This window comes from Drosophila novamexicana, unplaced genomic scaffold (genome assembly GCF_003285875.2).
Source record: "Drosophila novamexicana strain 15010-1031.04,08,12 unplaced genomic scaffold, DnovRS2.1 tig00001209-arrow-arrow-pilon, whole genome shotgun sequence".
Lineage (NCBI taxonomy): Eukaryota > Metazoa > Arthropoda > Insecta > Diptera > Drosophilidae > Drosophila > Drosophila novamexicana.
The window spans coordinates 345,122-417,210 of record NW_020824843.1 but is presented as its reverse complement, the minus strand read 5'-3'; the positions used below and the strand labels follow the sequence as shown (position 1 = coordinate 417,210).

Here is a 72,089-nt window from a genome sequence, read left to right as displayed (position 1 = left end):
GCTGAATATTTCGCGCTAATCGAGTTGTTACATTTACGGGCCAACAGCAAAACTGCTGCGGCTGCGGCTGCGTCTAAGGCTGAGGCTGTTGCCAAATGTCAAGAGTTCAAACGCCTTGAACTTGATGCGAAACGTGGCCAAGATGCGAACGTGAGCCAAATAAAAACGATGGAAACGACTAAACTGCACTTTATGCTTGTGGCTTTAATACACTTTTTGAAAGGTATACAAGGACTTTCTCAACTCGAGTGCGTGTTTATTTATTTACTTAATGTTTATTTAATTTATTAGTGGTGGATAAATTTAGGGTCAATCGAAATACTTACGAATATATTATGTATGTAGATTATAACATATTTTGGGGTCAATAAATAAGCGATAGGCAGATGTATTGGCTATGCAAATATATCGATACTGGAATTAAGAAAGGTAATCGTTATAATTAACTAAAAGCAGTAACCTTACAATGTATGATAATATAATATTGATGAGTCTCTGTACCAAATTTTGAGCGTATTTACATACTTCATTTGATTAGCTGTCAGTCCATCGATACAAATTTACTGATCGATTCAAATCGACTTATCGGAAGCAATTTCTTGCATTTTAAGTGTAACTTAAGTTAATCCAATTAACAATCAGCATATCGATAAATAGATGCGGACATCGACAAAACATTTCCGCTCATATTCAAATTTGTGGCAGCGGTGGCAAAGTGTATTCGAGCTTCGTTGTAAAGGATCCAACTGGTTTCTGCTCTCAGCCTGGCTCTTTGCCTTGGCATCTCGAGTTCTTTTGCGTGGCAATCGCGATCTCAGCGTGCGCATGCGCGACGCTGGCAGCGACGTCAGCAACGGCGGCAGCTTGCAACGCTTCTGCCTGCAGGCGGCAGACAACGGCAGTGGCAGCAACAGCAACGGCGGCAGCGACTACAGCGACGGCTGTGCACAGCTTGAAATCGCTTTGAAAAAGTAAGAAATCATAGAGCGCAACTATTTCAGTTTATAAATGCTGAAAGGTGTTAACTGAGCGGCCATTTCGCGCAGTGTAGCCAGCGCGGCGGCCTAAGCGGCCATCAACGCCGCTGATTATGATGCATGACCAGAGCTGAGCCGCGGCACCAGACTGCAGGCTGGCTGCGTGTGGAGCACATGTGGTGCGGCGGCGACAAGTGAAAGAGATGCCGCTGCCATGATGAACTCAAGATTCACAGATGCTGCCATGGCCATGGCCATGGCTTGGGCCTGGGCCTGATCCAGGCTGGCCGAGATCTCAGCGGACATAATGAAAGCCCATTACGTGCCGTCGCGTCAAGAGGCCTTGCGGCGTTCCTCTTGCCGTCCCCCCCTCTCGCTCTCTCCCTCTCTCTCTCTCTCTCTCTCTCTCTCTCTCTCTCTCTCTATCTCTCTCTCACTCGTTCTGGCATTTGCGTTCACTCCATGGACTTTGTCTAATTACATAATGCAATGCAAATTGCAGTCGACACGCCCCAGTTGGCCAGCGCTATTTGGCCAGCTTAACCCCCTGACGGCCTAAAAAAAACTCAAGAAAATATTAAAAAAATAGAAAACAATACAAAATTGCAAAATTCAAATGGAAATGCAAAGCAATGCAAAAAACGGGCCCAAAACAACAGCAGACCACACTGAAAACGCAAACCTTGAACCATTCTAAAATGCCAATTATAACTAGCGCAAATACAAAAGTTGACTTTTGACTCCGCCGGCTCCCCTGAACCACTCTCCACCCCCACCCGCAACGCAAACAAACGCCTCTGTCTATGTTTCTGTCTCTGCCATCGTTGTTGTTGTTACTTTTGTTTTTCATCCACAGTTTTATTTCTATTTTTTTTTCTTTTGAGTGATATTTTCCATTATTCTACTGTCAAAATTAATGACGAACGGTTAAGCGGAGTGCGTATACCATTTGCATATACCCTGTAAGTTAAATAATAAGTACGAATTCCACATACATGTTTAGCTATATACATTCATGCACGATTATAATCTGAAAAGAACGAATGTCGTTTGTTTAATATTCCTTTTAAATTGTCTATTAAAAGTTTTGTCTAAACCTAAACTAAATTAAATAAAGTTAGCTGCACATCAATTAATATCTTAACTAATGATACTTCCTTAAGGATATTTCTTTGAAGAAGCATAACATTTTAGCATGCCTGAGAGCACATTTTCGTGATATTTTAGGGTAGGATTAATGAATCATTTTTAATAAATAAAACATCGATAGTATAAAAATAAAAACTTTTCTCGTTTAGAGCAACAAATTCCTCTTCCTCAATTTTCTACTTATATTTGTATTTCATTTACATAAAAATGTATCTTTTATTAATAAGTGACAACCATTCTATGTATATTTATCAAATCTTTCCGTAACTAAAAGACTAACAGAGGCTTTCAATTTTTTTTTATAGTTGACATAACTCAAACTCCAATGTCAGCAAAAATATTTTCATGGCATTTTTACTTAGTTTTCTCGATGGAAATTTGCTTTAATAGTGGGTTGCAGCGCCAATGCAGCGCTACCCTGTATTTCCTGCAGCTCGTCTGGTAATTGGCAATTGTTTTGCTGCACAGATTCAGTTTTGTTGTTTCTTTTGTCTTTGGCTAATTGAAGTTGCAATTATTGATTGAATTGAAACTGAAATTGATTGGCAATTGGCCAAGCTGCAGGCATTCAATTTGATTGCACCTGCAGCAGCAACATGAGGGTGCACACAAATTAAGCCAACTCGAGGTAGCTGCTGCACACTCGAGGAGTTCACAAAACGTTGTAATTCAAAACGGCTTCAGAAGCTTCTCGTATTGTGTGTCATGACAAATTTTGTGGCTGCTAAAGTGAAAAGTTGTGTGCGTGCCAGCGGAAGTCACAAGAGGCTGACGACGAGCACAGACCAGCACCAGGACCAGGCCCAAGACCAGAACGAGGACGACAACGTCTCGGGACTGAGTGCGCTGCATATGTTAATGATAGCCCAGGGGTGTGGTGTAGGGGGGTCTGCGTATCTCTATGGATGCTTTGGCCGCATAGAAATATGTGCGCTACAAAAGTTCTTGCTTGTCTGGGCGAAAAGTTTGTCTGAAGCCCAAGTCGAAATTCTTATGTTAATTGTTGGCATAGGTGGAAGTAATAAAACATTTTGCAACATTATCAACTACGACAACTTCCGCAGCAAGTTGTTAGCCCCAAAAACCACCCCATTTACTTACTCTCCATACAAAATACGCGCTACAAGTAGCTGGTTTAGTAATGAGGCACTTATGGATCCACGTAAGCAGCTGCTTTAAATAATGAGAAAAAACGTTTCTTATTATTTATTTCTTATATGATTCTTATTTACCGACAAGTTTCTGTCTCAGCTGAATGATATAGTGTACAGACGCACACAGACTTCTCATTAGAAAATTTCAATATAACAATAGGGCATTTATATATTTTTTAAAATTTGCAATTTATTCTCCAGTTGATTTGCCAATACAAAGTCAATATTATTCTTAGAATTATTATTGGCTTATGACAAAAAAAAATCAAATTAAATCTCAGCTTTATGCTGATCACGTTTCTGCGTGGTTTTTGACTTTATTAAACGGTTTCAATGATTGTTCCAGTCAGTCTACAGGCCAGCGCTCAAAATACAAAATTCTGCAGTCATAACAGCAAAGCCCGAACACAGCTGCAACAATTTTGATTTGAGCTTACGCAATGGCGCACAGCAGCTCCACAACAAGCCCATGTACATAACGAGTATATGTAATCATTATTTTGTTGTTGCTTTTATTGTTGTTGTTGTTATTGTTATTGTCAATAGTTATTAAAATGTTTTACAAATGTTTCTGTCCGCACAGCGATCAATACACTAAAAACTGAACGCCGACTGCTGTAATAATATAAAATTGCATGCCACATATGCCGTGTGGCATGCTGCTTGTCGCTAGTTGTCGATTTACCGATTTGGTAAGCAAAATCGCGCATACGCCGCATTTGACCCACAACAGAAGCGAACGCTCAAAAATGCAAACACAAAACGCACAACGCACAAAATCCAATTGGCAAATAAAATTATCAACTTGATTGGCCGGATTTACCAGTCTGCCCATTTTAATTGCATTTGGTTTATTTTTCTTTTTTTTTTTTTTTTCTTTTGATTTGGAGTTCTATTAGCTGCATTTTCATTGCGTGCCGCGGGCAATTTAGATTCACGCTCATGACGATTATATAATGTTCAGTAGCTGTCGCTGGGAGCAGCGAAAATTGCTTTGATTGACATTTGATTGATCAAACCGATCAGCGGCTGAGGCGCTGAAGAAAGATAATCAAAGCCACGAGCGGCCCGCAAATGGAAATGAAAATGAAAACGATTAAGAACAGATATGGTATATTGAATTTGAAATACGCTTTGCGATTTATCTGATTCAATCATGAATCTTACACTAGTTTATCTATCATCTTACACTAGATAGTTCGTATTATGATCAAGCAATTATTGTAGTTCAGATACTCCTATGATATTTTATAACTATTAAAAATTACCGATTACTTCCGATAATTCATTTTCTGATATATACCATACAAGAAGTTACTAAGTTCCAATACCTTCTATATGATTAACTTCATCGATATTATCAATTAGTTTAGTTCTCATAGTTTCATATGGGATAGAATTAGTCTTTCAATATAAACAATGCACTAGGTACCGATATCTGTAACTGCGTTACAAAATATCTTTAACAAAGTCGATGCATACCTCCAATTCTTCGTATTACAAATATTTATTTTATTTATCTATTTATTTATCTCCGATACTTCCTTTTATGCTCAAGTGTATCGAATAAGCCATTGTTTTAGCTTCGAAATTCCAATTTATCGATTAAAATTAGGCGTTTAAATTCGATAGCTTATTATACTGTATTTCTGCATAACCCCGGCTGGAATAGAGTCTTATGTCTTATAAAGCATATCTTCTGCTAGAATCCTTATACCTTTTGTGAGTGTATATAATAATCTTGGCGCACAAATCTCACTGGAGATACAAATTTATTGGCAGCGGCAAAAGTGAAAGGATTTCCATAGCTTCCCTAGTTTTATTGGCCACTTCGTTTTGGCATCTATCGCCTCATCCAAGTCTCGAGGCTTGCGACTGGCTTGCATGTCAAATTAATTGATTGCCTAGACATTTGGGCCCGACGTGTCAGCGGCAGGTGTCGCCGGGTGTCGACGCCGTGTGGCAGCCAGCTACTTGATCTGATCTCTGGCAACGCTCAGCTGCTGATTGAAAATGAAAAGTCGTTTGTGGAGTGCGCTGCACAAAGTGAAAGTGAACTGCACGATGGCAGATTTATGGCCATCCATTTTAAGTTGCTTACTGACAATCAAAAGCTAATCACTGCACTAGCATATGCCAATCGGCTGAACCCAGATAAATAGTCCATGGTTAGACAATAAATAAACAAAGCTGGCCATTATTTAGCGCTTTAATTTAATGGGACTGTAACTACATGCAATAAACTGTAAATTGTAATAATCTATTATATTTCTCTATTTTCTTCTTGACGCGCTTGGACTTTACGCATAAAATTTACATATAAAAATTATATATTGCTAAGCAAATTCTTTTTTATTATCATCATGCCAAAAATTGAAAATAATATTGTTATGTTAGATCGAAAATAAATTCTCACAAAATTTACCGATTTTGGCTAAACTCTATTTTTATTTAGAATTTTTTTCTTGAATATTGCAAATTTTATTTAAAATCCATCATTAATATAAGCATATCAGAATTCTAACTTACAACTGCCGCTAATTTTATTCTCCCAATGAGAAATAGATTTTTGTAATGAGAAAATGTTTCGCATATAACTCACATTGTTGGGCGGGGGGAATATACTACATGCTATAAAAACTGTTGGAGTCGCTTAGCTGCTGACACGGCGCAATTCATATAAAAACTCATATGGCACATACATTTTGGGCAGCTTCAGTTTTGGCTCTGGCCGCATATGCTGGGCGTGGCAGTTTGTGCGCCTTGCGCAGACATTTATTATGTTTCAAGGCAGGCGCCAAAAGCGAAGGTTTTACCATACAGCATAAAAGAGAGAAAAGTGTTGCCAGGCTGGCAAACTGTCGGCGACAATTGCAAATGAAATATAAATTTAATATTTTATGGACACACTCACACGCTCAGCTAACTACACACAGAATATTTGGGCACACAGCGTTATAAATGAATGTCACACATTTTTCTGGCCCCTTTGTAACAACTCTTTTTATTTTACTATTTTTTATTTTTTTTGGTAATTTATGATGGAAATTAATATGCGAGGTTTGACTTTTGGGCTTGGGCCCGACGAAAATGATTAGTGAATTTATGTGGAAATTATGCAAACGACGCGTACAAATTAATAGGGGACTATATAATGAAATGCCTTCAAAAATTTGTCAACAAGTTGCATTTTGACACTTGGCCAAAAGGTGATAGAACTGAGCTCACGTTCTTTTATACCCTTGTAGAAGGTATTATAAGTTAGCCATGAAATGTGTAACGCATAGGTGGACACACCTCCGACCATACAGTATATATATTCTAGAGCATTAACATTATATAGGCCTGTCCATTTGTATGTGTCTATGAAAACAAGTCGCTCAGTTATGAAGCTATCGGCTAGAAACTGCATAGATCTGTCTTTCAGTTGCAGGTAGTACATATCTCGGAACCGGATCGGACCACTATTTTATATTGCTATCAAAGAAACAATCGGTCTCAAAGTTGGTTCTTGTATGAAAAACTTTTTTGTTTATTAAGATATCTTATAAAATTTTGGCATTTAAAAGTTTTACCATAAATCCTACTGTATAACTTCCAACTGTCCTACTGTAAACACTATTCTATTTTCTATTAAATTCTTATTAAAAAATTTTATGTTGTTTTTAATTAATTTAAAAAATGAATAATATAATCTTCTGATACATAAAGAAATTAAATTTGAAATATGCTTTATATACAAAAATTTAATGAATAAACTAATAGTAAATATCAAGCCTAGCTCAAGCCCGAACTGTTACTCTGAACTCTGCTATATTTCGCTTTATTTTGAAAACACCTCACATAAAAGTAAGTATACCTTGAGAAATTCAAATTAAATGTGTGTAGAAGAGAAACTTCAGAAAATGCCCAAATACATGCATAATTATTTGACACCTTGAAAAATAATCAAATTGTGCGCGTGCATGACAATGATATTTGGAGGTGCGTTCAATAAATGTTTACAAAAAGCGGTCTGTGAGAACTCGTATTATATATGCATATATATATATATATATACATATATATATATTTATAATATAATAACAAATATATCTATGTATATATATCTATATGTATATATATATATATAGATATATTTGTGTGATATACATTATATACAAATGTTGGCTTTTGAGGCTTTTGATATTTAATTGAAATCGAGAATTTCAACAGCAAATGCTGTGATTTAGTGATCTCTGTACGGTAGAGAAGAAATTAACATAAAATAACAATAAAACTGCTTCAAAAGGGTCGACAACAAACTCAACTGCAACTTGTCCGTTTGTGTTTTGTTGTCCTTATGACAACTTTGTCCGAGTGCCACAAAAAGTGTGGACAGCCCAAGAGATAAATCAATGTTCGTTGTGGCATTAAACAGTTGACGTACTTCTTGTTGATCATTGCTGGAACGATCTGACAATAAATTATTGCATATTTGACAGTAGCCTTTATGTAAGAGACAAAGATATTGCGCGCGAGATCAAGAAACTTAATTGTTAACTTCGTTTTTGCGTCTCTCTGTCTCTTTTCCTCTCTCTCTGTCTCTGTCTAGGCTTATCAGCCGTGACTGCAACGTGTTGCAAGTTACGCCATAAAATTGCCAACTAACATTGATAATGATCCCCGATATAATATATATATATATATATATATATATATATAAATAAATATATATGTGTACACTGCCTGACCGGGTTTATCAATTGTGTTAATCTGGCAACATTATGTCAAACAAGGCACTGTCAGGCCGCAGTCGCCGTGTGATATGGCTAACCGAGTGCAGCTAGAGTCTTGGTTCCAGCCAGTCTTTGGCCAGCCTCTGGACACCGTCGCCAAAATGATCGATTGCGCGCAAACGCATTGACATATCGACATGCATCTTGCATTATTAAGCGAATGTCAGGAATTCGAAATGAAGACCGAGACGGAAACCATCCACGGAAATGTTCTTGTCGCAATCATTCTGCTTAGTCTTCGCCTTCGCCTTATTCTTCTTCTGCTTCTGCTGGCTGTTGGCCAGCAACCCGTCGCCGTTTAGCTGCGATTGTTATCGTAATGATGCGTCCAAATGACATTCACATTCATATGGGCATTCACTTGCAGCACATTCACACGCCCCTGAGGCGCTGCTGTGGCAGTGCCTGCTCCTGGCTCCTGACCGATGCGGCAAAATTAATAATTTCGCATCAACACCCAATTGACCAAAGCGAGTCGTCGCATCTGACAACCAGCTGATAATAAATTATATTTTATTTCTTTTAAATGCTAATGCCAATGATTATAATGATAATGGGTTTCCTTTCGTTCTTTAGGTGTTGCAGAGGCGGCCATTGTGCTAAGGGTGTGTGTGTGTCTGAAAAAGGATGGGAAAAGGTTTTGAAAATTCTGAGCTTCGTGCTCTGTTTAGCGAATGTTAACCTTCTACGCCATTTTATCGATTTCAATAATTACAAATTTTTGCCTTTGAACAGGCGATTTCACATTTGTGAGTATATATTTATTCAAAAAAAAAAACTATCTAGTCAATTCGACTTTGAGAATTCCTGACAATATTTCTTTTCACTGCCTTATTCTTGAAAAATTCCTTGGGCTTAAACCTGTTGAACAATTTCGAGTAATATCTTTCACCTGCGCGTTGCCAGTCAACTAAAGCTACGAGTTTGGATATCGAGGTGTCCCACGATGATAGGCAGTTATTCTCCAATATCCTGCTGATGGTTTATTGTATTATGGGCTGCGTAATAATTAGCAAATACATTTATAATTGAAATATATATGCAAGGTGAAAATTGCAAAAATGTGAAATACACATGTTTGCCCGAGAAGTAACTGCAACTGGCCAGATAATGCCATACATTTTCTCATGCCCATCAATTGGGGCTTATAAGCCCCCCCAAAACTTTATATTAGCCATCCAGCAACAGCAAAATAATGAGCACTGTTCAATATTTGATTCAGTAATTAAAATATATATGTGAATATATAGCATATAAATATAGATATATATATATGTGCGCAGTATGCATAAATTGTAATTATTGTGTGCGTGATTTTTGGTCAAAATTCGTATCTGTTGGCTACATTTGACCCGCGTGTCAGAGGTGTGGCCTCTGGCCTGGCATTATTTATATCAATTGGACAATGCAAGCAATCAATCAAACTGTTAATTAACTAACCGAACTGTTTATTTATATATATTGCATTTTTAATTAGTTAGTCTGGCAACGTAGAAGCTTACAAAAAAAAAATGGTGCATGCAACATGCGGCCTATTAGAGTGTTGCAGTGCGCTTTAATTGGCTTTATGGTATTTGGATTATGCTTAACTGACAGAAATTATTAATTTAATTAAATATTGGACTGATTTATCTATTTATATCAGTGATATTTAACTAATGCATTAATATCAGTTTTATAAATTAATCGAAAAACTTCGCAGTGTTGTAGAAATCTTGTGGTACTTTTCTATGCATACAAGTCGCGTTCAAGGACATGTCTTGGAGTATGTCTAGTAATGAAGCGAAGGACTTGTCCGCATAAAAAGGAAGGTTAATAAGGGTAGCATAGAACGGTTTGTAGAGCATTTCATGGTCGGCATTTTTAACTACAGCCTATACTCAAACCTAATTCCTTTTACCTGAACAGCTGCAATTTAGATTAAATTATCCTTTGTATAGTGTGCAGTACAATCTATTTGTTAAAAAAAAATCAATTTGAATTACAGACAATGCGAATTCAATAATAATAATAAGCCGCCAAAACAAATCAAGCAAACACACACACACACACACACACACACCCAGCACATTGCGAAGGACTGCAATTTGTCTGCATGTCAAAAGTTCAAAAACTATGTCAATTGTCAATAAGCAAAAACGCAACTCACAATCTGAGCTCTTAAGTTGGCCAAATGCCAGCTTGGCAGCTGGTTGGGGGGGATAATGAAATGCACTTGGCCAGAGCGGCAACTGCTAAAAAATTAAGTAGCCGCCTCGATTTATGACTTGCCGCTGGAACAAATCTTAAAACAACTAAGCAGTTTTTTGTGACAACTTGTACATTTTTTCCTTTGCAGCTTGAATATGCTCTTTCTGCAGCGGGGTACATTGAGTTTTTCATTTAAAGTGTCTTCGAGCTTTCATGTGAGTAAAAATTAAATTTATCTCGACTTTTTTTCGTTTTATACGTAAACTTGCAATTGCACCTGGCATAGAGCATCTCTCAGTCAGTGCTTGGCTACTTTATTTTTTTTTTAGTTGAGCTTTGGCTTTGGCGCAGCTCTTGCGATTTGTCAGTTGGCGCAACGTGGCCAGCTGTCAGTGCAACTTGGCTTGCAACTTGGCTGCCAAAGAGCACAAACAAAAGTTGCTTTGCTTAGGATTTATCTACTGTCAGCTGTCCGCCTGTCTTGCCCACCTCCCTTCTGTTTGCTCCTCACGCCACCTGCTTTGTTTGTTGTTCCTGCTGCTGACCATTAAAAAAGTTATGACAGTGTCCTTGTTGACTGCGTTACAATTTTCTCTCTCTCTTTGTTTGGCAACACAAAATACTTGGCCAACAGTTGTTGTTGTTCTTTATTTGAGCTGTGGCACTTGCAGCCGCGCCCCCGCGCTGTCTCGCATTTTATATTGCAAGTTTTATGCATACACACTTGAGATTTATGTTCATCCCCCTTTAGCCGCACCCCCTTCGATACAAACCCTCCCGTCCTTCCGTAATAAACGCTTTTATATGAAAAACGCCCTCGAACTCGCTCATTAGCCATGGCCAGCTACTTGCTAAAAATGGGGGCCAAGAAGAAGCGAAGAGAACCAGTTATGGCGAATGATGTGACATGATTGCAGACAGATTGCAATATACGACTGTGTGCAACAAACTACTGCTGCTGCGGCTACATGTGGCATGCTGCAACTGGCACATAAAACACAGGCCATACAAGTTGTCAGCTAGTTGGCAGCTGCACGGAAACATTTGCTTCCTTAAACAGCCACGACTCTCAAGACCAACTCGCAAGGCCCACTCCAAGTCCAATGCCAATGCCAATGGCTTAAAATATGGTCAATGGAATTTTTATAGATTTTCCTTAAGCACACACAGACAACAACAACAAAAACAAAAAAATAAAAAAAAAAGGAAAAACAGTGCGCAACAAAATTAAATGCATTTCATAATTTTCAAGCGGCCAAGTAAAAGTCTGGCTAACTCTGCCACTGTTTCTGGCCGTTTTCCAGCTAGGGGCAAGCGGTTGGCCATTGCCCGGTTTTATGGCTGCAGCAAGTGCAACATTGTCTGTCTGTTAACTTATTGACACCCATATTTGGATTGAATCATTAAAGCCAGTTCCAGCTCGAAACTCACTCGAGTGCTGGCCACACTGAGCTCGGCCCCAGCCGCCCCTCCAGGCCGTTTAGCCTTTGTTTATTTGGCTATTGTTTTAACCGGCCAGCGTTGACTGTAAGCTAGACAAATTTTATTGGTTTACGCACGCGCATTGACGTTGACAATGTGACCTTGTCAGCCTAAGTGACAACCTGGCAAAGCTGTTATCATAAGTATTCCGGCAAGCATTGGGCTAGCCTAGATACCAAGCGATTAAGCCAGCGCACTTATCGAGAAAGGACTGTGAACTCAACCAGCCAATGGGAGTGCTCAAACTGGGAGTTTACGGGAACTAGTCATGAAAGTTACTTAAGGGGATCAATTCAAATGACTAGTTCAGTTTGATGGTTCGAATAGTACTTGATCCGTGGGCTAGCCTAGATACCAAACGATTAAGCCAGCGCACTTATCGAGGAAGCTTAGAGCTTACGGGAACTAGTTATAAAACATACTAAGGGGAATCAATTAAAATGAACCAGTTCAGCTTAAGATTTCGAATAGTATTTGTTCATTGGGTTAGCCTAGATTAGTTAACCAAACGATTAGGCGACCGCACTTATCGAAATTGTTTCTAATCAATTGACCAAATCTAATGTCTAGCTAAGAAGATAAGCCTTTGAAAAAGTCAATAGTATTTTGAATATATATGTGTTCTTAACGTGTAATAATAATCGATATTAATCATACATTGAACATTAAATATCTTTCTGTAACGTCTTTTATTAATTAATCGCTTTTTATTCCTTAGTTCTCAGAAAAGCTTGTGAAAATCGAAATTAATCGATTTTCTTGGTATTTCTTTGATAATTCGAATTTTATTCTTCACATCTCACAAAAGCATACAAAAAATCGATAGTAATCGGTTTGTCAATATACCTTACCAGCTCATTGAATTGTGTCTAATAAGGTGCCAAATGCTCATGCATATTTGTCTACAGAATCCATCTCTAATGAGCCACTTAATTTGCTTGTCAATTGCCCAAAACACACACACATTCAGACGGACAGATATTCGCTTAGTTGGCACACCTGTGTGAATGGCAATCACACCTATCTAATAACTTCATTACCCAATCAATCAAACTGACAACACGAATCGCAATCATTATAATAACTCATCAAATCAAATCAACTGCACACGTGAGTAGCTGCCCACAGCTCATAAACAACAACAATAAGCGGACGATAAAAAAAGAGAAGAAAAACGCTCAAAACGAAAGTTTCAGACGAACGACACGAGTGCAAATGCAAATGGGAATGCGAATACGAATGCCAAATGCATTCGGCTCAATTTAACGAAAGCCCGCTGCGTGAAGCTTCCAAAAGCACCGCAAGCTTCCGATGCGACGCACGAGCGTCTGCTCGACTCACACGCTCACTCGTTAGTGAAGTATGTGTGGCAGGGGGTGGGTGGTGCGACGGCCAATGGGCAGCAGCAGCATGTGTGGGAAAAAAGCTTTTATGAGTGTGAGTTAATTTTGCGTACTGTGCATGCACATAAGCTCATTTCCGCACGCTAGTTCTCCCACACGCGCTCACACTCTCTCACCTTCTCTCTCTCTCTCTCTCTCTCTCTCTCTCTCGACATTCTCTCACTCTCTTTTTGAGGTGAGGCGTCTGTCAAAAAGATACCGGAAGCCGGAAATTGGGTTACAAAATGCATTTCTCGTGTGCGCCGACATTTCCGTTTGCTAACAGTGCCACAACAGAGCACAACTGGACCAGGCCAAGACACATGTGTTGCCTGTATGCCTGCCAGTCTGCCCACACACACGTGTTTACAACGGTAAATGCACACTCACGCACACATGAGAGCTTCGGCTCACTCTGGCTAACAGTTGGGTTCTTGTCCAGGCTAAGGCGCGCTTGCGAATGCATTTTGAAAACAGCGCAAGGCGCCAACATCAGCTCCCAATTATCTAAATTCCATATGGCGAATTAATCAATTTTGAACTTGTGTATCAAAATAAGCATTTCCATGTTCTCGTTGTTGCAACAATTGAAGAATGTTGACAAGGAGAAAGATGGGCATTAGCTTAAGTATGAGTGAGGGAACCCACGGACTTGACAGCGGCTTTTAGCGGCACAAAGCGGAAGCAAATTGAAGACTCGGCTAAATTGAGTGACAAATTCTGGCAGGGGGTAAGAGCGGATGTGTGGCCGCTTCAACATTAAGGGCTGTGTGTTAACTTTGTGCATATTTTATTCAAATACTGCGAGTAAAGCGTGATGAGTTTAATAAGAAATTTAACTAAATTTGATTAAAGGCAGTTAATTGTATTAAATGTATTTATGAGTTACATCAAGTTTACTTAAATGTACATGCATTTTTATTTTTAAGGACCCTCAAGATAACAAATACTCACTTAATTTTGAAGAATTTATGAGAAGCCCAATTAGACAAATGTTAAAGTATTGTCTTTTTTATTTTTAGTAATAATAAAATTTTCAAAATAATTAATACTTTTTGCGTATGAGTTTAATTAAACCCTATTTAATTATTTAGAAAATAAATATACCATAAAATATAAATGTTTATCTCTTTCAGCTTTTAATTAACTGATCTACACATGAGTTCTCCACCCAGCTGTCCAAATACCTAGCCTCTATATAAATGAAAACTTTTTATAAATCATAAATATTAATTGCTGACTACTTAATTGCGCAGATCAAAGTGTGGTCTACGTGTGGCTGTATGCGTCTGTCTATGGACAAACTTATCCGCAGCAAAGCAAGAAGCACCCCCCGAAGAACATGATTTGATGGTGTTTGCCCAGCCAACAGGTTAGAGGGGTTTCTGCCTGCCAAATGTAGATGCAACAGATGCCAAATAGCAACGCCGTCAGCTAGTCCAGAGTACTCAGAGTGGCCCGAAGTTTTTCTCCAGAGTGTGTGTGTGTAGGAGTGCCTTAAGTAGTTTCATGTAATTTAAATATAAATACTCATTTAATTAGCAATGCTTCTGTGAGACAGAGTTAAGGCCAGAACCTTTGATCTCCAGCGAATGTGTAAATATTTGACATTAATTACAAGTTGAATTCAGTTACCGCCCCACAAAACTGCCGCCCGGCGTCTGCTTTAGTGGCCTTCATGCTGCTCGCAAATAACTGGCAAATTTATTTAATATTCACTTATAAAGCGGAAAGCAACCCGTAATAGCCTCGCCCTTGTTGCTGTTGTTGTTGTTGTCAACGGTGGCAAATTACTTAAGCGCTTATTTGTCAACTACAATATGGCAAGGGCTGCATACACACACAGACACACACACACACACACACACATACACACACACACATACACAAACACATGCAGGGCGTATAGTATGTACATAGGCAGCAGAAACTCATTAATAGCAAGTGCGCCCCGGTTCGTGGACGAGCTCTTAACCCATCACAGCCGGCATCAATTATTCAGGCGGCACGCGACGTCTGCCGAAAAATGGCCGCGAGCAAAAATGGCGTCGGCGCATTTCCGCCACACGCTTGGGAAATTAAACGCTTGCGTGTGTGCGTGTATGGGGTGGGAGTGCGTAGCAAGTAAATAAGTAACATAAAATACCTTAAACTTTGCCACTATCCACACACTAACACACACACACACACACACACAATATGACAAAAATAAATATAGGAAATAATACTAGAATCAGCACGAAAACTAAATGCTCTGATGTAATTGTTTGAATTACTTTGATAATATATACTTGTTTTATAAAAAAAAATTAGCTAATTAAAAACATATATATCTTCCACAGGTTTTGAATCTGACATGCAATAACAGTAGCGTATCCTCCGTCATGTAAGTACTACACTTAAATCAATTCATAATCTATATAAAATGGATAAATATTAAATATAGATATGTATTTAATATTAAAATGCACAAAACCAAATATCATTGGAAGCATATTTTGATGTAGCAGAACTTTGCAGAAACTGAGGAGAGAAGGCTATATACATATATATAAATCTTTTGATTTTGCGCGAAATAATATCTTTCAAAAATTTTTTAAATTTTTTGAGTTTTTCTAATATTTATTTATATTTTTTATTATATATTTTATACATTATATAATTTGCACGAAATGTTTAAATTAAAATCTTTAAATTCGTCTGTACTTAAGTTGTTTCTCATATTTATTTATTCTGCTTTCTGTCCCATTTTGAAATTTAATTTATTTTTATTATGTTTATTAAATATATTATTTCCCAACTACCCTGCATTACAAGTTTCTCCGCTTAGTTAGTATGCCCCTTTTCAAGCTTCAAAGAAGTTTTGCGTGACAACGCGTCGTAGCTGGAAAAAGTTGGCTCCATTTGCTCTGTGGAGAGCTCATGTGTCTGGTCATGAAAATGTTTTTGGACCTAGCTAAATTCTCAGTAGCATAATTCATTAATTTGGCAAACTAAGACAACAGCTGCATTGTTAAACAACTTTAATTATAAATAATTATGTAAGGTCGTCACAGTGGGCGAACTGCATTGGGTTGTACTTGTGCAAGGTCCACGAATTTGGATAACTTGCGCCCCAGCCGCACGCCCGCCTCACTTGCTGCATTTGCTATTAATGATGAGTAATGTGTCAGTAAATATTTGTTAATTAAATTAGTTTTGTGAATCAGCTGCTTCTGGCAAAGTGTGAATTGTATTGCATGCTTACGCATTGGCTTCCGCTTCGAGGTGCCATTTCGATTGGATTTCAATTTGGCCTAACATGTCAAGAGCTAATGCAATTATACGCAGCACAAATTTCCAAATGTCTATGAAATGTTAAAATGTGCAAACAAAAGACCAGATTAATAGAGTTAAGTTATGGACTACGCAGTGGGAAGGGTAGGTTTAGCAATAGTTGATAAATCTAAATTTAACTTAAGGTTAAATTGCTGATAGTTTGCCATAATTCGGAAGATCAAATATTGATATTATAAAATATGAGCAAAATGTTATCAATCAGAGTAGGTCAAATGTTAGTTGCTGCTATCTAACAAGATCTAAGAGGTTTAGGGAAAAATTCCGAAGATTTAAATGGAGATATTAATGGTTATCTTACTGATTCGTCGCACTTAATTAATCTTTCTGTATTGTTGTAAAATTTTACTAACTAAACTCATCGTTAATTAATTGCGGAATGGAAAAGTTCCCAGCCAAGCTTGGGACTTTATCCTCAGCGTTCTCCTGTGAATAAATCATCAACGAGCCAACTTATTATCTATCCTAACCACATGAAACGTAGGTTCAATATGCTGTTCGCTAAGGAATCTGTCTAGAGCGACTGCCAGAGTAAATCAATCCTGCGGTGTTTTCCTTAGTTTTATCCTGCGGATAAAATATCACTCTTATTATGCATTTATCTATCTGTACCAAAAAGATACCACATTGGCTCCAAATACTACTATCTCCCAATAAAATGCTGCTGCCTGCTAGTAGAATATTTGGAATAAATAACAACCAAGCCTGACACATTTTCCTCAACTTTATGCTGCGGATAAATAAAGAAACCTCCTTGTCTCTTGATCTAAGCTTACTAGTTGTTCCTGGAATGAATCCCAACCAAGCCTGGAACCTTATCGTCAGCTATATCCTGCAAACCTCCTTATTTTTTGCCCTATTCTAACTAACTGAGCCGAAACCACTTTGTTTCTCAATGCTGCTCGCTATGGAAACCGCGAACAGCTGCTGCTGCTCATTTATTCCATGTGCAGCGTCTGCCGTGGCATTGGGTTTGGTCTTTCACTCGCGTCATGTTTGGCCAAAAATTTACATTGGCCATTTGCCGCTAAACATGCACTAAATTGAGCGCCCGACATGGCCAAGAGCTGCACATGGAATGTTTACTGCGAGCTGAGCGAGCTGCATATATGTTGGGCTGCCGCCTTTAGGTTAGCCGGAGGCTTCCTTTGGCTGCCTGTCAATTAATTTACGCGCACTTGGCCAATGATGCTTATCGGGCTATCTGAGTGGCTTAGCGGTTTACCGGCTTACCGGAGAGCCCATATGGCATCCATATCGCATTTTCATTATTACGAGCGGATTTTGTTGGCCTAACTGCAGCAGCGGGAGCAACTCTTGTGGCGCTCCCTTGACGTTGGCAGCATTTTCAATTAATTAGCCGCCGCCTGGCCAAAAGGCTTGGCAAACCATTTTTGACAGCATCAACCGAAAAAAGAAGAAAATACACAAACAAAAAAAAAGAGAAGAAAATGAAACAAAAAAGTCTGTTAACATTTCGGTAGTTGCAGTTAGGTACCCATTACCATTAACCGAGTTGCCCAACGTGTCGGCTTTTTCCTCCAACTCTTATCTGCGCTGCACACAATGACAACAACAATAAGTAAGCAGAGTCCCTAGACGAGTGCGTCTGACTTGCATATACCCTGTTTTGTGCGCCATGTGTTGCAAAGCGTTTTTATTCTTGCTGGTTCGATTTGGTTTGTTAGCAGCGAAAAGATTCAAAATTTGTGAAGTACATTTTACATTTATAGGGTATGTCCTTGTCGCGTTGTTCGTGCTAGTCAAAAGTGTAGGTGGATATATGTATATATAAATCTAATTTTCAAATTTTATAACAAATAATAGAATAATATATAAATAATAATAAATAAAATAATAATAATAAATAAAATAAATAATAATTATAATATCAACAATAATAATATATTATTGACATTATTAAAATTGTTATACATATTGTTATTAATATAATTATTATTATTATATTTATTTTTATTATTATAAATTAGATCATTATAATTGTTATTATAATTATAATTCTCATTATTAACCATATTATGAGATAAATATAAAACTTAAAACATAATAATAGTTGAAAGTTAAAAGTATCATCTCCGATTATGTGGAGGTTAATTACATTAAAACGCCATTGGTTTGTCAATAAATGGTAATTATAATTATATTATTATTAATAATAGCAATAATAAAATGGAGTGAGCTACTAATATAATTATGTACGAAAATACGTATGCCGAATAGGCCGGCATGATACTTTTTTTTTGAACAATTTCAAATGGTTACAGGGTATAACAACGACAACAACGACGACAATTTATTGACAAGACAATGGCGCTCAACGTATGTAATTAATCTCGACATAATCTGAGTTGATAATTTTTCGCCGCTCGTTGTTTGTTGTTTGCTGGTTGTTGGTTGTTGGTTCGTTGTTGCTGCTGCTGCTGTGCTGCTTCTTGGTTGTCGGTCTATTTTGGCTGCCTCTGCTGCCACGGCTGGGCTGCTTGGTTTGGTCATGTGCTTTTATAGCCGTGTCAGCTTTATGAACTGCATGCCTTCAAAGCATTGCCTGCCACCCGGTCCTAGGGACAGCAGCGGATCCTTTTAAGGCGCATCCCCCTATACCCATTGCTGGCCTTTTTCAATTAAGCAAAATGCCAGAGATGCTCATAAAGTTGCGCAGCTTCTAGTTGTGCCTTCTTCCAATGCTCCTTTTTTTTCTGTTTTTGTTTTGTTGTTTTTATAGAGCTCAAATGCGGTCTGGGCCTGGCCTACATTTTGTGAGCACTCGTCATTAATTTTACAGCAAAATGTGTTCTTTTTTATGTCCCTTTTCAGTGTCTGTTTGCGTGTGTGTGTGTGTGTGTGTGTGTGTGTGTGTGTAAGTGCTTGTGTTTGTGGGAAAGTTGCATCTTTCTAGCTGCTGTTGTTGCTGCTGCTTTTGTTGTCTGGCAGTTTGCATATCAAAAATTCAACATGAATTGTTTTAATGCACGCGGATCTCGTTGCGTTTGCTCTACGAACAGCTGCAACAATGAATTTGCATTAATGATGAGCCGCTAAGGCTGCCACCCACACACACACATACACACCCACACCCACACCCACAAAGTAACTCACACTCATCCACTTTAACCTTGAGCACATTCTGAACTTTGCCCGCAGCGTAAAACAATGCAACTATGCAAAAGTTTTTTGTATACCCTATAGCTATAAAAAATAATCAAAAAAAGAGGGTATTATTAAGTGTTGTTACAGAAATATTCCTCCCTGACAATTCTTGTAACAGCCAAAGGAATCTACTTAATCTATAAACTCAGAAGCTCTGAAACATAATCACACAAGAATATGCACATATTCTACTAAAGGAGTATCTTTTAGTCATGCACACGCAACACAAACTTTTTTGTTTGTTTATGTAAGCCGAAAATGGCACAAAGTTGCTGCCCGGTTGGGCAATTTGCCATATTTCAGTCTATCTGCATATTTGAGCTGCGCTGGGCGAAAGTGAATTTACGATCCATAATACTAAACTTTGAAATGGAATTGTTTGGGATTGGATTTAAGTTGACGGGGTTGGCGTAGAGTGCCCCATGTAGGCACTATCCGGCCACACCCCCCGAGCCCAGAGCAGGTACTCATAATGTCAAGCGGCGTTTTGACAGCTCATCAAATCGTTGATTGCCATTTAATAGCTGCGGTTAAATGTCTGTAATCGATATATGACTCTCTGCGCCAGGCTCTTAAAATTAATGGAAAAGCCAGGCAAATGCGAAATGCCAAATGATGCGAGACTTTGGCAAATGTTTTGCTAGTGGGCTCAGCCAAAACTCACCTTTTATCCTATTGCCAAATATCCAAGGCAACAAAGTTGCTTTAAGTCAAGAATTTGGTAATTTAAATGATAGTCGGAATGGCTTTCGATAGCAGCCGCTGGTATATATAGTTTAAGCATATATAGTTTAAGCATTTTCAGCTAGAAATTCATTTTAATAGAAACATTTAAGGCAACGAATTTTAGCAAATAATTCAATTTTCAAACAAATTCGAAAGTCGACTTTTGACCAATTTAAATAAACCATTTTCTTGCACACATTTAACTTTACTTAAGTTTGCTTAATATCTTATTGTTTTTATTTGATTTTAACTCAATATATTTAAACTAAAACTTATTGCTCTAACGAAATGTTAAACTTCTTTTGTGCCTATGTGATTTGATTTGTGTTTAATGAAATGTCAGCTTCGATTTTCTGTTCACTAATTTTAATAGATATTTTTTGGCTAAGTATTGCTGGCATTTTAAGTAAATTGTCAAGCTATGCAAATATTTTCTACATTTAATGTGCAGCTGAAAAGCTGATCAAGGAAATTGAGCTAAAATTAGAAACCCGAAGCTTAAATGCGCTTTAAAACTGAACTTTTTTATTGAATATAATGTTGTATCAAGTCATATCTGTGTATTTATATGATTTATTACAATTTTTCTAGTTTTTTAGTATATAATCTGCAAATGCAGAAATTACATTTTTGTTGCAAATCTTTAGGGATGATTGTAATGCTCCATCAGTTAGAGTATTTTGTCTTTTGCTGCTGCTTAGCGCATTTGTAATATATGCAAAGTGCTGTTACACAATTTTAGCAGCACTGTTGCCACTGAAATACGTTGACCAATAACAAGAATCACAGCCACAACTAAAATTTCTGTACTATTGATTATTTTTTTTTGTCTAAACACCGCATTTATTTATTACAAGCACATTAAACCGAAAATGTCACGACATTAATTCTGCAAATGCGATTAATAAACGTCAGCATAATGTCATTGTTTGCAAATGCTCCATGGAAGCAATTGCTGTGGTTGTTGCTTTTGTTGCTGTTGCTGTTGGGGCAGCCATTATGTGCAAGCCATTGACCACAAGTCAAGTCGGCGGCAGACAACTAGACAGCAACAGCAGCAGCAGCGCAAACATGATTTACACCCATCCATTGTCATATTGTCTAGTCGAAAAGTCAACTATGAATACTCTCAGAACAACAACAACATCAACAACAACCACCATACTGCAAGGTGCTGTGCGTTCTGTGCTTTAAGCGACCCACATTTATGTTCAGGGTTAAATCTGGGCAAAAAGACAAAATTTATATTTCTGATAAGACCCTTAGCCACGGCTTCTTCAATGGGACTACTATGACGTTTCATGTAGGATACAGTAAAATTGTTGGCTAATTTTAACTTTTATCAGAATATCTAAAAATACAGGTTTTTCAATTAATTCCATATTCTTCCTATAGCATATGTAGAATCTTTTCTTATATTTTGTACTAATGGGTATTGGCCGGCCTGACCCATGGAACGGTTTATGCTATAAATTTTAGAGTATAAAAATATGTTTTAAGTGCATCGACTAAGTACCCAAGTGTTGCGTTCAGGGCCTTGATGCTGAAGAATAAACTTTCGTTTATTAAACATTTGACCCCCAAGAACTTATCAACTAAGTTCTCACAAAGATGTTTGAAACAAATATTAATGCCGATCGGATGGTAAGCAAAAAACTTTTAAACAACGTTCTGGTTGGAATTTCCCAAATTGCTGAAACACGTATTCATTAAGTTCTTATATAGAGCTCCAAAAATAAGTGTGATGCAAATCGCATAAGCTTGGATACTGTGAAATATGTGAAGCACATCTTAAATATTTTTCGTATAAATCTTTGGAAATAAATGTGAACACGAAACGTCACCAATCAGTCAGTCAGTCAGGACAAATACATAGAGATTTTTTGCTTATTGAAATTGAGCAGCAGAAGATTTTGTAGAGAATTTTCATCAAGGCTGTCCTCCTTTTTTGCGTCTTTCATGTTAACCTTGACAAAATGCTCAAACATTAAGTTAACGTTCTAAAATGTTGCAGGGGCTATCAAAATTTAAATATTAAAAAAGTAGAATGTTACAAAAATAACCACCTTTATAAAATGTTATGATGAGCAAAGATCTAGTACTGTCAAAGCATGGTCGAGATATGATTAGAATGAGCTTTATTTAAAGAAACTAGCCTTGATATAGTTGCCCCAGTGTATTCTTGGCCAACAGGAACTTATGACACATTAATGATTAAGAGAATGGAAATTAAAAAATCTCGGAGATTGCAAATTGCAAGACGGCAGCTGCGAGAGTTGAGGCAAGTCGAGGCGTTGTCCATGGCCGAGGGCACACAAAAGGCGGCTAAAATGGTTCGGGTGGAGGGGGCAGGCGGACCTTGAAATGTCGCACACATAAACGAAACGCAGCGAAACGGTTTTCCAGGCCACAAATCGGTTTGGCAGCCGGGCGCATGCAAAAAGCCAATCTTGATTAAAATCAGTCCGACAGTCAATGGGAGCAGCGCAGATGCAAACGCTGATGCTGCTGCGGAGTGGTGGAAAGGGGTTTGCAGTTGCGGCAGAGCGTAGCATGTTGCATGTTGCTAGGCGATAAAGATCAAATGAGGAATGAATGTCGCCGACGCAGTCTCCGTTCTGCCACACAGCCATACTGCTTGCTGCCTGCTGCCTGCTGCCTGCTGCCGGCCTAGTTGCATGTTGCGTAGATATTTGCATTTTGCGGGCGGTCTCCGGCTGACAAGATTTGTGGCAGCAACATTGCAACAAGCGGCTGCTGCAATCAGTAAATGGTTAATACCTACACCCAACTCTGTTCAGAGTTCGAAGCAAGTGTTATTTGCTACCAGCTGCTTGCAACGCAACTCTGGGCTCTACCATTGCGCATTATTGATAATCGAGTGACTTCTGCAAGAAACGCAAAAAAGAATTCTTAACAAATCTTTAGCTTAAGTTTTCAATTTTTATTTTTTATTTACCTGCCATTTGTTTTTCTGTAATTTTTTATAAAATAAATAACATTAAATAAATAGTTTAATAGTTAAATAATTTATATAGTTTCGTGCAGAAGTATTAATAATAACTAAATTTTATGTTTACTTCATCTAGTTGATTTTTTTAAATAATATTAAAATAATATTATGTTTGAAGCAGTGTTGATAAATTATAAATGATCTGATAAACTGCTTGCCTCTTACCATTAAAGCAAGCAGTACAAAAATACTTGTATTTAGGTGGATAACACACATAGCAACAAACTGACATTAATTTTGAACTGCTTGTATATATAAATATATATTTTACATTATCTGAATGTATTCCTACTTAGCTACTTTTTATACACTACAATTTTATAGCGATTCCGATTCAGAGTCTATTTATGATTTTTTTAGAAGTAACTACCATTAAATATATTTATTTTATAAGCTTATCCATTTGGTTATTAAAACTGTGAATGGAAAGGTGTGTTAAAGCTCAGAAGGCTCAATTAAAGGCATTAGGAGTAATTAATAAAAAATACCACCACAAACGATGTAAACTAGTATTTTCTTTATTTAACAGTCCTTAGCAGCAGTCCCAGCAGTCCCCAAATGGTAATAAATACAAAATTAAGTATTTCTGCAGCGATCAGCAATTGATTTGGTGTATCTCTGCCTCCATTTGATGTACCTACAACTAATTGACAGCTTCCAGTGCGACGGTCTCTTGCCATTGCGAATGCTGTTTACAGAATTTCGTGATATGTCACGTGGCTGAGCTGCATAAAAATGCTGTAGCCATAAAACCGGCCCACGTCTTCAGCTAAGCCACAATTATTTTCGGGTTTGATGAGAGGAAGGGGTAGGGGGGGTGGGCAGGAGGAGACCATGTGATTGGCTTTGCGGAACCGAACGAGACTGTAAATTATTTTTGCTCGAGTGTGCAAATTAATTTCAACTAACTGACTGACTGCCTGCCTGGCTGTCTCTCTGACTGGAACAGCATTCGGTTACTCGCAGCGCCTGGCGGTATCAATTATGTGTGTTTTATGAGCGGTACCCACACTGCAGCAGTCGTCGTCGCCAAGGCAACTTGGGCATTTGGTAAGCTAGAAAAAACCCGTCACTTCACCAGTTTTGGCCAAATTTGGCTATCAATTTTGTGTGTGCGCCGTTCTCCAGTGCCGTTGACATTTTGGCCAAGTTGTTAGTTGGCTGCTGACGCGTGCCTTGGCTAACAGCAATTAGCATTTTGTTAACATGGCCCAAAGCACACGCACACACACACACACATATATATATACAGTTGCTTGCTCTTGGCCACCATGCGCCGCTGCACTCTGGGCCTGAACTATGACACGGCATAAATCAAAAAGCGGCTCCGGCCCATTGTAAGTCGTCTAACTATGTGGCCCACAGCCATTCAGGACAAGATGCGCCAGAAAGTTTCTCTGTTCGATTTGGCTGGCCTATACTGGCAGTAGGTTTGGCTTTCACGCCGCCTCTCAGCGGCACACCTGAGCTCTGGCAACTCTACGCTGGCAACTAGACGCTGACTATGGCAACACATCAACGGCTCTGCTAACTAAATCAACAGCCAACAAAACAATGGACTGCTAACACACACACACACACACACACATGCATAAAAATCTTGAGAGCCGCGAAAATTAAAGTTAATCGAATGCTTTGACCTTTTCACACAGCCACACAGAGTGCAGGTAGGCATGGCCAGCCCTTCTCCAAATGCATCGCATTCGATTTGCAATTTCAGATAAACAAAACAACAAAACAAAAGACACGAGAAAAACAGATCTCAGAACACTGCAAGCTCACGGACAATGCCAAGCAGGCGAATACCCTGTATTTTAAAGTTTTCGCAAAAGTTTGAAGACTCGCACAAAACACAAATGTTTCAGAAAGAGCAGAAAATCGTCGAGCTGTTCATTTTAAGTATCATATATAAAGCCTTAAACTTGGCAGTAAAACTCCGTTAAGTCCTGTGTATCCTAATTTCAAGCACTTAGACAAAACATTCGCTCAAACAACAAAATAAATGTTCTACAAACTTGGCTCGAAGCGGGCTCGAATTAACCTTAATTAAATTTGTCATATCTGCGGTTTTTAATCAAACAAATGCTTCATGTTTTATGCTGAGCATGTCTTTTTGTGTGTGATTCTGTGTGTGTGTGTGTGTGTGTGGGGATGTGAGTGTGTGTGGATACTCGCTAATGTCGGCGACGACATGACAACAAAATGTGACCAGAGCGAAAAAACGAAATCTATGTTAGAACACAAACGATTAAAATCATTTTAGCCCCCGTTAAACACACCTAATTGCTGGACAACCATCAGACAGCTAATTGAAAAGCCGCCCGGTACACTGTTTCTCTGTATATATAGATAGATAAATATGTTTTTTGCGGTATTTTTTAGTCTCTTACATTTTCAAGGCCCGCTCTTGACTAATTTTCTGTGCTCAGTTTTTTTTTTACGATTGTTTTTTTGAGCACAATTATTTCAATTTTATTTTATTTATTTGCTTTGGGGTGTGGCCGCAGTGCGACACGTTTTATTTCTAGTGGCTGCCAAATGCATTTGCTGAGCTTGCAAAACCGCAAGACTCCGCTCGAGTCGGGGCCCATAAATAGGGGCGTGTGCGCCCGGTTTTATGGCAATCAAATGCGTTGTTTAATTCGAATTGACTTTTTGAACTTGCCGTGAAACGTCGTGTCGCAAATGGGAGCCAGTGTTGCAATTGGAGCACGTGCTCGATTCTCTGGTGATCAACAATTTTAAATGACTAAAAATTGCACTTTTGATTGACGTTCGATGTGATTGGCAAACAAATAACTGATATAGATAGGTTTTACATAAGTTTTAGCTTAGTATAGCGAGTAAGTAAATGGATATAGTCCAGTGTCGAAATGTCGTCACGCATCTATTATTACTATTATAACTATTATTATTATAAGTATTATTATTATTATTATTATTATTATTATTATTATTATTATTATTATTATTATTATTATTATTATTATTATTATTATTATTATTATTATTATTATTATTATTATTATTATTATTATTATTATTATTATTATTAGTCTTATCTGTTGTTATTTAGGTCTCAAAAAATGTTGTTGAAAAGTAAAAAGTCCAGTCTTTAACTATTTAATGATTTTTAAAATTATTTAAGTTTCTTATTTGTTGTGTCTTATTTGTGGACGATTGTGGGCCTTAATTTGTAAGAATCTTAAAAAAATGGACTGAGCGGAGGTAAGAATAATATATTTATCTCCTGGAGCCATTAAAATATATTAGGTTCTATTAGTTTAATTTTACTAAATTGGTTTTTTTCACTTTATACACACTGAACACTCTGGCAGAGCTGCCAGCACTACATATACTATATATGTTTATATTATTGTTAACTTCTTCAGGATGTCAGGCCGTGCGCTACGCAATGATCCAATTCAGGGACATAGTCGAACAGTTCCTCCATACATGTTTCGGTTGGTTTAGATCGACTATGATCGAGTAGATGTATTCTTGATATTTAATTTATTAAGATTCCATATAACCTTTAGTTTGGCACTGGTATTTAAGAGCTGTCAGGGTCAACAGCCTTAACCACGGGGAGGACCGACAAAATTCCAAAATTATATTTTAGACGCTCAACTCACTGTTGGCCTGCTCTAGTTTCTGAATTTTGTGTGCTTTAGTTAAAACACACCGGATAAATTTGTTCTCTAATATTTGAATATTTAATAAATTTGATTTAATACATATTTCTAAATGTTTATATTTCTTTATATGTGTATTTTTTTAAATGATTACAACTACTTTTCTCTAGCCTGGCTTAGGTCTTGGTATTTCAATATTTTTTGATATTGAATATGAAAACTAGTTAACACAGTTTGCGGAGATTTGTTTATTGAATGCATTCGCCCATTTCTAATAATGCTTTCGAAGTACTTTGTCTGAGTATTTCGAATAGAAATAAAATGCTTTAAATTTGTTGAAAGTTTGCAATTGATAGTTGTATCATAAACTAACGCCGACTCGCTTTTAAAACTATTGCACAAAAACCAAAATAAAAAAATAGAAAAAACAAAAGGCCTGTGCACACAACACTGCCACAGCCCTCCCCCCGAAAACAAACGCCCTCTGGATGCAGACAAGCTAACAAATGCAATTCAGAGGCGGTTCGGACACAAGGCAGGAAGCGAAAACAAGTTGTATGGGGGCGGCCTGGGCGTGGCATCGAAGCGATTTGTGAAGTGTGCAGTGCAGTGGTTGGTGATGGGGGTGGGGTGGAGAGGGGAGGAGAGGGTTGTGCCAAACTTTGTGGCATAAACTTTTAATGAGTTCTTTTTATATTTGCGATTTGCATGGCCACGCCCCCCATTTGTCACACAAATGAAATCTGCTAGAGCGAAATTGCATTAAAGTTGCCATCGTTGTTGTTGTTGTTGCTGCTGTTACTGTTGTTGTTGCTGCCACTTGTAAATTATTCACCCGCCTCGACCCACTTCAATGACATTGCCTACTTCGGCGCAAAGTTTTGGTCAAAGCGGCCACCCTCCAATCTCTTCCCCCCACCCCCCTCTCCGGCTCAATGATGAGCGCAAAACAAAAATTGCGAAATAAAATAAATAAATATGCCTGGGCACAAAAACTTTTAAATTGAAAATGCGCTTTGAATATTTCAGCGTTTTGCAATTCGCATTTTCCAGTACTTCCTGTCCGCCATCTTGTGCGCCATTGCACTTGGCTAACTGCTAACTGTACTTGTGCTCATCTTTCGCCGTCTTCGCTGGCTTTCGGCACGAGGCGAAAATAATTTGAAATTTTAATTAAAAGTATTTCGGCAAAAGTTGCGGCGCTGCCGGCGGAGTTGCTTTCTATCACCAGACACAAATACGACAAAATCAAAAAACATCCAAGACAAAAATTAAATAAAATTCCACACAAAAATAGGGAAAACTATTTCCGGCCATTTCATTTGTTCCCCGCTCGCTGCCGCGCTTGCTCTATCGCTGGCATCACTTGTCTTCAATTTTAATATTGCCGCCAAAGGCAAAAATGCGCACTTGAACAAAACGCCAGAGACGACAATCCGGACATGTTGCAGCTTGCAATTGTAGCCGATGTGACAAGTGTCGCTTACTATGTAGTGTGTGTGTGTGCAAGTCTGTGTGAGCGAGTGTGTGTGCCTTGTGCCTTTTAGTTAGTTTGTATATGCGTCCACATTTATCTAGATATTTTTATATAATTATCTGAATTTTTTCTTATGTATTTAAGGAAGATGCTACTGTATAATTAAATATAAATTAGTTTAGAAAGTATTTAAATTGAATATAATAATAAATGTAATATAATAACATATAACAGTAAATGAAAGTAATAGATTGATGCATCAAAATGGTTTCTCTCAAAAAAAAAAATTATACAAAACTAGAGGAATTTACCCTTCATCTGCCTAGTCAAAAGAATATTAATATAAATATTACAAATTACAGCCGAATTTGAACCAGAAACCTTACCCTGGCAAGTCCAACGTCTAGCCCAATGCAGAGCACAAATATTTAGCAGCGTTTATTTTTTTCGGCATTTTTCATGATGACCTACGCTTGTCTCCACATATTTGTAGAGTATATTTTTATTATTTTAAACAATAGATAACTCTGGCAACTGAACTGAGCAGCCAAATAATTGTCTTGCCTTTACACTGGCATTTCATTGATCGCGAATTCCGCTTACGCATAAACGAAAGCTTGTACTGATGCACTTCTTTGCATGCGTATACGTAGAAAGTATTGCCACTAGCTTTTTTTTCTTTTCTAGCTGTAATTAAACCTTAGTAGCTGCCGAAGCAAAAAGGAAGGAAGCCTTAAGGCAGTCACAGACGAAGATGAAGACAGAGACGGAGCTCTTAGCACAAGAAAGAAAGAAACTTTATTAATAAAAGTTTTTCCTTTGGTATTTTAGCCAAGTATTATTAAAAACTTTCATATATGTAACGTTGGCAATTCAACATGCCCACTAACACACTCCCACACACACACACAGGCACACACACACACTCACATAAGCACACCCACACACATGGTGCATATGTCGACGGCTGCTCATATATTCAGGCATTAAATTGTGAGGTCCTTTTTATGCATGTGACAATATTTGTTGCAGTTGTTTTTGTTTTTATTAATTTTGTTGTCATAGCATTGCGCCTCTTCTCCTTTTTTGTGTGTGGAAAAGTATTCGCACAATTTTCGCCTGCAGCCCGTACAAGATAGACAATAGCTCTTTTCTCCAACCCTTAGCATAATTGGCTCAAATAATAAAATTATGGAGGTCCCCCACGCTCCCTTCAGACGTGACAAGCTTGCAGTGGAATATATTTGTAGGCTTCAGTGTGTGGGCTTTGAAGTTTACTGTACATACATATATTACTAGAAGAAATTACCCGTCCTTGCCCGGGCCAAACACCCCATCACCCGTCTATGCGTGTGTAATAACTAAAACAGCAATAATTTCAATAAACAAATATAAAGATTTAAGCCAGCGAGCTTCCGTTTGATTGTCCGACATTCATACCAAAGTCACGCTCATAACAATTATATATTAAGCTGGAACCTAATCAAGGACTTGCTTATCTATTCACATATACTTAGATCTGATAAAACTTATATTTAATATTAGTATACTTTACAGAGTATCTTCGAATCAGCGGCTTTGTTCCAAACTATTTTTGATATTATATGCACTATGGGCATGTCTTAGAGCTTAGCCACAAAGCAATTTAAAAGCCTTAAGCTATGTAGAAAGCATCTTTAGCTGCTGCCCAAAAGACCGCACAAGCCATAGCCCGCAATCCTTTTGATGATAAGTGGCCAAGCAGCAAATGACTCATCCTGGCCAGTACAGGCACTGCAGATGCTCCGATGTCGTTAGGCTTTGAGCTTGACTGACTGCGAGAGAGAGATAGGGAGAAAGAGAGTTTGCAGTCGGGCTGTTGAGCTCTCAAACTATTTGCACATTGAGTGCATGCATATTAGTTAGCATGGAAAAGGGAATATCTAATGAGCTGCGTGTACCGTCCATTAACAGGCGAAACGCATTTTCACAAAGTTTAGTTCCATTAGAGTAGTGCTTCGGCATCGTCTTCGTCGTCTTGGCCTTCTTCTGTTTTTCTATTTACCCGGCACTCACTTAGCCAGACAAACTGAACAACTAATTAAAGTAAAGCAACAACAACACATTTGCACACAAATTTCGTTGACCAGTTAGGCGGAAGCAATTGGACTGCTGTAAAAGCTAAAGATACAGATACAAATACAAATGCAGATACATTCGCTGACACGCTAAGCAATCAGTGCAGCGACCACAGCCGCCCCTTGCGCTTTGACACATGAATATGCAAATATGACGCAATCATCGCTACCCCCTTTTCCCTTCTCCCTTCACAACTGCGCATTGAGACCCCCCTTAGCATATTTTTCGCTGCGCAGCTTTTGCCATTTACTTCGATTTGCTGCGTTGTTCATTAATTTGCACTGGCGGCCGGTCAGGACTCTCTGTGGACTCCTGGGGCTGAGAATGCTGTTAGCATTGCTATCACAGCTGGCTGACATCGGGGCACATTGATATGGACCTGGCTGACTTTGTTGCCCGTAAATTGATTGCATCCATTTAGGTAACGCAGCGTTGTCCCCTCACATCCTGTTGCTGCTTTTCCAGCCTGGTCTGGCCATTTGGTGTGAATCTTTGCGCCCGTCTCTGAATTAATTAGTGCCTGTTGTACGCCTCGCCCCTTGACAGCTGCCCGATATTTATTAATTGAAATTGAAAACTGAATACTTACATTTCCAGGCTTGCAAATCTGCTCAAGGTTTGATTTGCTGCCCAGCTCAGAGTTAGAACTATACATTTATGCGTACAGTCATTTACAAAAGTATTGGCTCATATTATTTTTGAGTTTTTTCAATATGCATTTTTTAATTGCAATTATGTCGATTAACTCTTATATAAGAACTCGTTAATCCAGGGTTTATTACACTGTATTCTTAATTTTTAATATAAAGTTGACATTTTATAATATAACTTTCTGTGCCGGAATGCAACCTTGCAAGCACTCTTATTTAAATTATGTTTTCTGATAAATGTAAGATTTATTAAAAGACTAATTTAAATATTTTTAAGTCTCGTTTATATTTTCTTGCATGTTCAAAAATGTATTCGCGCTATCGCCAATAAGAAAATAGGCAAACTTTTTTGGTGTTTTTTTTCGCTTACAATTCTTTTATAAATACGTTTATACGAATTAGGTATATCGAAGAACATAAAAAAAATATATGTTTTTCAGTTTAATTAATCAATAATTATTTTGATTTTTTAGTTGACGAATACTTTTGTCCCTGACTGTGTATGCACAAATATTCTATTATTAAGTTACAAATTGTTATATACTTTCAGGCAGTTGTCTGCTTCTTTTTTTTACATTTGATTTTCAATATTTTGCTGCTGATATGGGTCGTATCATGAGTTGTATAAATTTGAGTGTCTCTTCGAAGCCGTGCCAGTGTTGCCAAATAATGCCCTTGCCGCGCGAGCTGGTGCTCAGCTGCCGCCGCTTATAGTACTTGCCATTGGGATTGCTAATGGAATAAAATACTGAGCACTATTTAAGGATTTAGCAAACACTAGTAAAAGACATACCAAAAGGCTGCACAGGCTGCATACCACCAGGCGCTGTGATATCGGCGCGCACAGCTGCCTTCCAGCCAGCTATCGTTATCGCTGTCCAGTGTTGAGAACTTCTGCATGACATTCAAGCCCATCGAGTTGCCAGCGTTGCCAGTGTATCTGCCCAGAGAGCTGAGCTCGTAAAAGGATTTCTCACTGCCAATGCTCAAGTTGTCATAGTGTGCATAGCGTATCTCGCCTTCGAAGTCCTCCAGATGCACATAGAGCTCATAGGGCTGCAGAGCGGTCAAGCGATGCAGCTTCTCCAATCCAATAAAGAACTCTCCATTAAGTGCACCAAAACCCACTTGATAGTCGCTCCAGTTGCGAAAGAAATTCACGCTGCCGTCCATGCGGCGTTGGATAACCAACCAGCCGGAGCCAGCGAAACGCGCATCGCAGGGCACATAGAAGGATTCCTGGCCAGGTAGCTTGATCCTATAGATGCCGGTGGTACTGCCAAAGGGCAAACAGCTGCGCGGCTGAAATTCTTCCAATTCATCATCGTAAGCCTTGAGCTTGCTGTGTGCCGCCTGCAGCTTTAACAAATTCTCATTGGTCAGGGCTTGTAATTCCAAAATTTGTGCATCTTTTAACTTGAGCTGCAAACTCAGCTCGGATATTTTAGCCTTAAGGTCCACTTCACTCTGAATTTGATGTTGATAATTCTTGGCCATTAAACTAATTCTGCAGCTGGTCAAATTGTTCAGCAGTGTTGTAAAGTGATCTTCAATTTCCTTGAGCTCGACTGCAGCCGTTTTGGCCTGTGCCCGCCAAGCAGCCAACTGGGTCTCCTTCTCCCTAACATGAGTCTCGCAACACAGCTCTGTGGCCTCAATGTGCCCAGATATTTTTAAATCGGTGTTGGCTTCCAGCTTAAGCAGCTGCTTATTGTTTTGCTTGATCAGTTCTTCAAGTTTAAAAATTTTTACTTGTACTTCATCATCCTCCATCAAACTAGCCCAACTGCTACTCACTGAGAGCACCAAAATGTAATATATAAAAGTATTCGAATATCTGCACATTCTGCTTATGCGTCCCGAACTAAAAGTTAGAGCAGATTTTTTATACAAATTCCCAAGATTTGGGAGCTCACTGAGAGCGAACTCTAAGTCAGACGGGCTATCAAGCTATACACCAGCAACAATATGTGGGAAGTCTAAGATAAGCGCTATCAGAATGTTTTTCCTGCTTAGTACACTGAGCAAATTTTTTTGATATATTATAAATTATTTCTCTTATTTTTAAAGAGTTGTCAGATTATGTTAATAAAATAAAAAAGTAAATAAAAATAAAATTAAAAAAGATTATTATTTCTTCTCATTATTTTTATTAAACCTTTTTTTGGTTTAGTTTACAGTTTTTTGGCCTTTATCATGATTTGAACTGATTTGAAGGAATAATCATTATCATGCCAGTCTGTATCCACCCAAAGGATGCCTTGATTCGAGGTGTAATCATCTGGGTTTTGGTAAGGACCATTCAAGTTACTGCAAATAACAAAAATAATTTTAAGCATGCATATCTTTAGTTTTAATATTCAAATTAACGCACCTAAGACCGCAAGCGTTGTACCACCAGCCGCCACGAAAACTTTCAGCACAGCTTAGAGCTTCATCATTATCGTTATCGCGATCGTAGGTGCTGAACTTTTGACCTTCATTTAGACTTAACGCATCATCAATATCTCCGCCGAAATTACCCAGGGACTGCAGGGCATACGATTCCTGTTCAGAGCCCACCTTGAAGTCATCATATGTGGCATAACGTAACAGGCCATCAAAGTCCTCCAGTTGTATATAGAGTACCTGTGGTTCGGCTTTGGCCATGTGATGTAGCTTCTCCAGACCTATGAAGAACTCGCCAGCTAAATCGCCGAATCCGGTTTTATAGTCGCTCCAGTTACGATAAAAGTCGACGCTCCCGTTGATCCTGCGCTGTATCACTGTCCAGCCGGGACCAGCTAGTTGGCCATTGCAAAGCACTCGAAAGGGTTCGCCCACACCGGGCACCTTTATCACATGCACATTTAAAGAGCTGCCAAATGGCTCACAACTCGAAGCCTGGCAGCAGTTCGTGTAGGCGGCTATCACAGTATTCAATTGCTCGATACTCGCAGCATCAGAATTCAACTGCGATTGCAGTTCAATAATCTTGTTACTCATTGTGCTCATATGTTCACCAGATGCCGTGACACTTATGTTCAATTTTGTTATCAGCTCATGATTTTCTCTGAGGTGCTGCTTGTTGGCCTTGACTTGGCTTTCGAATTCCGCAATGCGATCGTTTTGCTGCCTTAAAGTGACGTTCATGACATCTATTGTCGAGCCTTGTTCTTTGATTTTTTTATTTGCTTTACTCAATTCGTTAGTCTTTTTCAACAGCTGTTCCCTTAGTTCGTGTATGGTTAATTCACTTGAGTTTAGTTTAGTAAATGTTTCGTTGATGGTTTGCTTCAGTCCACGCAGTTCGTGGGTAACGTTTTCTAGATGATTGGGCTTATTAATGAGTGTACCTTGTAGGCTTATTTTAGCCAGTAATTTTTCATTATTGATCGTCAGACTCTTGACCAGTTTTTTGTAAATATTTGTCTGCTGCAAGCGCTTCTCTATTATGGCATTGTAGGATTTCTGTAACTCTGGAAACTTAGAACACAAATTTTCGCACTTGCTTAAAATAGTTTCGGCTTGTTTATTTCTAGCCAAAGAGTTTTCCAAAGTGAATAACACTAAAATTAGGTACACAAATATCTTACTTTGCATTTTGCACAAATTATCAGCTCAATTTTATTCCGTTCGTATTTATTGCTTCAGTCGTTCTACATGCGACAGTTGGTATTAAAATTGCTTATAAATCTGCATATATTACTTGGAATTTTTCAAAAGTCTCTCATATTTATACACTGCAAACATTGAAAAAAGGCATATTGGTTTTATGCTAATTTATTAAACAGTGCTCAGCCGAGTCGATCTAGCTCTGTTCGTTTATCCTTCCGTCAATCTTAGAGACTACGAGAAATAAGGATATAAAATTTTAAACTTTCCTTCTATCCCAGGAAGGCACATGTTTATTTCACATCATAGATAACTTGCCGCGCTGATTTTAAAATATCTCGGAACTTATAAAAACCCACCAAATATCGTCGATATATTCTCGTATAGTATACACATATATAGAATTTTTAATTTTTCGGGTATCCCATTCCATTTGGCTTTTCTAGCGTCTGCTCAGCGTCTGGGTTAAAGGTATCTCCCAGTCGGTCACTTCTAACTTGAGCTCCCTTGTTAATAATTACATGCTTATCGCGAAAACAACATTATATAAATATAAACAATATATACTTATTATACCCTTGCAGAGGGTATTATAATTTTGTCTCGAAATGTTTAACGCATAGATGGACATCTACAACTATACGTACTTGTGTATTTAAATATAAATATATTTTACGATGTTCACTTATATTTTCATTTATTTATTTATCTATCTGTATGTGTACATGTATATGGGAGACTCCTTTAATGAATCTGTGCATAGTCTATTTCTCATAAGAACTGAAAGAGTAATCAATGGTCACCGATTTGTAGATAATTTTTTTCTCTCTTGTATGCAAAGTTGGCATTTTCGAGGGTAAAACAACACAATTTAAGTATATAATATAGTTTAATTGGAATATTTCAGTTAAAGTACACTCAAAAAATTAAACCTGAATTTTAGAAGTTAAAAAGTTTTTCTTAAAAAGTATATTTTAGAAATTTTCATTTTAATAGGATTTTTTTAATGAACATTTGCTTTATGAATATTTTTTTTAAATTCAGAAGAAATCATTGTGGACCGTACATTCACTATATTCATAAGACTGATATATTGTTAAAGATATATTGAGATTTAACTTAAACGGATCTTCTTATTTAGCAATCCCTTTTGTGATGTTACAAACGACAATGCAGAATAAATAAACTTAATCTAGGAATTAAGTGAAATGTTGTTTTTATATGATGAATATTTTAATTTTCTTTTAATTTGGCAAAGGCTAAAGCTTTAAAAGCTGTGCAGATGCGCTGCGTGAACAGCACCAGCATCAATTAAATGGTTATATTTTATTAAAAGTCTTGAACAAAAGACGCAATGGCATTGCCATGGCAAATAGATGGCGCGATTTTCGCTCATTTTGTGGTGCAACTGAGCGTATACGCAACGTGCAACAGTGTGAGACCGTTTGAAGTGTGGGCGTGGCTGGTGTAGCATCCACCGGTTGCCATAACGATGACGCGGCAGCTCGACTCGACTGGACCAGAATCGAGACGCGACGACGCCTGCACTTCGCAGACAGGTGCGATGGAAAAGGTAGGATGGGCGGTGTGAGCAGGTGTGAGCGGGGGCAGAGCTCTAGACAACGCTGTTATTTATTCCGGATTTGTCTACCTTTTTTATTTATGTTTGGCAGACGCCAATTTTCATGGCGGCGGCAACGGCAACGGCAATGGATTTGGCTTTGGCTTTGGCTATCCAAAGGATGCAGCTGCTCTTCAGCTTACCTGCACGTAGAAGCAGGTATGGGGGTGCGGCTGACCACGTGATTCTGTGCGCCAGCCGAGCGGAAAATAAAAGAAATGCCAAGCAACAGACGCCACGTTGTAAGCTCACCTTTGATTGTCTTAGCCCGGTCGGACAGACGTTCGCCGGCCAAGTAATGAAAACTGCCCCTATTTAAGGGTTGAGATTTTGGCAAGCCAGCAGCCAAAGGGAAAGAGATGGACAAATAGAGAGAGAGAGAGAGAGAGAGAGGGAGAGAGGGAGAGAGAGAGAATTAGAGAAATATCTCTGTTTGTGCTGTAAATATTTAAGCTGTAAAAATGCTTTTGGCTTCTGGCTTTGTCTACGGCCTTTGTCTATTGCTTAGAATTAAAACGGTAACGTTTTAAATTGTTTCCGCGTTGCTGTCATTTGGAGAAAAGTGTTTAAAGCCAACTATTTTTTGATTAAAAAACTTTCTTGTTGGCCGACAAACAAATTCAATAAGCGGCAGCAAAAATCAATAACAAAAGCCGACAGCTGCCTCACAGCCGTCCATCTAAGTGGCGCGAACTTAGCAATCTAAGCCACAAAACACAGCCGCAGTATGCGTAACAGGGTGTGTGGAAGATGGTGGCTTGGGCGGTCGGTTTGTGTGGGGCACATAAATTCAAGATGTGGCCATAAGATTTATGACGATTGCGAACGTGGAATTTCGACAGCGACCATAGACAAAAGTGGCTAAAAGAAAATGCCACAACATTTGTGAGCGCCTCTGGCCTTTGAACTTCTGTGTAGGGTGGCCAGAGGGGGCGGGCAGGCGTGGCTGGACAACAATTTACAGTAGGCATATAAAATGTGCATAAAAATTGAAACTGCCGGCGCGCTTGCCGCCTCTTGAGAGGGGCCGTCCGCCTGGCACTGAAGCATGAGGCGTATACTTTACGCATTTTAAGTTTCAATTTCACAGCCGAATTTATGGGCATAAAAATGGTGGCACGGCCATTTTATGGCCACTTCCGCTGACCAAAAACAGCAAGAACTCTAAGTGATTTCTAACATAAAAACGCATTAGAGCCAGACGTCAGACAAATATGATAAATTCAGCGCAGTTTTTATGCCATATAATGTTGTCTGACTTTCAGCTTAAAATTTGTTGGCTTCAAATCGAAATTTGTCGAGCTTTTATTTACTTCACTCACTGACTGCTTAATGAAAATACTTTTTTCCGGGCAATTTTCCAGGGCAAACCAAGCCCCAACCATGCCCTGCTTTGAGCAGCGCAATCAATTGTCAAAGTCGTCGGGTCCACGGTTTCATAATCTGGCTTATTATGCAAAGTAAATGCCCGGCCTTTGGCAGCGGACCCCTGCCCGGTCCAATGGAGACGCCAGATAATCTTGGTGATATTTCATTGTCGTCGTCGCCAAGGCTTGTAAATGCGTTAACAGCCACGCCTACCCTCAGCCTCTGCCTCACTTTTCCGGCGCTTGCCTTGCGCCAATTGCAAAATATTTCCGTTTCCGGTTTGCTGTTGTCGCTTATGCACTTCCTTCATTCCCGCTCATTTGTCGCGACCCGCTCATAATACCGGACTATTTGCTCAGATTTTTCCTTTACGCTGGCGGCGTTGCCATATTTTCTTATATGCCCTGCCCCATATCCGCTCATATATGGAAATACTCGAATTTATTATGCGTTTGTCCGATTGTCTCGCGCGTAATTTTCCAATTTCCATAAACGGTTTCAATTTCAGCATTTCCTTCATTTTTTTTTTCTTATTTTTTTATTTTTATCATCGTGTTTATGTGTTGGTCGAAAGGGTTTTGCAATTGGGCATTGGGGTTCCTTTGTGCTTCATTAGCATATTAAATGGTTCCTTAAAGTTGATGAAGTATTAAATTATACGATTGTAGCTATGACTATGCCACATTATGGACACGTTTTGTTCCATTTGTGGTACAAATACCCCAAACAGACATGTGGGCGGAGGCTCCAGACTATGTTGATTATGTGGCAACCCTAAACAGTTTTTCTATTTCAATTTACATATTTATTCATTTGCTACTCATATATTTCATAAAGAGATTTTTTTCAGTTGGAAGATCTTACAAATTATGTGCTTAAGAAAAATGAATTATGTAAATTGTTTGCATTAGATTTGCTCCAGTTTTTCAAAAGATATTCCCGCCATAAATATATATTTGAGTGTGTACCGTTTCTTTTTACTCTCCAATAAATTTGCATATTATATGTAAAATATATATACAAATGAGGAAAATCTTTTTGTAGTTTCAGGTCTTAGTTTCTTGCATAGCAAATGAAAATCAAAAATAGCAAAATATTTTCCATAGCTCATTTGCATTTTCTTTATATACCCCTGCCTTAAATTGCATTCCTCTAAGTTGTCGAGTGTTTTGCTTGTCCCTTGCAAAAGCAAAGCCCGTTAAATAGTCGAAATCACCTCAGAAACTAAAATCGTATGACACAGCCGTCGCACATGATCACCTGCTTTTCGTGCATTGCATATATTTGGCAGATACTCCCCTTTCTGTCCGTTCCATTTCATCTTGTCTTTTTCTATGCAACTGAATGACTTCATTTTGTGCGCTCAGCCATGCAAATTCGCAACTGATTTTGCGCCCAAATCACATTGTTGGAAAATGCAGAAGATGGCAACGTATGGAAAAATGAAAAAAAAGGAAAAAATCACGATTTAAAAACTCTAAAATTAAGCTATCATCAGGTTTTACAACTAACTCTGTCTCAGTCACGCCTACTATCTCCCTTTTACACTCGCTTGGTCTGCTCCTAGGTGGGAACACATTCCAGGACAATATGTGTATAAAAAAGTCAAAAAGAAATAAGTGCAATGCAATGTCATTAAAGTAGACAAGCAGACAAGGACGAAAGGAGTGTTGGGGACTGACGATGACTATGACCAACATAAAATCACAACACACACATACACACACAGACACGCAGCAGATAGAAAGACAGTCGCCGTAACCCAATCCGTAACCCAACCCGTATTCCTGTCTGTGGTCGCTTATCGGACGTTGTGTGCGTCGCCTGGCTCTGAACTCCATGCTCTGTCCCCGATTCAGTGTCCGTGTGCGTTACATAAAGCTGTAATCTGTGCTTATAAAACGGCAAAATGGCAAAACCCTGCAGAGGGTTTTTAATTGTCTGTGCCGGATGGCAGCCTTAAATGCCTTACGACACAAGATGGACCCGAATCACACAAAGAGAAACAAGGCACTCGAACTGAGAACAAGAAAAATTTAATTAATTTAATTTACTTTAATCGAAAATAATAACAATAACAGAGAAATATTAAACATTAATTGAATTATTTTAAAAACTAAGCTTAAAATTAGGAGAAAAAAACAAGAAAAAAAGTTTATGAAAAAGTTAAAATGTTTTACTTTGTTTTATTTGTGAAAAAAGAACTAAGAAAAATCTAGAAACATAAAAAATATAAAACGTTTTTTTTATATTTATTTTATTAATTAATGTTCGACAAAAGTGAGTGTCTTTCTAATTACTTAATACATAAAATTATGAAAATTAAATACTGAAATCACAATTAGAATAAACAATCATCTTTGTCATAAAAATTCTTTCACACTTATATATGATCTTCAATTTTATGGTTGTCAAAAATATATTTTTCATATATTTACAAATTTGATTTATTTTTAACAAAATATTTTTGCTATGAATAATTTTTGTCAGTGCACACACGTCCGATATGAAACGACTTTGTTGAGTATGCCCGAGCAAATGCTGTGAGATTTTTTTTAATTAAAATCCCTTCATAATATTATGTTAATGTTTGCTTGCCACCTGAAAAACTACCAAGGGACCCTGTCACTTTATTGCAGCACCCTCGCAGCTGCCACTCCTCACCTTTGTCGCTTCAAAATGCTTTTTAGCTGAAATCAGCGCGAGGCAAACTAATTTCTGGCCGAGATTGAAGTGCCAGCTAGAAAGTTATAAAAAGTAATTGTTGGCACCCGTTGATTTTTACATTTTTTCTCGTCCGACCCTCCCGGCCAAAAATGCAAATTGAGTGCGCTATCAGCAACTGTCATGGCAACCCATTTTCCCCTTTCCAACGGATGCACATTGGCTAGGTGTGGTACACGCCCATCTACTGTCGCACAGTTTCACCTGTTTTGGTTCTTTGACTCCCTCCCCCTCACTTTTTTTAGCAATTGTTGTTGGGCTCGTTGCCATTTGGCTGATGTCGGCAGATTTAGCGCACGTAGCATTTTTAATAATGCCGCCAATTGTCATATTTGCCCCAACGAAAATGGTCATCCCATTTCGCAGAGGGTATCCTCATATGGTTATTGTTGTGCTTCTCTTCCAGCTCTTTGCATCAATTAGTTAAAGCAAATTTCCAACTATCTCACAATAAAAAGAAATGTGTGACGGAACCGAGTTGATGAACGAAAATGTGAAAAAGACAATGCAGATGAATTTTGCCTTAAAAGAGATAGCTAGTGTCCGCGAGTATGATATAGATACACGTATTTACTATTATGACATTTGCAATGTTTTCGCTTTTTTACGCTTTTGAAGGTTTACACGAGCTGAGAAGATTGTGTATATAGTTGTAGATAGGCTCGTGTAAGACTTCAAGGAAATAAGACTCTTTTTGAGTTTATAAAAATTATTTACATTTTGTCTGCTTATGTTCATCTAATTTATTGGAAATGTCAGCATGAATGTAATAACAAGGATATAATACGAAACAAAATTAAAATTTATTCAAAAAGTACTGAATAACTTTTAATTGTGGTCCAAAAATTGCACTTTGATTAAAACTCTACTAAATCATATGTGCATTCATGAAATGTGCTGTAGAGTATAGCTTCAGATGTGTTTTTGTTAACTTTCAACTTTTTTCCTTTTGTTTGGAAACAATACAAAATTGTAATTTTTGTATTTTAATTTATTTAATATATCTTTTATTTAAAGAAAATGGAGGTGGATTTTCTTTACAATTATTAACGAGTTACTGTTCCAATTATATTAACTTACGAAACTGTAATTTAAAATCTGAGTAACCCATCAACAGGAATCACAATCTTGGCCACGTGTAAACTTGCGAATAGGGGAAATCAGAATCTTGGCCCCGTGTAAACATGCGTCTGCCTAGGAGCCTATCAGTCATAAAAATACATACAACGTCGTTTATTACCCCCGCATCAGCTTTTATATATTTTTTGTGTCTCTTTCTCTGTTGTCTGTCGTATCAATTGTCAATTTTAATTGCTGGCAGTTGTCATAACTCGGTTGTTAAATTTACAACTGAGCTGGCCAACAGGGAGCGAGGGAGATAGAAAAAAAGCGAGTAACTGAGAGAGATGGATTGAGTGGTGAATGGGGGGGCAACACATTTAATGGCGCCCTCAACGCAATGCGTTGACTTTCTTTATGGTTATGCAACAGCCAGACTGGACAGAGAGTCCATATTCGAGTCGCTATGCATGAGCTGCTTAATATGCAGCGAGTGGCCATATTGAATCATCTGAGGCAAATGCCGCGGGCACACTCTATCGAACCGGGCGAGTCCGTGGCTCATGCTGATAAGCAGAAGTCACGTAGAGATGATTTGAAAAGGAGACAAAATCATGCATTAAATCGTTGCGACGGGCCCGAGCTCTAGGTCTCAGTTCATTTAATTGCGGCCCGCTAAAGGTGTGCAGTTACACAGAATCCATCCCCCTCCCCGTCCTGCACCTGGCTCAGTCTCAGTGCCGTTCTAGTCGCAATTAGTCAAACGAATTTGTTGGAATTAATCAGAATGTGGCCAGCATTTAAAATGCAAAATGCGTGCGCTAAATTACAACGAATTCTGAAAAAATATACATAAACAAGTAAGAGATTCTAGTCGGGAGCTCCCGACTAGGGGATACCCTGAACCCTCTTATTCCAACATCAAATATATATATATATATATATATATATATATATATATATATATATATATATATATATATATATATATATATTCTATTTTAGAAGCTATATGTCAAGTTTGGTGAATCTAGCTCTTATTTTTTACCAAAATTGCCCAAAAAACAGGATATTGGTACCGATTTTTATCGATTGCTTGGAAACGGAGTAAGTTATCGATTATCGGAAACAAACTCGATCTGCGCGGGAACTAGGAGCATCTACATCTAATATTTCAAGACTCTAGCTCTTATACATAGGTTCTGAAATCCTTGCGTTCATATATACGGACGGACGGACGGACGGACGGACGGACGGACGGACAGACAGAAGGACATGGCTAGATCGATTCGGCTATTGATGCTGATCAAGAATACTTTATGGGGTCGGAGAAGCTTCCTTCTGCCTGTTACATACATTTGGATTTTGCACAAATACAATATACCCTTATACCCAGTTTTAATGGGTTCAGGGTATAAAAAATGGTAAAAAACAAACTAGACGCATTTTTTAGCGTATAAGCAGCGCAGCCCGCGCTGCACCTCCTCGCCAACTCCCCTGGCGGCAAAAGAGAGAAGACTTTTGTGCCAAGTTGATGATGACTCGTTTTGGCTTTGTGTTCGTCTTTGGCGCGTCTACATTTGAATACTAATTGCATTTGGGGCACGATATTGTTGTTGTGGTTGTTGGCTGCCTGCCTTGCGGTAAATATGATAAACAACAAAGCGCCTCATTTTGACATTTGTCTGTTTGCAGCGCCCACGTTGACGTTGTGCCACCACGTTGCCAATTCCGCCGACAGACTCCCACGACTGACAGACCCGACCTGCCCCGCCATGGCTGGCTGCCTGCATGTCTGCCTGCGCCTGCTCTTGGTAATCGCAAATAGATATGCGACTCAGATAATGATCGGCTCAGCTGGCAGGCCAAACTCCAGCTACAGCTCCAGCTCCAACTGCAACTGCAATTCCTGACTCCGGCGGTTGTCGCGCTTTGAACTTAAATGGGTTTTGCTGCTGTTGTTGTTGCTGTTGTTGTTGCTGTTGTTGTTGACATGCAGTCAGCAGGCAAATTTGCCATATGTTAGCAAAATGGCAAACTGCTTTTGTGCTGGCCTTTTCAGCTTTAACCAAGTGTCAGGTATTTTAACATTGCCTTGCCAGGACTTGCTGCCTACCATTTTAGCTGACACACAACAACAATGCATACACTTCCAAAAAAGAGAGAGCTCTATTTTACGCTCGGGTTTTCCTAGTTCCAAAAACATTCCTATTAACTAGGTTTTATTTCGCTATAATTAGGCGTCCTTCTGCCTAAGTTCAGAAACTATATTTCTTAAATTATGAATTTTATTTCATCTTTTATATAATTCAATCTTTCCTAACTATGCTGACGAATTTCATATTTTTTCTGACTGTAGAAATATTGAATAGCCTCAAACACACGGCCCTAAAATTGCGAAAAGTCAAGTAATTTGCATATTTCTTATTGGTTTGTGCTCCAGAATAATTTTACAGATAAAGTGCATTTATTTTTTGTATTACAATTTTTTTTTTAATTTTTAAAATAAAATTTTAGTTGCTCAAAGCAAGTTTAATGTAATAAAGATAAATTAAACAAGTAAGAGGTTCTAGTCGGGAGCTCCCGACTAAGGGATACCCTGAACCCTCTTCTTCCAGCATCAAATGCATATATATATTCTATTTTAAAAGCTATATGTCAAGTTTGGTGACTCTAGCTCTTATTATTTACCAAAATTGGCCAAAAAACAGGATATCGATATCGATTTTTATCGATTGCTTGAAAACGGAGTAAGTTATCGATTATCGGAAACAAACTCGATCTGAGCGGGCACTAGGCACTACATCTAAAATTTCAAGCCTCTAGCTCTTATAGGTTCTGATATCCTTGCGTTCATACATACGGACACAGACGGACAGACAGACAGACAGACGGACATGGCTAGGTCGACTCGGCTATTGATGCTGATCAAGAATATATATACTTTATGGGGTCGGAGATGCTTCCTTCTGCCTGTTACATAAATTTGGATTTTGCACAAATACAATATACCCTTATAACCATTTTTAATGGGTTCAGGGTATGAAAACAAAGTCGAAATGCATGGTTTTGTTTCTACAGCGGGACTACCAAATTTTTATTTAAATAGAAAACAATAAAATGAAAAATGAGAATATATAGACACGTGCCTGAAGAAGCCGCGTTTTTATTAGTGTTCCATAATTTTTGACAAAATTTCTGTTTATGCTTACTATTGGAATAGTTGTTAATCACGACTTTTCTCTTTGCTGCCAGTTACTGCCAAAATTGCAAAAATATCGTTTTTGTCGGTGAATTTGGAGCAATATATGTGAATGGGAGAATCAGAGCCAGAAATTAAAAAAAAAAGCAACAGCAGCAGAGCCAATGAATAATTGACCAGGCACAACATCAGCGCTGCACTTGTAATTAATTATACAGCAGGAACAGTAGAAGCTGTAGAAAAAGGCACGCAGGCAAGAACAGGAGCAGGCAACAAATATGTCTGGTAATTATCACTAAAACACGCCGTAGCTGATTAAAAATGCGACGCCGACGCTGGGACTTGGAGTGAGTTCGGGTCGAAAACTCGGACTTGGACTTAAACTTGAACTGGAACTGGGATTGGAACCTGGGTCTGAGTCTGGGTCTGGGTCTGGATCTGGTGATGTGCATCGAGGCAGCAAGCTGAACGCCAACTTCAACTCGAATTCTGACAGTTTTCGTACGGCTAACATGACAAGCTGCCAGTGCCGATGACGCTAAAAACTTGGGACCCAGTCGGTCGCCGGACACAGTTGCGGCCGGCGGCCGGCGGCTGCCCCCAACTGATTGACTGCCCAGACAGGGCGACTGGCGACGGAATCTCAGAGCTGATGCTTGGCCTGCGCTTGAGTGGCGATTTCAGCAGCGCAGCCTGAAAGCCGCACCATGTAATCAAGTGCCGACGGCGACTGACCGACTCCTGACTGCGGACGCTCAGCTCTGCGGTTGGCACGAGATGTGCGCGGTCAGCGGGCAGACGGCCAGACAGCCAGCGACATGGAGTACCAAGTGTTGCATATAAACGAGGCGTGCCAAAAGTTGACAATGATATTAACCTTGAGTGGGCTTTTCAGCTGTTTTTTTACTTGTGTACGTGTTAATCAGCATGTGACAGTAATCGATATACATGGTGCTTAAGCGATTCATTTCAGTGCAGTCCTCTACCTTGTTTGCTGTTAAGCAAATTATCGATAAATATTAATTACCTTACAATACCTTTGTAGAAGGTATTGCAATTTTGCCATGAAATGTGAAGCAGACATTTCTAACCTCATAAAGTATATATTTCTATGCGAACTAGCCTCTCCGTTTTTAACCTAACGTATTTAAACATTGCAGAGGTCCGTTTTTCCGCTGCAGGCAGTACATATGTACATACATGTATGAATGTCGTAAAAGGCCTGATCGGACCTTTATATTATACAGCTGCCATATGAACGATCGATCGAAAAGTAGGTTCTTGTATATTTGAACAAACTCAGCAATTACTAGTTTCATTATGCTCTAAATATATATAGGCTAAATAGGAAGTATCTCTAGCTATCAAATATGTTTGTTGCTATAAAGTATCGCAAGCCTAAACTAAACAAAGTTATTTATAAAAGTCTGTGTCTGTGGATTGTATACGCGAATTATTTAAAAAAATTTATCTTACCAACTTGTTAACCGAACTGAACTTCGCATTAACTGGTGAAAACGTGATTAACTGTTATTGCGGCTAGGCATAGCAGTAAAAACGGGAAAAATAAAAGAGATCAACCTGGTTTTAATAATAACAACTGTATTAATTTTGCAGCGATTACATTTAACATTTGTAAACCTTTTTTTTCTTTGTTGCTGGCATTTTAGGCCAAATATATATATCACAGACTTTGCTGAAGCTGTGAACTTGGCTTGTGCAGTAGTCTGATATACTTCGGAATTTCTACACTTGCGCAAAATTTGCAGTTACTCCTTTGCCTTGCGTCCAAAGTTTTCACCATCCTCCAACGTCTCCGGCAGGAGAGCGCCGCGTGTCTCTGGTAAAGGGATGCTGCAAATCACGGCCGCTACCGAGAAGAGGCCGAATATGAGTGGTGTTAGCCATGCCCGAAAGTGGGCCAGATCACAGATGAGCGGTGCTAGCAGACCACCAATACGGCCAATCATAGAGCACAGGCCCATACCATTCGAGCGCACCACAGTCGGAAATATCTCACCGCCCCATAGATACACATTGGGAAATGATATCGACGCACCAAATAGTCCTAGTGTGGCGCAGGCCACCTGAATCCGCATATCGATATTAGTCAGAAACACCAAAGCTAACAGGCCAATTGCACTAAGCGCATTGGACAGCATCATTGTAATCTTGCGACCCAAATACTTAGTCAAGACCACACAGAGCAGAGTACCGGGTATACCTAGCCCAGCGGCGATTAGGTTGTTAAGGAATATATTGCCACCCAGTTTGGATATATACTGGGCGGTGCCATAGTAGACCATGCAAATCACCATCCAAAGAACGAGCATGCAAAAGGTCTTCACACGCAAAAAGGGCGTTCGAAAAAGATCGATCACGTTACCCTTTTTTGTAGGCGTTTTGGCAGCCAGCACTTTATAGCCGGCCTCTATCTCCGGACGGATGGTTTCGGTGGGCGCATTGTTTCTTTTAGCTATCTTTTCCAATATCTTTATGGAATCATCCACACGTCCTGTCGTAAACAACCAGCGTGGAGACTCGGGCACCAGGAATATGTAGAGCACGAACACGACCGAAAATATTGTCACGGCGAACTGAAACCAGCGCCAGGTGCGTATAAAGTAGGCAAATATCGCCAGGGAGGCGTGGCCAATATTGAATGGTATCTGATACAGAATTGCAACTAGTTCGCGTTTCTTCGGTCCTATTATTTCCATGATGAGCACAAAGCTGTTGAGAGAGAGAGAGAGAGAGAAAGAGAGAGATAGAGAGAGAGAGAGAGAGAGATAGAGCGAGAGAGAGAGAGAGCGAGAGGGAGAGAGAGAGAGAAGCAAGAAAAACGATAATTAAATTCAAATCTAATCCAAAATTGCAGTATTTCAAAAGTTTAATTAAAGGTAGATTTCCTTACTTTCTAACCAAACCTACATAAACATAAACACTCATTTCGCCAGGCATCGTGAAGCACATTGAAAAATTTCAAATCAGTTTTGATATAGACTAGATAACTACATATATTCGACTTACAGACTGCTTGGTGATCAATGCACATCTGCATTTTTTCTGTTAGAATTTTTGGCGAATTCCACCCGCAAGAGTGGAAAATTAGAGGAAACGGCTTGAAGCTTGAAACTAATATTCAATGATTTTTTAACATTTACGAAGTGTTTCACACATTTCTCAAAATACGACCACAAAGTGGGTTATGGGTCAATGAAAAAGTTTGTTATATGGGTTCAAGCTTCGTAACAAGAGACTAAAATGGGCGGAAAACATTGATTCTAACTTTTTTGTGGACGTCAAACTTATTTTATATCAACAGTCTAAAACTGAGATTTGGAACTTCAGATATAAATTTTGCACAGTCAGTAAATAGATTGTTATTATTATCTCAAGTTGTAAGAAAAAACTTCAATAGGGGAACGCCGGGAGATACCAGCTATAAATATTTCATGTGATATATTTATTATGTATATTTTATTGGATGGCAAAAAGCCAAGTCCTTATTACACAGCTTGACATAATATTAAGGTCATATTGCTTTTGGATTGATTAATTATCTTCACTATAGTATATTAAATCTTCGGTAAACCGTTAAAGGCATTCTGTCTAGCTCTTTGCCATTAAAGTTAGTGAGTGTGGTTTGCACTTTACCTGGTTGTCATGGTGCCGCCTGTGGCAAAAGCCGTCAGAAATCTGAAGAGACAGTAGAACCAAAAATACGGGGACAGACAGACGATCAAGCCAGCGCCTAGCTGCATGAAGCAGCAGCCCAAAAATGCAGGACGACGACCACAACTGCAAATATATATACGTAAATAATTATATAAATATATAAAGGTATATTGTGTATAGCTTACCGATCTGCGATCATGCCAAAGACAATACTGCCAAACATAATGCCAGCCATAACAATGGATTGTGACATACTGGCCAAACTAGATTTTTTACAGGTAAGATTCCATTCTGTAACTATGGTGGTCTCAAATACGCTTGTGTCGAAATCGATGTTATCGCAGTCGTCGCTGCACGCATCTGTCACGTTTGGTGTTGCGCAACTAAGGGGGGTGGGGGCCGCCAAAAATATGTGTGCCAGTGTGTGCCAGCCAGTGCCAAATTTACTTAAAAATATCAGCATACAAAACCAGAACTGATAACGCTTAAAGTCGCCGATCTGGGAGATAATTGGATCGGCTGTCTTCTCCACCGGGACAGGATCCTTCTTCTTCGGTTGATCGCCCATTATAGCCAGTTATTGTACCTATGTGAAAAATACAATGTTGATTGTTCTTATAGTAATAAAAGGAGTTCAATGACAGTTTTTTCCAGTGTATATATATATATATATATATATATATATATATATATATATATATATATATATATATATATATATACATATATATATGAATCTATACAATTGAGATATTCAAATTTATATATATATATATATATGTATATATATATATATATATATATATTTTATGGAATGGCGCTCGCACAACTCGCGACCGGCAACTTACAGACTGGCGCGAAAATGCGGCTGGGCCCACAAGATCGTCACATCGATTTCATATGCCAACATGGAACCGGTTTTTGGGGCCTCATCGGCCTCAGCTGGTTAGCAGCCGGTTAGCGTGACAAACTCGGGCAGGCATTAGCACCTGAGCAGCAGCAGCGACAGCGGCAAAGACTCAATGCTTGAATTCGCATCCAGGCTAAATTGGCATTTAGTATTGCAACAGAAATAAGGCCAAAAGGCAACAAACCCCACTTTTACCGCTCGTCACAGACTCTCAGCTACATGATTCGGGACTCTGTAGTTGTAGTTAAATAAAGTTGGCCACCTCATTAATAGAAGGTGCGCCGCGGCCAGAGCTATTTGCCACAGATAGCAGCTAGATGCAGCCATTGTCTGCGGCCAGATAAACAATGCTGCCACTGCCACAAGATGGCTTAATTATCGACTAAGCCAGGCCACAATCGAGTGAAAGTTTGGCCCAAGTACTAGTACTAGTGAGCCAGGCCTCAAGATTTGTCGTTAGCGACAAGCAACAATCAACACTCGCAACTTGCAACCAGACAGCACATTCCCACGACTGTGGTAACCTGTCCAGAGCAACAACAGTGGCACAAAATGTCACAACAATTGAAAATAAATTATATGCAAATTGGATAGCCAATCAATATTACTTACACAGACGCCAACATACACTCAGGGCCAACACAATGCTAGCCACATGATAATCCGCCAATTGTCGCATAAATGTGTCACATTGGCACCCACTAAAATGCCCAAACTGGGCATAAAAATATAACTTCAGATATACGATTCTATTTCGATACGGTTGGTTAAGAGCAGTCAACATGACTATATGGTATATGAACTTTTAAAATTCCACAAGCTACTTGCTTGATTTTTCTTTAATGTATAACTTCTATAAAATTGTGTATGTATAATTGCGGTTAAATCAAGTATTGAATACTAGTAAATATCCGGTCAGGTCAAGATTAACAAAAACAAACATGTTGACAATTGCTATTGGAGTCGAAGCAGCAACCTCTATTTTTGATCCGACGCTGAGATACCCAAATCAAACTTGCAAAACACATTCCATATATTTCAAATAACTGCTATTATTTAAAAAAAGCCAAAACTTTGACCCTGTTTTGCTTATCTTGTGGTTCAAAGATTTCAAAACTCCGTCGCCCCAAGCGGTAACTTAAGTAAATATATTTGCTACGTTGCTTTTACTATTATAATTATTGTTATTACTAAGTTTTATGTCTATATATAAAACTATTGAAGGTGCACGTTAAGACGGGGTTTCGAGAAATTCCGCCCGCAAGTATGGAAAAATCGCGAAAAACGTTTGTATGAAACTTTTTTGTTTACCATCCAATCGGCCTCAAACTCATTTTCAAAATACTTTGTTCAACTATATTTCAGGGCTCTTTTGCACTTTTTGGAAAATCCATCCCTCCTTGGTGAAACTTGAATCAAACGATAAATTTATATAAATAAATATAATTTATAAATGTTATAAATTTATGTTTATATACATTTAAGATTTTTGTGGTTATAATGATAATGCACTTTTTTTAATGGGCATTGTAAAGTTTTATGTACATGTTACCAATAAACCTTTATGGGCGGATCACCAGGTTTTATCCATGCAAGCAATTTATGTATGATAAGAATGAGATATTTGTAAAAATGTAAGCCTATTCGTTGCTTATTTGCCCTTTGCGCATTGCATTTGTCTTGGGGCGCTCAATGCCAATCTTATCAAAATGGGGAATTTTATACGCCACCCTTTTTATTGTATTGTTTAAAGCACATTTAGTTTAGTTAGTTTACTATTAACACACGAATTTCCGTTCCATCAATAGCTTTCAGAAGCTGATGCCAGACTGCGTTTAGCACGTACGACAATAAGTTGAGCTGCATTTTTACAGCGGGTGAGTCTGGGTTGAGATAAGAGCTTCGACAACATCTTCTCTGGCCTGATAAGGCGCAATTAAATGTTTTATTAGTTTATTATTAACTCGCTCTCCACACAGAGTCAACGCGCAACCATCTAGTCTGTTCGATTCTTTTTACTAGACTATTTTGAATATTTTAACAGCTTCTGTTAACAGCGCGAGCTACAAATGAAATCTGACAATGTTGAATGGAACATAATGAAAACGAAACATAATAACGAGCTAAGCCGTCTTCGTTTGTGCTTTAAACTCTTTAAAAAAATACTGTTTACAGAGTTGTTTGTGAAATCAATTGGATTTAGTAATATTATTTAATCACTGATTGAATGGTTGTAAGTATATTAAATTAATTAAACGGTAAACAATCTTAAAAAGGTTTAACGAGCTTTTGTAAAATAATAATAATGTTTTTAATGTGTCAGAAATACCCAACAATATAGACATGTATTTAAGGTGTATAATACAAAGTATACACTGCAAGCGGATCTAAATATCTATAATTGAATGAACTTTTGAAAATCACAATACAAAATAATATGGTATCAGAAATAGCCAATAGTATACACAGTACATTTTAGGTGTAGAATATAAAGAATATAGTGTAATCAGATCTTAATATTTAAACCCTGTATTCAAGTTAAGGAGGAGGATAAGAATATGAGGTGACACTCACGGCAGTCTAGACAACCAGAGTATAGAGAGTATTATTTGAGATACAGCATATATGTATAAAACTACATAGCAGGGTATTGCTAGCAGGATAAAATTGATAAATAATTACGAATATATTGGCTTAATTCTTGAAACTTTTAAAAAGCTATCAACTCTTGGCACTTCTAGTGCTTGCGCAGTATGTCCTTGTCTCGATTTAAACATTTTTGCTAAAACAACTTGTAATTAACAGAGATTTGAGCTTTGCCTTAAAGTCGCAAGTTGTAGAGGCAATTGAAATGATATATGTACCTACTGCTTAGACCCCACACCCCCCTCCAACTATCCTTCTTGTTATATATTTTGTTGCTGGAATTTTTGGCCAAATTGAGCTGGGTCTATAATAGACTTTAGTTGGAACTGTTTACTTACTTGGCTTGCGTAGAAGTCTGGTATAATCTGAGTATTCTGCATTGCGCAGTTACTCCTTTGCCTTTCGTCCAAAGTTTTCACCATCCTCCAATGTCTCCGGTAACGGGGTGCCACGTGTCTCTGGCAAAAAGATGCTTGAAATCACAGCCGATACCGCAAAGAGACCGAATATGAGTGGTGTTAGCCATAACTTAAACTGGGACAGTTCACAAATGAGCGGTGCTAAGAGACTTCCAATACGGCCAATCATTGAGCACAGACCCAAACCATTTGAGCGCACCACAGTCGGAAATATCTCACCGCCCCATAGATACACATTGGGAAATGATATCGACGCACCAAATAGTCCTAGTGTGGCGCAGGCCACCTGAATCCGCATATCGATATTAGTCAGAAACACCAAAGCTAACAGGCCAATTGCACTAAGCGCATTGGACAGCATCATTGTTATCTTGCGACCCAAATACTTAGTCAAGACCACACAGAGCAGAGTACCGGGTATACCTAGCCCAGCGGCGATTAGGTTGTTAAGGAATATATTGCCACCCAGTTTGGATATATACTGGGCGGTGCCATAGTAGACCATGCAAATCACCATCCAAAGAACGAGCATGCAAAAGGTCTTCACACGCAAAAAGGGCGTTCGAAAAAGATCGATCACGTTACCCTTTTTTGTAGGCGTTTTGGCAGCCAGCACTTTATAGCCGGCCTCTATCTCCGGACGGATGGTTTCGGTGGGCGCATTGTTTCTTTTAGCTATCTTTTCCAATATCTTTATGGAATCATCCACACGTCCTGTCGTAAACAACCAGCGTGGAGACTCGGGCACCAGGAATATGTAGAGCACGAACACGACCGAAAATATTGTCACGGCGAACTGAAACCAGCGCCAGGTGCGTATAAAGTAGGCAAATATCGCCAGGGAGGCGTGGCCAATATTGAATGGTATCTGATACAGAATTGCAACTAGTTCGCGTTTCTTCGGTCCTATTATTTCCATGATGAGCACAAAGCTGTTGAAAAAGAGAGAGAGAAAGAGAGAGGGAAAGAGAAAGAGAGAAAGAGAGAGAGAGAGAGAGAGACAGAGAGAGAGAGAGAGAGACAGAGAGAGAGAGAGAGAGAGAGAGAGAGAGAGAGAGAGACAGAGAGAGAGAGAGAGAGAGAGACAGAGAGAGAGAGAGAGACAGAGAGAGAGAGAGAGAGACAGAGAGAGAGAGAGAGAGAGAGACAGAGAGAGAGAGAGAGAGAGAGAGACAGAGAGAGAGAGACAGAGAGAGAGAGACAGAGAGAGAGAGAGAGAGAGAGAGAGAGAGAGAGAGAGAGAGAGAGAGAGAGAGACAGAGAGAGAGAGACAGAGAGAGAGAGAGAGAGAGAGAGAGAGAGAGAGAGAGGGGCAAGAAAAACGATAATTAAATTCAAATCGAATCCAAAATTGCAGTATTTCAAAAGTTTACTTAAAGGTAAATTTCCTTACTTTCTAACCAAACCTACATAAACATAAACACTCATTTCGCCAGGCATCGTGAAGCACACGAAATATCAAATCAGTTTTGATATAGACTAGATAACTACATATATTCGACTTACAGACTGATTGGTGATCAACGCACATCTGCATTTTTTCTGTTAGAATTTTTGGCGAATTCCACCCGCAAGAGTGGAAAATTAGAGGAAACGGCTTGAAGCTTGAAACTAATATTCAATGTTTTTTTAACATTTACGAAGTGTTTCACACATTTCTCAGAATACGACCACAAAGTGGGTTATGGGTCAATGAAAAAGTTTGTTATATGTAGGCATTAAAGTTAGTGAGTGTGGTTTGCACTTTACCTGGTTGTCATGGTGCCGCCTGTGGCAAAAGCCGTCAGAAATCTGAAGAGACAGTAGAACCAAAAATACGGGGACAGACAGACGATCAAGCCAGCGCCTAGCTGCATGAAGCAGCAGCCCAAAAATGCAGGACGACGACCACAACTGCAAATATATATACGTAAATAATTATATAAATATATAAAGGTATATTGTGTATAGCTTACCGATCTGCGATCATGCCAAAGACAATACTGCCAAACATAATGCCAGCCATAACAATGGATTGTGACATACTGGCCAAACTAGATTTTTTACAGGTAAGATTCCATTCTGTAACTATGGTGGTCTCAAATACGCTTGTGTCGAAATCGATCTTATCGCAGTCGTCGCTGCACGCATCTGTCACGTTTGGTGTTGCGCAACTAAGGGGGGTGGGGGCCGCCAAAAATATGTGTGCCAGTGTGTGCCAGCCCGTGCCAAATTTACTTAAAAATATCAGCATACAAAACCAGAACTGATAACGCTTAAAGTCGCCGATCTGGGAGATAATTGGATCGGCCGTCTTCTCCACCGGGACCGGTTCCTTCTTCTTCTTCTTCGGTTGATCGCCCATTATAATTAGATCGTGTACCTTCGTTTGTTATCTTAAGTAGCACAAAGACGAAGAAAACATAAAAAACTAGGAAAGCATGAATTAGAATGTTGATTATCCCTATAATGTGTGTGTACTGAGTGTATAAACTTAATTTAATGTTTGTTGACAGTTTTTTCAAATGTGAACTTGATTTTCTTAATTAATTGGACACATTTATGTGGGTATATATATATACACTAGAGGGTATTGCCCGTAGAACGTTGTGTGCTGCGTACACGCACGTGGATCTTGATCCCCACTTCTATTTAAAATAAGTTTAAAGTTCATCGAATAAAGAAGGATATGTTGGTATCAGAGGTTTTCGCCCTGTTAGTCTATGGTAAGAATCTTGAGGGCGAATAAAAAACTTGCGTTTACAGACCGAATTTTCCATCCAATAGTGGCGAACTTTGCGATGGCATGAAAAAAAGTTTTGATAAAAATCTTTGAAAATGAGTTCGAAACCGATAATAAACCAAAAAGTTAATACACGTTTTTTTGCCAAATTTCAACAGTTGCGGGAGGAATTTTTTAAATCGCCGAAACACGTATTCATAAAGTTTTTATGTAGAGCATTGAAAATAAGTTTGAAGCAAATCGAACAATACTCTAAACGTCGCCCAAAAAATCTTAGAATCGCATTTCTTCCGAAGAAGTTTGGATTCTGCAAAAATTTAGAAACACGTCTCAAATGATTATTATATAGATCGTTGGAAATGATTTCGAGTGCAATCACTTTGTGTATGATAAAATTTAAGCCTATATGTTGTTTATTTGCCCTTTGCACATTGCATTTGTCTTGGGGCGCTCAATGCCAGGCTTATCAAAATGGGGAATTATATACGCCACTCACGCCAGCCTTTTTATTGTATTATTTAAAGCACATTTAGTTTAGTTAGTTTACTATCAACACACGAATTTCCGTTCCATCAATAGCTTTCAGCAGCTGATGCCAGACTGCGTTTAGCCCGTACGACAATAAGTTGAGCTGCATTTTTACAGCGGGTGAGTCTGGGTTAGATAAGAGCTTCGACAACATCTTCTCTGGCCTGATAAGGCGCAATTAAATGTTTTATTAGTTTATTATTAACTCGCTCTCCACACAGAGTCAACGCGCAACTATCTTATCTGTAAGATTCTTTTTACTAGACTATTTTGAATATTTTAACAGCTTCTGTTAACAGCGCGAGCTACAAATGAAATCTGACAATGTTGAATGGAACATAATGAAAACGAAACATAATAACGAGCTAAGCCCTCTTCGTTTGTTCTTTAAACTCTTTAAAAAAAGATACTGCTGTTTGTGAAATTAATTGGTTTATTTAGGAATATTATTTTAAAACTGATTGAATGGTTGTAAGTATATTACTCCATAAACAATCTTAAAAAGTTTAACGAGCTTTTGTAAAATAATAATAATGTTTTTAATGTGTCAGAAATACCCAATAATATAGACATGTATTTAAGGTGTATAATACAAAGTATACACTGCAAGCGGATCTAAATATCTATAATTGAATGAACTTTTGAAAAACAAAATACAAAATAATATGGTATCAGAAATAGCCAATAGTATACATAGTACATTTTAGGTTATTCTACACCTAAAGAATATAGTGTAATCAGATCTTAATATTTATACCTTGTATTTAAGTTAAGGGAATGGATAAGAATATGAGGTGAGGATATGACACTCACGGCAGTCTAGACAACCAGAGTATAGAGGGTATTATTTGAGATACAGCATATATATTTATATAACTACATCGCAGGGTATAAAATTGATAAATATATACGAATATATTGGTTTAATTCTTGAACTTTGAACTATCAACTCTTGGCACTTCTAGTGCTTCCGCAGTAAGTCCTCGTCTCGATTTGAAAATGTTAGCTAAAACAAATGTAATTAACAGAGATTTGAGCTTTGGCTGAAAACGCAAGTTGTAGAGGCAATCGAAATGATATGTGTAACTACTGCATGCTCCCCACTCTCGTACTGTTTGCCACGCCAGCTGCGTCGACGTCATGCCAAGTGTGACCACAAAGCTAAAGCAATTAAAAGGCATAAAGAACATTTACATTGTAGGTCGCTTTTGGCCAAGTGGTAGATCTAAGCGGCTTTTAAATGTCAGAAGCGGCGGTAAATGCTTATGCCAAATATTTTGGCAAATATTTTTGCCGCTCGTTTTCATTTTCTGGGGTATTTATGGTCCTAGCAACGCTCCAATTAGCACACAAAAGGATTACGGGCAAATACCGCAAAAATTGTAAAGGGCTTATGACGAAATGCGAGCAGTGTTTGAGCCAAGGCCTGTGTACCCCTGTTGCGGTTACTGGGCCATAATTGCAACACAGACCCGTTAACACTGCCAGAGGGGCGGCAGGGAGAGTACGCTTCTAAATCCTCTCGTAGGCGAATCAAGCGTTCGCAACAAGCAGCCAGACAGATGGAATAAAGTGCAACAAGCGCTTAATTTCAGTTCACATGAAATACAATCAAAATATTTTATAGTTTTGCCCATAAAGAAATTCATAAAGCGAATGTCGGCGTCGTTTTACCAATTCATACGAAAATTGCTAACTCAGCGCGCACATATATCATTTTTATGCCCGGCCACGCCCCTTTCAACTCATAGCAAATTGACAAATGCAGCAACGCGCGGCAATGTCTGAAATGTCTTTGCCACTATTTAAGGTCTTTTATGAGTTGCCAACTGCGAGCTGCAAGTTGGAAGCTCAGCCCCGCAGCCATCAGAGCGGTGTGGCATGGAGAGGGGACTTGCCTGTTGGTGGGTGTCAGAGGGGGGAGTTGTGAGTTGGCAGCGCAAATGAAAAAGCGCACCAGAAACTATGAACAACGCTCAGCGAAATAAAACTGCTTGTAATATGTAGTAAAAACCCCAAGTAGAGATAATTTTTTTATGAATCAAAATGACTAGGTGATGCTCTATCTGTGAATATTAATTGAAAAATTCGAAAGATAAATAGAATTTGCTTTAAAAGTGCAGATTCAGAAAGGGAATTACGACCTTATAAACTAATAAAAATTAAGTTTTTCTGTCGAGAGCGAATCAACATATTGATAAGAATAAGTCCCAGACTAAATTTCTATCAAATGTTCTTGAAAAGAACTAAAACTAAAACTTAATTAGTTCGATTATCTTTATCATTTATTTATAATTCGATTTTCAAAAAATTGATACAAATGTTTCCTAATTAATTTCAATATGTATTAGTCTTTAATATTTGTAAAATAGTTTCAAAACATTCAACTAAATTAAACTGTTTTAAATTTCTTAGATATTTGCTTATTTTCACTGACCGTGTTCCCAATACCGAAACGTTGAATAACACTTGTCTGCTGTTTGACCTCTACTGAAGAAAATCAATAGCTAGTCCCTTTATATAAATAGTGCGCAAAACTACCCTTAACAAGTTCACTATATATATTTGCCAACTACCTGAGTTCTTATCAAACATCTGCCTGTCCATCCAAATGGTCACAAGTGCTGAGCTACCTGTGCCGTGGATCGTGCGTAAGATCTGTCTCGAAGTTGTGACAATTTACAGGACTAAGAATCGAGTTGCACTGCAAGAAAAATCTTGCACTGAGAAAATCAAATATAATCAAAAATGGTTAAAATGGGGAATAGGGAGCTACATTCAAAGCCAACTCTTACGGCCTCATGTTGAGGTGTACCCACTGACTTTTATAGGGTATTTGCAGCATCATTTTATGTGAAAAAAAATCAGCTAAAAACAAAGCGCCGCATCAACGCTTTGGCTGCCTTGGCTTGAGCTTGGGCTCTATGCACTGGGCTTTGGCTCTATTCCTCTCTAAATCCTCTTTGATTAAGTGCTCAGTCTTTACTGTGGAGATTTTTTAATCGTTACCTCGTACCACCACGTTCCACAGGACGCTTCTAGCTGCTGGCTGGCTGGCTGGCTGGCTGCTTGCAGGCAAGTGTAGGACGTGCATGTGACCATGCCCCATAGATTAATCGCTAATCTGTCCCTAGAGGGCGTACGGACATTTTTAAAAACTGCACACAAAAAGCAACAAAAATACGCTGCCTCATCCCTCTCAAAGCCAGCTAAGAGAACCCAGCACCGAGACTATACAAAGACTGAGAACCATTTGGAGTTCTGTTTCTCGTTAAGTTTATGTATACTTCTGTTTTGTATACCCTTGCAGAGGGTATAATAATTTTGTCGTGAAATGTGTAACGCATAGAAGGAGACATCTCCGACCCCATAAAGTATATATATTCTTGATCAGCATCAACAGCCGAATCGCTAAAGCCATGTCCGTCTGTCCGTCTGTCTGTTTCTATGCGAACTAATCTCTCAGTTTTAAAGCTATCTTAATGAAATTTTGCAAAAGTCCGTCTTTCTGTTGCACGCAGCACATATATGAACCAGCTGGATCGGACCACTATATCATATAGCTGCCATAGGAACGATCGGTCGAAAATTATGTTGTTGTATGAAAAAACATTTTGCTTTTCAAAATATCTTGCCCAAACTCGGCATGAACTATTTTCCCTGTGCTTCTTAGATACGGGCAAAGCACTATAAGCATTATGAAAAGGTTGGGTCTGCAAGGGTATTAGATCTTCGGCGTGCAGAAGATAGCCTTTCTTTCTCGTTTTTTTGTGCGGTACAGCCAAGTCGGGTTTCTGTTCTGTAGCTCTTTAAGTTCGCATTCGCACCTCTTTTTGTGCCTCATTTTTTTTCTGCTGCCCTTTTTTGATTTTATAAATAAATTAATAAATTTAAGGCCCAGCATTAATTGTTATGCATGCTCAACTGTCGTCGGCAGAGCTTCAGATTAATGTTTTAATTTTTACTAGTCAGTCGTCTAGTTTAGTATTCTCTCTAGTAACTGCTCTACCTCATCCATTAATTTATGCGCCATTTTTGAGTAATTTGTTTGGCCAGAGGCGCAAAAATGCATTAAATTGGAATGCAACAGGGCCGAATCAGGTCCATTGGAACGGCTCTCGGCTCATCTCTAAAAATTGTTAATTTTAAAACATAATAAAATGCAGCAATATGTTTTAGGGTTCGTTGGGCCTTTCAATTTGCCCTCGAACGGCCACAAACGAACACGCTCTAATGTGTGTCACATAAATCCGAACGGGAAGTCGAGTGTGGTGGGTTGAGATGTGGGGTTTGCTAACTAGAGGGGGTCTCACTGGGTCTACTAATCAAAACATAGAGAGCTTGGTACAGATTTATGCTTTGGAATAACTGGTTAAAGAATCAGATGTGCCCAAGTTCATTTGTCAGAAAAGCTGGAGCTGAACTTTGCAAAGTGTATTCAAAATTATTGACACACGTCTTGTTTAGGACCAATATTATATTCGTATTTGAAAAGCAGCAAAAATGGTTATTGTATTTTCATTATTAATCATATACACAAATAATTTAATATTTGACATTGGGCTACCTTTCTAGAACTACAAACGATCTTCCTTAGCAACACTGCACGCCTATGTTTATCAAAACCAAGGTATTTCGACAGTGTAGATTAATAAAACTTTTAATATTTAGTTCATTATTTAAACATATTCAAATTAAATCTGAGCAACCTTAAAGGCAAAAGGTTCGACTGTGAGACACGAATGAGTTAAAAGGATGCTTTTTAAAGCAGACTTGGTATAGTCGGAATCACTTTCTTATAAATATCCAGATGATGATAAGTTAATTTTGAATATATTTAAGAGCTTGAATAATGAACATTCCCAAACATTTTAAATAAATATAAAGAGTGGGCGCATATAGTCGGAAGGCCTTGTAGTAATAAGTTGTAGAATGGAAAACTAAACAAACTTTACCGAAACATTTTTAGCAAGAATTCAATTTAATATACTTTGACAACTGCGAATAAAGCTTCATATCTTCAATGATTTTAATGAATGTACATAATAGATTGTAAATAAAATAGCATTCCATGTATTATTACGACTTGAATCTTGCTCACATAAAACGAGCTCAGCTGATGGCTTGTTAAGTAAATTGTTAGTGACTGGGCGCTGTCACGGGTCTGGCTAATGCAGCTTGTAAGTTGCTCACTTAAGTCATTTGTTTGCAACTCATTTCCAGCTGAGTGCCATAAGCATCATCATTATGATCAAGTGCTGCTGCTGCTGCTGCAGCTACTCAGATTTGTCGCTTTAGTCGGTGGCTGCTTAACTAAGCCGGCTCAAACAGCAGGCCGAATGGTCTGAGCTCTTTTTCCATGACCAGCCCGTGGCATGCCACGTTTCGGCTTGCCTTTGAACTCCTTCCGAGCGGCTGTTGACGGGCTCCATAATTGCTTGTTAAGCAATTTGACACGACTAAATAAATGACTGACTGACTGAGAAACTGACCGAGAGACTGGCTCACTGACTGACTGACTGACACTGGACTTTGGTGCATTTCCTTTCATGCATTTAGCTTAATAATCGAGTCGAGTATTTTACGCCTTGTTGAAGGCTCTGGTAATCTGCCAGGTCTACGACTCGAGGGCCTAATCAATTTGTTGGAGCTAGCCCATTGGCTCAGCGGGGCTTAGTGTAAGGTGGGGCGCACTCTGATTTATGCGTGGCGGGCACGCAAATCGAGGCGCTTAATTTCCGCTGCCGACAGTCGCCAACCGCAGCCTGTCAGTCAAAGCAGCTGTCATAATAGCTTGCAACAAGCCCCCTGAATAGCCCCCTCCCTCTTTTCTGCGTAAGGGGGTGGGAGCAATGCTTTGCAATCTTTGCGTGTGCTTTAGACCAGAAGGTAAATAAATGCCGACATGGCTCTCGCACTCGCTCTCGCTTTACGCTGGTTTATGCATAATTAACTTGACTACAAAACTTGCACCGTTACAATTTAGTACAAGTTTTAATTTATGCCTCGAACGGAGTCCTGTAATGAGTCCAGCGTCCTGCCATCCGTTAGTTAGCCGTTCAGTTTGCTCTACGTTAGCAAACATATTTTAATTTGAGGTTATGTTTACATGCTCTGTGTGTGTGTCACGCTTCAGCTCGCACAACATCAGCAACAACAACAATAACAAGAACTGTAACTAAAGCATCAGTAGAAACAGCAGCAGAGCCACAAGTCCAACCTTCACCTGGTCGCATAATTTTCAAAAGATACAAATTACACTCTGCTACCATTAACAAATATTTATTTTTCAACAAAGAGTCTGTTGTATTGATGCAGAAGATGTTTAAAATTTATGCTGCGGCTGAGCCTGATATAATAAAGAATATAGCAGCTTGGGACAAATACTAATACCAATTTTTTGGGAATTCTATATTTGCACATATTAATTTTTTAAAACTCGAAACAGATATTTATCTATGTATAAAATTTTTGCAATCGGTAAGTTGCTATAATGTCTAAACATTCAGAAAATTCTTTAATGGTAGATATAATAATCTTCAAATCTACAAAATAAATAAAGCTCTTTATTAATACATTTTGTAATCTACTCATAAATAAAATGTAAAAGTGATCGATTATTATTAAATTGAAGCTATAGTTTGTTATATTTTTATAAAGGTATCGATGATCATAGTCGGTAAACCTAAATAAAGTACAAATATAATTTGTGTTTTATAAAGGCATCGATTATTGATTAGCGGTAAAGGTAAACGTACCATAAAGTATAATTTCCCAGCAGCATAGTGTTATGGAAATTGTTCAGTTCAGTTGGGCTATGCCGTACGTATGCGGCGCTCCATATGTGAATATTATCGGTTGTGCGATATCAGACACAAACATAAATGCAAACAATAATATTTGCTTAAAATTGGCTACGCCCTGGACATTGTGTTAACAGAGATGCAGAGGTGAAGAGGAGACAAGGGCGGTCGTTAGGTATGCCAAAAGAAATAAGAGGCAACATGTGTTTTACATGGCAATGGCGATTGGCGATGGGCGATTGGCGACTGTTGATGGCGATGATGCACAGCAACTGGGCGTCATGTTTGTTGTTCAATCAGTCGTTCAGTTTATGGCAGCCCTGGGACAGGCCCATTCGCTGGTAACAAACCATAGCAGCCTTCTGTGTGCAACTTTACAGTCTTGTTTACTTGCCAGTTGTTGTTGCAGCTATGTTCGAGTCCGCATTGCGTATACGACGCATTGGCACAGTGGATACACATTTTGCAGCTGACATTTTTGCGCCGCTTTTGCTGCTGCTGCATTTTATGCAAATGAAGCCAAATATTGTTATAGGAGCAACATTCTGTTCGGCTGCTGTGCCCCTCTATCCTGGTCTCTGCATCCGGTTTCTGTTACCGCACCATGTTTACCTGCCAGGCCACACAAGAGCTAAGTCAGCCAGTTGTAGTGGCTGTAGGTTTTGTTGCATTCGTATTTATTTTATGTTTTCTATATGTCGCACACTGTGAACGAACATGCCACATGCAACCAAATCAAAAATTGTTAGTTCTCTGATGCTCATGTTATTTTGCCGAAGTGATTTTAGTTGTAGAATGTTTCTGTAACTTCGCTTTGCTCAATAATTAAAAGAGGATATTACTTCCATGTTGGAAAACTCCTTATGGTTTGCTTATCGAGCGCGCTGCATGCATTAAAGCTGTGAGAATCGCGTAGAGCGGCGCCGTGCTGCGAAAGAGCCAACACGCAAATGGAAGCCAATAAAGATTTAAGCTTTCACCCGTGAATCAGGTTTTTTAATTAATGCATTTGCAAGTGCACTTTAGGCCCACACGCAACATATTCGCCCATAAGCCGAACATTTCCACCAGCCCTCGCCGTTCCCCACCCCTTTACTACTGCATTTATGGTAAGAGCTGGGTGTTTCTTTTTTTTTTTGTTTTAAATGCGCATCATAAATGCATTCATTTGTGACACTTGATGTAATTTGTTAGTGCGGTAATTACATAAAAGTGCAACGGCCAAACAATCACACACTTAAAAGCTTTTTGGCGGTGGGCGTGGCCCATGGCCGTATAGACGTCGTTCTGTGTGGCCTAGTGCAGGCGCGTGTGCGAAATCGCATTAAAATTAATGTAATTTACAACAATGAACATTAACTTAAATTAGCGATGAAATGCAGCGCACACAGACAGATGCACGCAGTATTCGAAAGTGGCTGGTCTGTTAGGGGTGAGGCCTCTGGGCTGTGGGCTGCGGGCTGCGGGTTAAGGGGTAACTGGCTCTAAAGGAATGGCATTCGGTGCGTATGCACACAGCTATTTGGTGTTGTCCTGTTGTCCAGTTGCGTACACTGGCGGCATGTGTGGCATGCAGTCACGTGCAGCCAAACGACGCGAAATTCGCCAATGCATTTGTCCAGCGTGAACCCCCGGCGACCATCATCCCACCCATTCTACACACTGTTCTGTCTGGTCAGAAGCTTTTGTTTTCAAACGGGCGCCAAGGAAACAAATCATTTGCACACAGTTGCCCCCTTCCTTTGCTAACAAACCAAGCAAGCCCCCCGCACAACAAATTAACGGCCATAAAGCGTTTTTGCCAGTGGGTGACGGGCAACGCCGGGTGCTGGTAGAAGAGGAGAATCCAAATTTACGAGCAGTGTCTGCGTCGCCCCAAAAATTATAGCGCACATAAATTGTTAAACGCGAAATCCTTTGATTTTAATTACGTCGAGAATTTTTATTGCCCAGTCCGTGCGGATGCGGAAGTGCGGATGCAAAGGACTTGGGCGCAGCTTTGGGCTGCTTCCGGCATGCGTTTTGCTTGAATTTTCTTTATTTTCCCAGTTATACTTTTTTTGCTTGTTTTCTTTTTTTTTTAGACAGGCAAATTAATTTTAACTGTGGTTTGGCTGCCGTAATTAATTGCAATTGAAGCGTACAACACAAGAAAGGTAGCAAAGAGTGAGAGATGGGGCAGTGGGCGAGAGAGAGAGAGAAAGAGAGAGAGAGAGAGAGAGAGAGAGAGAGAGAGAGAGAGAGAGAGAGAGTGAGGCGGGCTACAAATAGCATAAGCCAGCTACTTGCGCCCATCAAAACAAATCAAATGAAACGCATATTTCTGCTTCAATTAATCAAATTAATTGAAATTTAATGAACCTAATTGTTAAGAACCTAAACGCAGCGAACCTCAAAACAAGCTTTAGTGTTGTTGCTTTTTATTTTATTTATTTATTTTTTGCTACTTCAGGTGGCTACAAAAATTACAACAACAGGCGGAAATATGCAAAACGGAAGCAACACAAAATGGCCGCAAATCAAAGGCAGCGCCGCTCGGCATTTCCTTTTTGGTTGTGCTGAAAAGTTAATAAAGTCGATATACCAAATGGCCACGAGCCTGTCAACGATTCCCACAGGAACTGCAGGAATTTTCGAGCGCCCAACCCCCAACTCCCCATGTCTGCTGGCACCTTAAGCTGCCTAGGCATTTATTTGGCCAAGTCTTGCAGTATTTTTTCAATTTCTTGCGATTTTTAGTATAGGCCACACAAATGACGGACTCAACATTTTAACAGCGTATTATAGCTAAGCAGGATAATAACACTTGGGCTTCCTCCTTCTGTTTGTGTGTGTCTGCGTGTGTGTCTGTGTGTGTGCGCGCGAGTGCAAACAAAGCTAAAATAAAGATACTTCCGGGCCGTGACCAGTGACAAGCACTTTAGTTGCGGCCAGCGAACAATGCGAATCACTTGGATCCTACGCGTTTAGTGTTGAGCAATTGGCGGTTTAACAGCTAAACATTGGCTGTAAGCTATAAATTAATAATTTTGTAGCCATACAATTGTATTTGTATGTTATTATTTATCTAGAAATAACTTTTGCTTAGCTAAGATCGAAAAATTGTACATATTGTGCAAGGAACAAGTTCTTTATGTGTAACTGAAAACCTACCTAGCTGAGCTATCATGGACATAAAACTATTTACTTAAGCCTCCAACTGGCCACAATTAAAAATATTATAAGATAAGCAATTATCATAAAACAATTTCGTAAAGTTTTTGTGCGGATACTGTGGATATTATTTCCAATTATTAAAAAGAAACAAGATAACAAACAAATATTAAATTGATTAATAAGTACAATGATTTCTATTTTGAAAACGAGGTAAAATGCTGTTTACCTAGTTTTTGGCGGAATTTGGAGCATTTTTCGAACCTTACCCAACTGCCCAAGCCCCGCATTAAATCTGAGTTGACGTCCGTTTGTTTGTGTTTTTTATGAGCTGCCAGGACAGCGAGAAGTACTAGGGATGTGTAGCTGTAGGAGCTTGAAGAGTGATGCTGGTCAACACTACACAAATTGTTGCGCTGACCGTATCCGTGTCCTTTGTTGTGCGTCATTTTCTTGTGTGTTGTTTGCTGCTGTTTGTTGTGTTTGTTGTCGTTGTTGCTGCTGCTGACTCGTTCATTGTGTTTGCGCCATAAATCGCTTCCGTTTATGTTTTAGAGCCACACAACGGGCCAAAGTGCGAGCTGAACAAGAAGCAGAGCACGAAGTAGCTGTAGGAGATAAAAAAGAAGAAGCGGCAAACGGCAGGCAGGCAGCATCAATGGCGGCAGTCAACAAAATGACGTCGGCAGCGCTGCTGATCACAAGCGTAAACAATAAAGTTTAAAACAACTAAGCCCAGATACAAAATGTTTTACTGGGGGGAACAGCAATGGAATTTCATTTCGTATTGTCTCTCAGTATGCGTGTGTGTGTGTGTGTGTGTGCTGGAGCTGGTGTGTGTACTTTCTAGCCACGGCTCGCTGCGCGCTCTTGACCATGTGACCAGCAAGCCGTGTCAGTCATTTTGAGCGCCGTTACGCTTTTGTGACCTCCCCACACCCACACACCCTAAAAATAAGTATTAGTAGAGGGAGCTGAGGATGTGGATGGAAGAAATCTCATCTTTGTGTTTGCACTTAGCCCCTAGCCAGTGTGCGCGTTGTCCTCCTGTTGTAGTATGTCAGGACATTGCGCCGCCTTTTCGCCTTGTGCTGGAAATAAAATAAGTTAGTCCCTGGCAGCAAGCCAACGTCCTGTCCCAGGACACAACGCACAGCTCATGTTGACTTTTCCTATTTTAAGTCCGTTTATTTCTTTTACACTTGCCTACCCCCGACACCACACCACACCGCACCAAGCCTCTGCCCGCCTTCATTTCCTGTTTGGGTTCACAGTTCGCATTCGGTTGCAGCAGTTGTTGTAAAATGAAAAGTTTTCCAGTCGCCTGCCAAGTGGCACCGCTCTGCTCCCAACAACAATGCCAATAACAAGAAGAAGCAAAGTAGAAGAATAAGAACCAGCAGCAAAAGCAGCAACAGCAGTCAGCAAATGCAGTTCCTAAGCTAAAGTTTTAATGATCCAAGACGCTAGATTTTAGAATCCGAATTACTTTGTTCAAAATGTTAGAAAATACGCAAAGTCTACTTGGAAAGGCAAAACCAATTCCATAAATTTTAAAGATATCACATATTTTATGAGAACTTGCTGGACTATGGATTTAAAGCTTTAACTTTGCCCGTGTTCACTTTTCTTTTTCTCAGCGGCAACAATTAAGTTTTTATGGAATAGCCTCACATAGTCCTATAACATTGATTGTACAACGAGAAATACTCTTATTTATAACTTTTATACATGTATGTTATAGGTAATTTCTATTCTATCTGTATTTTTCCCGCTTTGAAATCTTTCAGCAATTGCTAGATTCAATAGGGAATCCAACAAAATAAATTTTCGATTGTATTCTCTCCAGTAAACCTTTGCCTTTATTCAATTTTTCATCCTCCTGTATTCCTTAATTAATGTTTTGTATATCTGCTAAACTTTAATATAAACCCAATACAATACGTACAAAAGTCATTTTGGCTCCGTCCCGATTCCAGCTGCCTCTTCATTATTTAGCACCCCCAGTACGAATGCATTGCTTTGGCCCTGCCACACCTCCTGTCACTTGGCGGCCTAGCCCCGACCCCCTAACACCTGCCCCTGCCACCCATTTCGCATGCCTTTTGACACACACCTGTGCGCATTCTCAGGCCGACCCCTTGGCTTAATGTTGTAACAGACAACCGCAACACAACAATGGGTCGTGGCGCAAAACACCTTTACACACACTCGCACACATGCACACACGCACAGTCGACTCACATGAACAACTTCCACACCATTTACAGTTCATTGAATTTTCCTGATAAATACGCATAATTTGTATACATTTATACGAAATATGTATATATACTACACCTCGACCCTGACTCGGCGCGGGCCCAAAGTTGGGTGCGTGATTTGCCTCATTCTGCTTGAATGAGTTGGCAGCTGACAGGACGAGAGGAGAGAGCAGCACGGACGAGCCTTTCGGTCCGTTCCAACTGACACTGAGACGTCGTAGGTGCTCCGGCTGTGCCCATAATTACTTTTAAATAAGCAAAATGTCTGCCTGATGTTAGGCTGTGGCAGAGCTCAGCCTCTGTCTCACGGTTGCCAGCATCAGAAAACATCAAAAAGTTTTGTACATTAAATCAAGCATTCTGCGTATTTGTTGTTGTTGTTGTTGTTAACAGCCAGCTGCCTTTTTCGCCTGCTCTGCTGATTTTCCGTTAATTTCCGCAACGCGGCAATCATTGACTTTTCAACGAGGCCAACTCCGGCGCCCAAGCAGGGACTGAATTTGTAGCCGAGAGGCTGTTCTGGGCTCACAGGGGCCGCTTGGCCTCGCCTCGCATCGACATCAGCGACGACGTCAAACACACTGGAGAGCCATTAGCCCCACTCGCAAATACCCGCCTAACGTCCCGTCACACATGCTAATACATACATTTGGAGCTGCCTGCTTATTCCCTGGCTCCCATTCCCGTTTTCATTCCTATTTCCATTTCCATTGTGCCTCTGTTGAAGTCGTTGATTTTTCGCATTTCAGCCTTTTTCACGCTTCTTCCACCCCAGCTTTTACTTTTTCACTTCTGCTTTGTTTCCGCTCGCATCCGGCGTATGCGGCGTCTCTTTTAAATGCGCGTGAATGAGTAATTTTTGTTTACACTTTTGTAAATAAAGATTTATGTCGCACGGGGCGCATGGGCGCTACCGTGCGGCTATGTGGCACGCGCCACGTGCCACCAGCCCACCAGATAATAAACCGTGTGCAGTTTATTCACGCAAATTGATTAGTTCGATTATGTCGAATGCCACCCAATACGCAGCTCAAATCCCCATCAACAATGTTAAGGTTAAACAGCATCAAATGTTAAAGCCCCGGAGGGTGAGAATATGAGAGTACTCGAGTTTTGATATCCTTTAAAGAATTATGTGACGAATGTTAAAATATATATGTAGGTATGCAAAGGATCAATTTTGCAACATTTTTTATTTATTTTATAGATACGAAAGCTAACACGATAAGGAAAACATAGAGATCTACTAAAGAAATATACAAATATAAGGTAAGTAGAAAGCTTTTGTATAATATGTATAATTATTATTAAAATTACTAAGCTATGGCTTCAATATAAAAACAGTTGCTAGAAGGACTCTCATCTTATGCATATGTTACCTTCAAATGTAATCCTGTAAAAACGGCTGAAAATAACTTTCCAATTGCCCACTTCACACTTTTTTAAGCGGTTGGACCTATCTGACCGTAGTCCTTAGCGGGTTGGCCTGCTTTAATCTGATATCGCACTGGGGACTTGCACTTAAGTGGAATTGCCTTTTAAAAATAATCATATAAGAGTCAATATTGTGTGCATATACATATTCGTACGCTAATGAATGTCAATATTTATTTGGAGGAGTCGGGGCACACACAAACTTTCGGCTATCTGCGAATCAGACGTTTAGGGCTAACAACTGTTGTCCAGTTCGTAAACCAATTCGGGCAATTAGCTTTTGCTGTTCAAAGTTCATTGATTTGTTTTCCAGTTCTTCAACAAATTGACAGCCTTGACCTTCGACCCGCTGTCGACCTGTCGCCAGGTGGCCGTCGCATGAAAGTTTCATGTAGTTTATCAAAAACTCCCGCTCCTGCAGCGCGTGCCAGTTATTAGTTAATAACTATTCGGTCTTTGTTTATTTATAATGCCATAATTGCCGGGACGTGGCCAATGTGCTTTGGCACCTGCTGCTGTCCAAAAGCAAAGCCAAATATAGCGTCCCCACACCCCACCCGGCGTTGCCAAGCCTTGAACCAGACTACAATCCGGCCGATGCCAGGTCTTGTCTAACGTTGTCCATTGGGCATTGTAATTTAATGGCCGTCGCACAATTATTTTCCAATTCACAGCCCAAATTCGAAGAAGAACTGCGGCAAAAAGGGGGCACTCGAAATTTGCCCGGCCTGTTGTCAAGTTAACTTTTGGTCTGCGGCACACAGCAGGTGTTGAAGTTTGGCTAATTAATAGGCACACAGATTTTTTAACTGGATGCGATCCGGCGAGTTGAGGCTGTCGACAGGTATGTGTGTGTGTGTGTGTGTGTTTAAGGCTGGAGCGGGCAACGGGTCACGTCCGCTTCACAATGCGGGCGACAGCTGCGTCATCCTGGTCCGCGTTGCGTGCCTGGCTACATTTTGTCCAGGTCCACGTCCCGAAGTTATTACTAATTTTAAATTTATGTGCATTTAATTGAAATTCGGCAGTGGCAACCACAGCGGTGCCCGCTGCTGCTGCTGATGACCCACTTGCTGGCTGGCTACGGTGCTTCGGCTTTGGATTCAATCGAACATGGCAAACAAGTTGCATACAAGTCACCAAAATCGCATGCAACATAAATTTTCGCACATTTCGGGGCTGCAACGAAGCGCACATGCGAGCTCAGTCGCTGCCACAGACGCCGCTTCCCAAGTCCAAGTCCAAAGTCGCGAACCTGGCCCCAAAGAATTAAAGCACACAAAAAAAATGTTCATTCGAGTGCGCATTGTGAGCCTTTTTTTTTTGCCTGGCCGCAAATTTATTACGTTAATTAAAATAATTCTTAATTAATATGAAGCAGCAGCAGCGGGGCATGAGCTTTTGCTGGATGCTGCCGCGTCGATGATTGTTGCCGCACAGCGCAGTTGCATGTGCCACATTTGCAGAGGGACAAGCGGAGACAGCAGCGTTGTGTTTGCTGCCCTTTGAGGGCACTCGTCGCGCTCTTTTACTCTCATTCTCTCCCGCTCTCTCCTTCTGTATTTCCATAGTTCGCCCTCTGTCTGCCACAAGCTTTTTGTCTAGTAATGCAGGGCGCATCAATTATGGATGCCATGTGGCAGCTCCCCTCACTGCAGCTACTCTACCCAAAGCAAAGCGTAGCCGCCCACTCGGCGAGTTTCTCACGGCACATGTTTTAAAATGAATTTAATATGCTCTTTACAATATTGCAGTACCCTTTTCTTAACTAAGAGTATAGAGTGACCATGGTGTCGTTGTGCACAGTGGGCTTGCATAGTTAAAATTGCAAGTTAAAATAGAAGTACTTAGTACGCGATATGCATTGATGCGAATACTATAATGAATTATAAGTTTATTTCCAATTGGGGCAAATAAGTAATTTACTGCGCTTAGCTGTCTGAGCTTTCAAATAGAACTAGAACTATATCTGCATTGATGCGAATATTACATTGAAATATTAATTATAAAGGTTTAGCTTGAATTATAATTGTATGATGAAGGTTACTTTACGATCGAGAGTAAGTATTAAGACGGGGTTATGGAAAATTCGACACGCATGTAAAGCTAAACGTTATTCAAAATAAAACCCTCAAAAACAACACAGCTTAGTTGCCTGACCGTGGAGCTAACAAGCGAGAAGTTACCGGTTCAAAACCAGCATGATGTATCAATTTTTAAATTTCATTTTATGCTTTGAACTATGTATTTGTGCAATGTATTTGTATACCCTGAACCCATTAAAAATGGTTATAAGGGTATATTGTATATGTGCAAAATCCAAATGTATGTAACAGGGAATTCTTTATTTAAGAAATAAATAAAACAAATACTTTGAGATGTAAATTCCTTAAAAAAAACTCTCCACAACCGCTGCTGCGTATTCGTGAATTTGCTTATAATTTAATCATTTGTCTTACCGTTTGTGCCACTGTCGCTGCACTCTCAGCCTAAGCTGCACTTGTCCCATTGCTGCCACTCATTACATTATTTTCGTGTGTTTATTGTTTCTTTGCGCTGCGGCAGTTGCCGCCATACCACTGGCCACGGGCCACGCAGCTCGTAGCAGCAGCAGCAGCTAGCTGGCGCCCTATTGTTCCAGCCTGCGTCTGAGCCTGCCTCTGACCCGCTGCCCCTGTATAGACGGTGCTTCGACTGTCCGTTGGCCGCCGCTGTGCCGCGCTGGTGCT

At 39.2% G+C, this 72,089-nt stretch overlaps 4 protein-coding genes across 4 annotated transcripts; all 4 read right to left on the bottom strand.

Moving 5' to 3' along the window:
- Positions 1 to 31,367: 31,367 nt before the first annotated feature.
- On the bottom strand, positions 31,368 to 33,023 carry LOC115766578 (microfibril-associated glycoprotein 4-like). Its single transcript, XM_030710563.1, has 2 exons — positions 32,029 to 33,023; positions 31,368 to 31,967 (listed from the first exon to the last, which is right to left on the bottom strand). Exons 1-2 carry the CDS (start codon positions 33,006 to 33,008, stop codon positions 31,820 to 31,822), a joined length of 1,128 nt encoding a protein of 375 aa, XP_030566423.1. The 5' UTR covers positions 33,009 to 33,023; the 3' UTR covers positions 31,368 to 31,819.
- Positions 33,024 to 33,389: 366 nt separating this feature from the next.
- LOC115766569 (angiopoietin-related protein 7-like) lies at positions 33,390 to 34,845 on the bottom strand. Its single transcript, XM_030710551.1, has 3 exons — positions 34,811 to 34,845; positions 33,610 to 34,700; positions 33,390 to 33,545 (listed from the first exon to the last, which is right to left on the bottom strand). Exons 2-3 carry the CDS (start codon positions 34,365 to 34,367, stop codon positions 33,410 to 33,412), a joined length of 894 nt encoding a protein of 297 aa, XP_030566411.1. The 5' UTR covers positions 34,368 to 34,700; positions 34,811 to 34,845; the 3' UTR covers positions 33,390 to 33,409.
- An 11,539-nt stretch (positions 34,846 to 46,384) lies between these two features.
- On the bottom strand, positions 46,385 to 50,161 carry LOC115766618 (organic cation transporter protein-like). Its single transcript, XM_030710609.1, has 4 exons — positions 49,330 to 50,161; positions 48,667 to 49,067; positions 48,461 to 48,604; positions 46,385 to 47,536 (listed from the first exon to the last, which is right to left on the bottom strand). The coding sequence occupies exons 2-4, from the start codon at positions 49,047 to 49,049 to the stop codon at positions 46,573 to 46,575; spliced, it is 1,491 nt and encodes a 496-aa protein (XP_030566469.1). The 5' UTR covers positions 49,050 to 49,067; positions 49,330 to 50,161; the 3' UTR covers positions 46,385 to 46,572.
- A 947-nt stretch (positions 50,162 to 51,108) lies between these two features.
- On the bottom strand, positions 51,109 to 54,917 carry LOC115766617 (organic cation transporter protein-like). The gene is made up of 4 exons (XM_030710608.1): positions 54,412 to 54,917; positions 54,206 to 54,349; positions 52,376 to 53,388; positions 51,109 to 51,454 (listed from the first exon to the last, which is right to left on the bottom strand). Exons 1-3 carry the CDS (start codon positions 54,798 to 54,800, stop codon positions 52,425 to 52,427), a joined length of 1,497 nt encoding a protein of 498 aa, XP_030566468.1. The 5' UTR covers positions 54,801 to 54,917; the 3' UTR covers positions 51,109 to 51,454; positions 52,376 to 52,424.
- Positions 54,918 to 72,089: the final 17,172 nt, after the last annotated feature.

Coding starts and splice junctions, on each gene's coding strand:
- LOC115766578 (XM_030710563.1), bottom strand. CDS start 33,008: ATGGAGGATGATGAAGTACAAGTAAAAATTTTTAAACTTGAAGAACTG. Junction 31,968..32,028: donor GCAGCCTGTGCAGCCTTTTG/GTATGTCTTTTA, acceptor TTATTCCATTAG/CAATCCCAATGGCAAGTACT.
- LOC115766569 (XM_030710551.1), bottom strand. CDS start 34,367: ATGAACGTCACTTTAAGGCAGCAAAACGATCGCATTGCGGAATTCGAA. Junction 33,546..33,609: donor TACAACGCTTGCGGTCTTAG/GTGCGTTAATTT, acceptor TGTTATTTGCAG/TAACTTGAATGGTCCTTACC.
- LOC115766618 (XM_030710609.1), bottom strand. CDS start 49,049: ATGGGCGATCAACCGAAGAAGAAGGATCCTGTCCCGGTGGAGAAGACA. Junction 48,605..48,666: donor TTTGGCATGATCGCAGATCG/GTAAGCTATACA, acceptor ATATATTTGCAG/TTGTGGTCGTCGTCCTGCAT. Junction 47,537..48,460: donor GGCGGCACCATGACAACCAG/GTAAAGTGCAAA, acceptor CTCTCTCAACAG/CTTTGTGCTCATCATGGAAA.
- LOC115766617 (XM_030710608.1), bottom strand. CDS start 54,800: ATGGGCGATCAACCGAAGAAGAAGAAGAAGGAACCGGTCCCGGTGGAG. Junction 54,350..54,411: donor TTTGGCATGATCGCAGATCG/GTAAGCTATACA, acceptor ATATATTTGCAG/TTGTGGTCGTCGTCCTGCAT. Junction 53,389..54,205: donor GGCGGCACCATGACAACCAG/GTAAAGTGCAAA, acceptor CTTTTTCAACAG/CTTTGTGCTCATCATGGAAA.